This window comes from Vidua chalybeata, chromosome 11, assembly GCF_026979565.1.
Source record: "Vidua chalybeata isolate OUT-0048 chromosome 11, bVidCha1 merged haplotype, whole genome shotgun sequence".
Classification (NCBI taxonomy): Eukaryota; Metazoa; Chordata; class Aves; order Passeriformes; family Viduidae; genus Vidua; species Vidua chalybeata.
Window position 1 is genome coordinate 19,254,085 of NC_071540.1, and position 69,587 is coordinate 19,323,671.

The 69,587-nt window shown below is 53.5% G+C and overlaps 2 protein-coding genes and 1 long non-coding RNA gene across 8 annotated transcripts in view; 1 reads left to right on the forward strand and 2 right to left on the reverse strand.

Moving 5' to 3' along the window:
• Positions 1–7,697: 7,697 nt before the first annotated feature.
• On the forward strand, positions 7,698–8,668 carry LOC128793692 (uncharacterized). The gene is made up of 3 exons (XR_008432862.1): positions 7,698–8,040; positions 8,145–8,350; positions 8,455–8,668. It is a non-coding gene; the product is annotated as an uncharacterized LOC128793692 (long non-coding RNA).
• Positions 8,669–14,580: 5,912 nt separating this feature from the next.
• Positions 14,581–40,530, reverse strand: KIAA0513 (KIAA0513 ortholog). 4 transcript variants are annotated; one of them, XM_053953072.1, is made up of 13 exons: positions 40,435–40,530; positions 24,505–25,027; positions 23,736–23,835; positions 23,269–23,342; positions 23,092–23,162; positions 22,413–22,620; positions 21,949–21,989; positions 21,401–21,479; positions 20,869–20,946; positions 19,339–19,368; positions 16,966–17,046; positions 16,612–16,706; positions 14,581–16,500 (listed from the first exon to the last, which is right to left on the reverse strand). In XM_053953072.1, the coding sequence occupies exons 2-13, from the start codon at positions 24,882–24,884 to the stop codon at positions 16,451–16,453; spliced, it is 1,287 nt and encodes a 428-aa protein (XP_053809047.1). In that variant the 5' UTR covers positions 24,885–25,027; positions 40,435–40,530; the 3' UTR covers positions 14,581–16,450. The 4 variants fall into 4 exon arrangements, with proteins under 4 accessions (XP_053809047.1, XP_053809046.1, XP_053809044.1 ...); XM_053953071.1 differs by lacking the exon at positions 40,435–40,530 and adding an exon at positions 38,533–38,659; XM_053953069.1 differs by lacking the exon at positions 40,435–40,530 and adding an exon at positions 30,477–30,652.
• Positions 40,531–47,094: 6,564 nt separating this feature from the next.
• The window catches only part of FBXO31 (F-box protein 31), a 26,049-nt gene continuing 3,556 nt past the window's right edge, over positions 47,095–69,587 (reverse strand). Inside the window, exons 2-10 of one of the 3 annotated variants that reach the window (XM_053952938.1) lie at positions 65,609–65,680; positions 63,758–63,844; positions 59,236–59,312; positions 57,678–57,845; positions 56,938–57,012; positions 54,974–55,083; positions 54,161–54,314; positions 53,232–53,593; positions 47,095–51,990 (exon numbers count right to left, since the gene is read on the reverse strand). In XM_053952938.1, the coding sequence (XP_053808913.1) occupies positions 51,768–51,990; positions 53,232–53,593; positions 54,161–54,314; positions 54,974–55,083; positions 56,938–57,012; positions 57,678–57,845; positions 59,236–59,312; positions 63,758–63,844; positions 65,609–65,680 (1,328 nt within the window). In that variant the 3' untranslated portion in view covers positions 47,095–51,767. Of the gene's footprint in view, positions 51,991–53,231; positions 53,594–54,160; positions 54,315–54,973; positions 55,084–56,937; positions 57,013–57,677; positions 57,846–58,298; positions 58,544–59,235; positions 59,313–63,757; positions 63,845–65,608; positions 65,681–69,587 lie in introns of those variants that run through there. The other 2 variants (XM_053952939.1, XM_053952940.1) reach the window with 2 other exon arrangements.

Here is a 69,587-nt window from a genome sequence, read left to right on the forward strand (position 1 = left end):
CAGCCTGGGCTCCCCAGCTCCAGCATCTCACAATTCCTCATCCTGTCCTTTCTTCCTTCAGAGGAGAGACCTAGCTCTGACCTTTCAGGTGAGTGCAGAGAGTGAGAAGGTCTCTAAATACCATCCCAGATTTCCAGAAGTTTCCCCTCAGGCTGCCAGAGCAGGCAGGGAGCCCCTGGTTTGCAGCCTGGAGCTGGTGACCCCCCCAAGCCCAGACTTTCCCCTTGATATCAGCGAGCCAGCAAATCCCAGTGTGTGGGACCACCAGGAATGTGACATTTGCCAGAGCCCCTGCAAGGAAAGCCAAGAATTGGAGCAGGATCTGCAAAAGGCAGGAGCAGAGGAGCCTTTGGGGACACGTTAAGGAGACTTTGCAGGAGGAGATGATGCTGACACTCTGCAGACACCCAGCATTTTCCAACAGACCCAGACACGAGTCTTGCTCTCCAAACTGGACCCCGTGGAAAAGGAGGAAACCACATGGCTGTGTCCCCCCTCCCAACACTCAGCTCCTCCGAGGGGATCAACCCCACTTCCTAAGGGACCTTCCCAAGAGCAGACCCTGCTCTTCCTCCCCCACTTCCAGCCAGAGCATCAGCATCTCTCCGAGCCATCCCGTATCCGATGTTCGCCCCCTGGCCGGTGTGGGGGACTCCCGTGGCCCCCCCTGGCAGGTCCAGCTGCACGGCACACCCGAGGGGCCGCCGCCGGCCCGGCAGCAGCTGCCTTGGCCCGGCTTCAAGCCCGGCACTGCTCGAGAGCAGCTTGTTATTTCGGTCCTTCTACGGGGTTATTTTTAGAAAGCGCTGAACACCCTTTCTCCCAAACGGCTCCTCCAGGGATGACCTTGCGGAGCTGCAGCCGCTCACTCCCTGCTCCAGCACCCCTTTCCTTGGGGGCCGTCACCCACCGCCCCCAGGGTCCCCACCCTGTGCAAATCCCGGCGGCAGCAGGGCGAGGAGGGAGGGGGCTGAAGGCTGAACTGCATCTCAACCCCTGCCGCCATCCAGGTTCGCTCCCGGTTTCAATTATCACCTGCTGGAGCAGCAGCTGCCGAGTGCCGGGAACTCAAAGCGAGTCAACAAGGTCTTGTTGTTTCAGCTGCTCGGGGGCACGGAGCTCCGTGCGCTCCCCCCGCCCGGCTCGGCAGGGATGCAGCGGCCCCCGCTCGCCCCTGTGCGTGCTTCCATAATTCCCCCATCCCGCTCTCCCGGGCAGGTAAACGCTGCTGGAGCTGCCGAGGGGGGAGCGGAGAGAAACCTCAATAACAACAAGGGAAAAAAAAAAAAAAAAAAAAAAAAAGAAATAAAGAAAGAAAGGAAGAAAGAAAGAAAAAAAAAAAGCCCCAAGAAGCAGTCGCTGCACAGAGGTTATCCGGGGGACAGAGCAAATAATTGGCGAGGCGAACAATGCATTTTAATTAAACCTCTGCAGGAAACGAGGGGAGGGAATCAAGTTAATTGCATGGAGCGGGAGCAGGAGATTAAAAATGCTCTTTGCTCAGAAGATGGTGGCTCCCATCCGCCTTTGCCGAGGAAAACAAGGCCACCTGGGGTGGCAGTGCCTGCGTGGGGACATGCAGCTCGCTGGCTCTGCCGGGGCTCGGTGTGACAGCAGGGTCTGGGGGGGATCATGCTGGTCCCCTCTGCCAAGGGGCTGGGGGCGCCCGGTCCACAGGGATGGGTGCAGGGGGAGCCTGGGTGTGGGAGCCGCTCCTGGGAAGTCCCACAGGAATGGGGACATTGCCTGTGTCTGCAGGAAAAGGACCACGAGACGTGTCCCAGAGGATGTGTCCCATAACAGCTCAGCCCTTCCCCTGCCCCGTGTCCTCTGCTCAGCCCAGGCTGTTCCTGGCACTCTTCCCATGAAAAACCATCAGCCTTTACCTTTTCCTGCCCATGACACTTCAAATTTCACCTCTCTCAGCTTGGGACCCTGTATTTTTTTCTCAACTATTCCCTTTCCTGATCTTGTTTTCACCCCGCCCTGGACACCACAAAGGGAGAGACCCCGACTCTCTGCCAGTGAGCCCCAGAAGAGCAGCACATCCAGGCTCCCTTCCTGCTCGAGAGAGGAAACAGGATCACGGACTCCCGGCTGCTGGAAGACGGGGGGCAGGAGCGAGCACCCCCCACGCCTGGCACCGGCACAGGGAAGCGCTCCCAGCCCAAGCCCACCCCCCTGGGCACCCATCCGCACGGCATCCAGGGCAGGAGGCACCAACCTCTGCCCCGAGGCAATTTGTGAGCTCGCGAACCCTGCCCTGCCTCCCGCCGCCTGCTAATGAGCCCCAGCCCGGTCCGCCTGCCATGAGAACAGCAATCAGAGCCACCGCTCGCCTGCTAGGAACAATCTCCCTGCTTCCCTCCTTCCCTCCTCTGCATAAATTTCCCAGGCTGTGGTTTTCAGCCTCTTATCCCACATAGCTTTATTCACAAGAGAAGTCCCACTGGGGGCAAGGAAATTACTCCAGCGAGGAAAATTACCCGGGCACGGGATGCACCCGGGGCACCAGGCAGGGGGCTGGGCTGGTTTTGGTTTTTTTGCGCAGCATCGAAACCAAAATAAATCCACGGAGGGAACTCAGAGCCAAGCCTTGCTCCTGACCACGGGTAAGAGCCAGACAAATTATAGCAATTAAAAAGAAGAAAGAGGCATGTGGACTTTCATATCCACAAACCTCAGGATGCAGCCGGTGGGGGAGAGAGCGTTTCCCAGTCACACACAGGCAGCAAAGCCGACGCACATCACAAAATACTCCGTGTCCTCAGAGGCACAAGCTGTCCCTCCAGGCACCGGTGCCACCAGCGTGAGCACGAGGCTGGGACAGCCTGTCCCTGCACAGGATGGCTGTCGGCAGCAGGACACAGGCTGTATTGTCCCCGGAGCTGGAGACTGAATGGCAGGTTGGCCCTCCCCGCTGTGCACAAGCGCTGCCCTGATGGGAAACGAGAGTTCAGCCGAGACCTTCCGCTTTTCCCCCTGCAGCTGCAGGAAAACCACAGAGCTCTGCTCAAACGCTCGCACCGAGCAGCTTTCCAGCCAGAGAAACGCTGCTGCTTCACCACATGCTTAAATTGCATGTTGGGAGGGGAGGAAATTAACCACTATTTTCACCCCAAAGCTGTGGTGGAGCCAGGAGGTGAAGCCTGTCATGCTGACAGTGAGATGCAGCATCCTCAGGCTGTTCGTTCAACAGGAGCATCCTAAGTGGGAATAAGGCTGGATTGCACTCAGCATCCCCAGGAAAGGGAGGGAAGGGGGGGCAGATCCAGCAGGCCCAACCCAAAATCCCAGATATCCCCTTGCTGCTGCCTCTCCATCACTCCTGGGGCTGTTCCAGCCCACCTGGAGGTATCCACGGCACCCCTGGAGATCTGCAAAGATCCCTGGCTGCCAGCAGGGCTGTGGGAACACTCTCCTCTGCCTGCCATGATGCAGGGACAGGGACATTTGGCAGCTGCCTGCCAGGAAGGTGTCTGGAGTGCAGTGGGAACATGAGTCAGAGCTCCCTGCTCTCCCTGACATCTCCCTCCTGCTCATTTATTCAGCATGTCAAATATTTGCCCTGCGCAGACCCGTGTTATTCAGGAGGGTTTGTTTTTTTTTTTTTGGTTGTTTTTTTTTTTTTTTCCTTCTGCTGGCAGTGACAGCTTCGAAAAAGCCACCACAGTGCCATCTTGGGAAACTTGACCTCCCAGCTAAGCAGTTCCAGCATCCTTTTCCTCGCCTGCTCCAGGGGCCAGCTCCTCTCCAAGCAGCCATCCCCTCTGTGAGGGATGGAGGGGCTGGATGCCAAAACCCACAGGCTAAAGCAACAACCCACGGGGCTGCAGCGGGGAAAGGTCATTTCAGAGCCACTTCCAGCACGTCCTGAGTGACAGCAAAGCTGGGAGCCTGCGGGAGCCCTGCTGTCCCCTCATGTCCCCGAGCATGCTGCCTGGAAGCGGCACACGCAGCGGCAGGAGAGGCCAGCCAAGGAAAACTGCTCAATTTTGCCTCCCTTCGGCAAGGAAGTAGCTTTGCTGGCTGCCAGCCCCACAACAATCCCCTGAGGACCTCAGGCTTTTTCTTTTTTTTTTGAGCCACATCCCTGGATTTCTTGCTGAAAGGGGTGCTCACACCCTGAATTCCCAATCCCCAGGGAGAAGGAATGGTGTTTATCCTTTATTAAAAGCTAAAGGCTGGAGAAGGTCACCTTGAGCAGAGGTGACACGAGAGAATTCGTGTCCCACCTGGCCCCATGGGATTTTTATCCCAGGGTTGCAGCCAAAAACGTCCCATTTTAAGGAGAAAGTGCAGAAATGGCTCATAAAGCACAGGCTTGGGGATGCAGCTGGGCAGATCAGCTGCCAGATAAAGAGAGCATGCTCTGGGGGAAAACACACCTGCCCCCATCCTGGCTGGAAAAGGAGGAGGAAAATCTCCCTTCAGTCTCCCTTCCCAGCAAGGACACACACAAGGCTTTCATCTTTTGCAAGAGCTGCCCAGGATCAGGGCTGGCATTTCTTGCTGGTGGGGGCTCCAGAGCCTGCTGGTCCCAAGCCAGCCAGCTCAGCATTCCTCCTCTTCCTTGGGAAGTCACAACGCATGGAAAAGCCTTAGGGCCGGAATAAAACTACAAAAAGCTTCTGCAGCGCTGTCAGAAATAGCACCAGGAGAGAAGGGAACTGCCTGGTGGGTTTGGCCCCCTCAGTCCTGCATCCTGCTCCATCCCTGAGCTCCATACCCAGCTCCAGAGGGAGAGAAAGCATGCTGATTTCCTGGGATTTTCCAGCTTATCCACTGTTTACAGAGCCGCCCATCCCTCTTTGCTTGTGGAGGGGCAAATTCGGCTGAGCCCACGGCAAGGACTGCTGGCAGATGAGCTCAGAGTCCTTTGGGGAAACCAGCAGGGGAAAATCCAGCTCAGCCAAGACACCCCCTGTGTCTCCCAGCTGGACAAGGAGCTGCAGTGACCTTGTCCAAACATGGCCTGGAGTTGGAAGCGGGAAGGAGAGGATGTGACTCACATCTGGGATGTGGCCACAGAGGACAGATGTGTTTTATTACTGTCCAGCCCCTCTCTGCAGCTCTGTCTCAGTGACTCAGCCTTGCCTTCGGGCCCTTCCTAAAGGAGCCACAGCACAGCCCTTCCCAGCAGCTTCCCTCTGCTGCAGTAAAACAGATTTGGGAAGTTCAGGCTCCTGTGAAGGGGAAAAAATAAATTAAAACAAATCGAAGTTATGTTTCTGCATGGGAATCTTCCAATTTCAGTGGTAAATCATTCAGAGAAGGACGAAATCAAATGTTTTAGTGGCAGGATTAATCTCTTTAGAGACTTAAAAGCTGAACATGCCCAAGTCCCAGTGGGAAGGACACTGAGGAGTCCCCTGGGTTTTCTTGGACACGTCCCACAGGGCAAGAGGAAACATTTGGAGATGTTCCATGTCTGGAGGGAGGAATAAGGGGATTTCAGCAGATCTCCTTCCCGCAATCCCGAGGAAACTCAGCAGCATTTAGTGCAGAGAGCCCCAAAGCGCTGAGACCAGGCAGAGCCACCATGTGTTAGACATCAGAGAATCTAAGGAGGGGAGCGTTGCCTCCAGCTGGGTTCAGCTCATCGTTTGTGGGCCTTCCTGTGGAATCCCGCCTTGGGAAGGGCTTCCCTTCCCACACCAACCCCCAAAGAGCCTTCGGCACGCTCACCTGCACTATTTACCCACCGCTGCCACCAGGCACCGCGGGGCGCACGGTGGGGGCGGCCCTGCCCAGGACCCCCCTTCACAGCTGTGCTTTTCCCGGAGGGAGAGCAGGTGGAGCACATCAGCCTTTCCAGCTTTTCCAGCCACATCCCGGCCTCGACGGCGCCCGGAGCCAAAGCTCGGCCACCACGAGCCACCCGGGGCCAAGCGCTGCCCGCCCCGGGAGCCAGCGGTGCAGTTCGCCTGGCAGACACTGGATGGGGCTACGAAACCGGTTACCGGCACAGCTGGCACGGCCTTGGGGGCAGAGAGGCCTCTGCCAGATGTTTCGGGGTCCCTCTTTGCGGGTGCCAGGTTGGCAGCGCCACAGCTGCCACCACTCACGCGGGATGCTGGGCCGGGCACCGGGTGGCATCAATCCTGGCTCCACCTCTCCTGGATACTGAGTGAGTGCCTGGCAGCACCTGGAGAAAGCTGAGGGCTTCACCCCCAAAAGCTTTTCCACCTTCTGAGCGTGGTGATGGGAAGGGAGAGCGGGAGTTGCTGCCTTGCAAAGTGCTGATGAAGATTTCTACTGCAGTGGCAAGGTGAGGTGGATTTCATCCCTCCCTCCCTCCCACCTGCCTGAATCCCAGCTCTTTGAGGGACTTTGGGCAAGCACACAGAGTGGCAGGAGCAGAGGGAACGGCTTCACATAGTCAGAGGGCAGGGTGAGGTGGGATACTGGGGGGAAACTCTTCCCTGTGAGGGTGGGGTGGCCCCACAGAGCAGCTGTGGCTGCCCCTGGATCCCTGGAAGAGTCTGAGGCCAGGCTGGATGGTGTGTGCTTATCTCTGGCACTTCCACCTGTTTTTCCAGCACCTTCTTTGCCGTGCCATGCTTTGCTCATCCCTCTTTGCTTACTGCCAGCTGTAGTGTGCTGAGGGGATGGGCGAGGGCCAAAACCTGGGTGTTGGGGAGTTCTGAGGTGGCTGATCCTGCGTGTCGGAGCCTTTGCTGTGGCAGAAGGGCTGCTGGCTGCATTTTGGCTTTGTGCCACCACATACCCACTCCAAACAAAGAGCATTGTGTGGGCACGGCGCTGCCCTTTGAAGTCTCAGTGGTGCTGTCACCAAGCAGGTGCTATCGAGGGAGATGTTGACGTAATTTCTTCCTCCAAGCCTCTCGTCCCCAGGCTGGGCTGGCTCTGCTGCTTGGGGACTGTCCCCTCTGCAGGGCTGTGTGCCAGCCCAGGGCGTGCAGAGCCCCCTTTGCTTTGGCAGGGATGGTGGCAGTGGCACTCCCAGCCTTGCTGTGGTGCCACCCTTGTCTCTGCTCTGATGCTGTGAGCCAGGGACGGGCGAAATGACTCGCACGATTTCAGAAGGCAAAATGAGCGTTTGTTCAAAAGCACTTCTCTCTTTTACAGAGAACACCGTGAACATTAATTCCATTGGTCTGAAAGTAAAAACATTTCACCTGATTGGTACACTGGATTTAGGTCAGTGTGGTAGAACATATCTATAAACAGTATGAACAGAAAGCAAGATAATTGTTTACATTCCTCTCGGACTTTTTCCCAGGCTTAGCCTGGCAGAAATCTTTCTCTTTTTCTCTCTGACTGAACTGAGAATATCCACATCTGCTCTGCCTGGCTGGGGTTGCCCTGCTCCCAATCCTTGGGAAGCTGCTCCGTGCCCTGTCCTGGATCAATTGCCACTACCTTTCCATCCTCTCTGGAGCAGGGCCAGCAGCTCCATTAATGCTGGAGCAGGCTGGGCTGGGAGGAAGGGGCTGCAGGGATGGGCAAGCTCCGCTCACAGGGGTGCCATGGGTGGGCAGAGCTGGGCAGGGAGCAGAGCAGCAGCCAGGGGAAGCCTTGGGAACGCTGCAGAGATGCTGGGACAGCAGGATCACAGCTTGTGGAGCGTCCTGGGAGTCGTGGCTGTGCCGTGCTGGTCAGGGACATGCTGCCTCCCAACGGTGTCCTGGGGACACGGCCGGGGTGGGCACAACATGTCCTGTCCCCTCTTCGGGAGCAGGATCAGTGCCTTGAGCCCGTGGGCTCTCTGTGCATGCTGAAAGCAGCGTGGCACTGCTGCTGGGCTGGGACATGATGGCTAGGGGACACTGGCACGGGACATGGCACTGCCCCACAGCTTTTGGGGCATGCAGATGGGGACAGGCTGTGCTTGGACAGCCCATTCTTCCCCATCCTTCCTGCCCCTAACAGCAAATTGTGCCCCACAGCTGCAGCCAGCAGGCTGGAGATCTCCGTGCCAGCCGTGGTGGAAGTGGAGACGGGGGCACAGCCAGGATCGAGTGCAACTTCTACATCCCTGAGGATGCTCCCTGCACCTACGTCGACTGGTTCTAGGTGAGTGCTGGCAGGAGAGCAGCTCTGGCTGCTGGGCTGGGGTGGCAACCAGCCCAGGGCTTCCCGCCGGGCTCCCCAGCCCAGGCTCACCCCTCACCTTGCAGGTGGACACAGCAAACAAGCAGGTGAGGATGTACCACATCACAGCCAGCAGGGTCGTGCAGGACAACACTGACTACAGGCACCAGCTGTGGGGACAAGGCTCTGTCCATCAGGATGCCATCAGTGCAGGGTGCCAGGACCTTTGTGTGCCAGGTTGGAGCTGGCAGCTGCAGCGTGGGCGAGAGCAGCACCGAGCTCAGCGTCTGCAGTGAGTGCTGGGGCAGAGGGCAGCACGGCTGAGCAGCTGCTCTGCAGCTGCTGGGGACCCCATCCTGTCCCTCCTAAAATGTGTGGGGTGGCTTCTGTTTCCAGAGGTCCCCGAGACCCCTGGGATGGAGATGCTCACCTCTAGCCTGGGGAGGGAGCTTGGCAGAGCTTTTCTCGCTGCTCCTCTCCCTGCAGGAGGGCTGAGCCACCATGGAATGGGACTGCTGCCACCACGCTGACCCACGGGCCCGTTCTGACTCCAGCAGTGGTTTTTGCTTGTTTGTATTATTGCATTTGTAGTTTTAATTTTCCTAGTAAAGAACAGTTATTCCCATATCTTTGCCTGAGAGCCCCTTAATTTCAAGAATTATAATAATTTGGAGGGAAGGAGTTCACATTTTCCATTTCAAGGGAGGCTCTTGCCTTCCTTGGCGGCCACCTGTCTTTTCAAACCAAGACAGGTAACTTAGTTCCAGACTCAACAAAATCATAGCAGAACTTTGCTTGCACCTCTAGAACAGATAGAACTGTATGTATAAATAGATAGAACTATTCACGTGAGCAGATAAACTTATGTATGTAAATTTCAATACGAAAACAGATAGTATATTTGTGTAAATAGACAATATTATAGATGTAGCTTTTAGGTAAGAACTGACACTATTTGGCACATTAGAATTAAGTTCAGATTGGTTTAGAAAGTTTCAGAATCGTGCTTCTAGATGACTGGATGGTGTCTGAACAAAACCAGCCTGTGCTGACGTGTTTGGCACGGAGGAACAACCACAGCGTTGGTTGTTGGAAGGAAAGAAGAAAGGTTGGAAGGAAAGAAGAAAGGAGAAGAAAAGGCTGTGGTTCCTGCTGCTGCTGCAGACACGGGATCTGAGCCTGGGAACATATAATATATATTTTACATATAATATATATTTTATATATAATATATATTTTACATATAAATTGATATATTTATTATAATAAACAATAAGTTATATGTAATTATATATTATATTAAATTATATATATAATTATGTATATATAAAAATATATAGATATAATGATAACTTTATAACAACCAACAACTTTATAGCAACCAACCAAACTTAGAACTCTGCCTTCGAGACTGATGTATTCATATAGAATAAATATATGATATATGAAATAATAAAATATAAGAAACAATAAATTATGTATAATAATATATTATATAATAAACAAATTATATGTAATATATTATATAATAAATTCTATATAAAATAAATGATATATAACAAATACATAAAAATATTATAGTTATTATAATAAATAAACAATAAAGTATATATTATTATTTCATAGAATTATGTATATACAAAATTATATGTATCTATTATATATTATATATTATATATTATATAATATATATAATATATTATCTATACTATACTATATAAAATTATATTTATAATAGAATATATTTATAAATATATTGTATAATAATAGAAAAATATAATAGAATAATTTATAATATAATATAATATAATATAATATAATATAATATAATATAATATAATATAAATATATATTAAGTTTTATATTTATTTTATATATATATATATAAAAAAAACCAACTTTATAGCAACCAACAACTGCTCACACTTCCAAAACAAGCTCAAAATCTCAGCACTGCCTGTGGCCAGGGTTCAGTGTTACTCCTTGCAGTGTGCCTGCATTTCCAGGAGTTGGGGTTTTTGGTCCCATACTTGCAAGGTATTTTTCTTTTTTAATCAATAAAATAAGTGAAAATTAAAAAAAAATTAAAGCTGGGTTGTGGAGTTTGCTCCCACAAGCAGAAGGGTTTTGTTACTCCTTGAATCCCGGAGATTTGTGTCCGAATCCTGGCCAGACACGTTTTTTTTCTCACATAATCTCTGGCTTTCTCTAGATCATTCCTGATGTTGCTGCTGCCTGTTAAGGGATGGCTCAGAGCAGAGTGAGCTGCTCGGGGAGCAGGACCTGGGCACAAACCCCAGCCAGGGCTCAGTGTCAGGGCCTGCCAGCTCTGTGGTCTGCAGCTTTTCTCCTGTCTGCAAATGGAAACATGGGATGCATCTGCAGAAAATAAAGATTCCCCCAAAACTCCCCATTAAATTATCCTCCATCTTTTATCACGGTTTGGAATTCTGCACAGGTGTGGCTGATGAAGAAGTTGGAGAGAGGAGGGACCTGGGCCTCCCTTTGGCGCCCTAGAGAGTGACTTTATGTCAGAATTATTTCCACACCTCCCTCAGCAACAGCACTGGAATGAGATTTTATGCGCTGGACTCTTCATTATGTTTTCCTGAGGTCAAAGAGGTCACTTGGGGTCACTGGAATCCCTGATCGGGGTCACTTGAGGTCATTTGGGGCCCTGATCAGGGTCACTTGTGGTCATTGGGGTTACTTGAGGTCATTGGAACCTTTTTTCTTTGATCCAGGGGTTACTTGAGGTCATTTGAGGCCCTGATCGGGGTTATTTGAGGTCATTTGAGGCCCTGATCGGGGTTATTTGAGGTCACAGGGGTTACTTGAGGTCATTGGAGTCTTTTTTAATTGATCTGGGGGTTCCTTGAGGTCATTTGTGTCTCCATTAATTGATCAAGGGGTCAAATGCGGACGCAGGGGTTCCTTGAGGTCATTTGTGTCTCCATTAATTAATAATCAAGGGGTCAAATGGGGACACAGGAGTTCCTTGAGGTCATTTGTGTCTCCATTAATTAATAATCAAGGGGTCAAATGGGGACACAGGAGTTCCTTGAGGTCATTTGTGTCTCCATTAATTAATAATCAAGGGGTCAAATGGGGACACAGGGGTTAATTCTTATGACCTGTGGCCAAACAGGAAGGGACACTTTGGTGTAGTGGATCAGACACCACCAGTCCAGTCCAGGGGAGCCCAAGGCCTCAGGGTCACCCCGTGGCCTGTGGTGTCACCCACCCTTTGCCCTCTGTCCTCTCAGCATAGTGACAGGGGCTGGTTATTAGCTTTATTAACATTTATTATTAATTAGTAGCATTCATTTATTGTATCAGTGTTTATTATCATCTCCTGTTAGCAGCAGCATCTATAGAATTGGTGTTAGCTATTAATACAATCATCAATAAATTCTACTGTTGGGATTACATTATCTATTAAATCTATTGTCTAAAAATATCTATTAAATCGATTAAATTTTATTTACAATATTATATTTTAGGATCCAGTAGTACAATCACCTATTACAACCTAAAACTCTGATTTTTTTTTTTAATAAATAGTAGATTTATTAATATTGGCAATTAGCAATGTATTATTAGCTGCCACAGGGGTATAAACGTGTCCTGTTGGAGCCTCCATGGGATTATGGAGTTCCCTTCCCACCCTTCTGTTTGTGGGAGCAAACTCCTCAACTCAGCTTTGAACCTGCGCTTTATTTTCACACAGATTAAAAAAAAAAAAAAAACTTGCAAGCATCAGACCAAAAAAAAAAAAAAAAAAAAAAAAAAAAAAAAAAAAAATCCCAACTCCTGGAAATGTTCACACAATCCAACACAAATATATCCAAGCCAAAGCTTTTGCTGGGACAGCACGTGTGGCAGGGGGACGGAGGCTTGTGGCCAGCAGAGCTCCGAGGATGTGGCTGAGAGGGGCTGATCCCCCTGGGATGAGGCAGGGGGACAGAAACTCAAGGCAGGTTCTTGCTCGTGTCCCCTCCCCACTGCAGGGCCAGAGGTGCCACCGAGGCACAGAGAGGGCTTTGACCTGGGGCTGGCAATGGTCCCAAAACTCCTGAGATGTCGCTGACTGCTCTGTCTAATCTTGATTTTAAATCTGTGGGAGCTCTGCGAGCTGCTGGCGCAGAAGCTGCGCAGTGTCCCTAAAATAAACCCAGAGGGGAGCCCTGCCCCTCACATCAGCACGGCTCCAAACCAGACATCCTGAATCTTTCCCGTGGGAAGAGCAGTGCTGGCTCCCAAAATCATCCCAGGGAACAAGAAAACACAGCCTGGGCTCCCCAGCTCCAGCATCTCACAATTCCTCATCCTTGTCCCTTGTTCCTCAAGAGACCATCCCCACCTGGCTCTGACCTTTCAGGAGGGTGCAGAGAGTGAGAAGGTCTCTAAATATCATCCCAAATGTCCAGATTTTTTTCCCCCAGGCTGCCAGAGCAGGCAGGGAGCCCCTGGTTTGCAGCCTGATGACCCAGCCCCCCCACCCAAGCCTACACCTCAATATCAGCGAGCCAACAAATCTTTAAGTTCCCTTCCCACCCAAACCACTCCAGGATTCTTTGCCAGCTGCATCAGTGGGATTTTTCCCATGTTTCATCCCCAAACCTGGGGGGGATGGGAAGATCCAGCCCCAAAGCAGAGCCTGAGCCCAGCATGAGGCACAGTCCTGCACTGCAGATCCTGCTGTGGGCAAGAGCCAGCCCCAAATTCCCTGCAAGCCGCTGTCATCCCTCCCAGCAGGGCTCGAAATCCACCCGGACTTCCTTGGCTCCAGCTGGCTGAACAAGCTGGCAACAGCAGAAAGAGAAGCAAAGCCTCTTCTACTCGGGGGGGGGGGAAAAAAAGATTGGGAGAAGTCTCCATAAATCCTGAGGCAGTTACTGGTGGAGAGGACTCCCCTCCTCCTGCTCCACACTGCAGCACAAATTATGGCCCCAGCTTCGCTGTTGTTCAGTGATGAACATCTGAAAAGGCTGTGACAGATGAGAGGAGGGATGATTTAAAAGCCATAAATCCAGCCAGCTTAGAGGTGTTTTTACAGCCAAACCCATCTTGAATCCCCTCTGTTATGAATACTTATCACTCCCAGACACTGCCACAATGGAAAGATTTTTAACAGCTTTAATAGAGACGCAATAAAACCCCCAGAGCCGGGCGAGCAGCCGTCCTTTGATCCCTCCCGAGGGAGGGAGAGGGGCTGGGAGCTGCTCGCCGTGCTCAGCCTTGAAGGAGCAGAGCTGGAGCAGCCACTGGGCTGACCCTGGCTTTAAGGGATGGCTGGAATCATCCCAGAGCTGGATCAGCTTTCCACGGTGTAATTAACACCCGGCAGGGAAGGGGGACAGGGGACAGGCTGTACCTGTGACATCCAGTGCCTTCTCCAGGGGCTCCTCCTGCAGTCCCCAGCTCACACCTGCCCTGGCCCACCTGCAGGGATTTACACCCAGGCTGGTTCCAGCTGCACCAGGGACCCTCCTGGGTGTGGTGCCACCACTTTTTAACCTGGTACTGACTAAAAGTGGCTCAACGGCCACCGCCCGAGGAGCAGGACAGGGACGCTGTCCCTTGGCACTTCCCAGAGCTCAGGAGATCTCCCAGCTCCAGGGAAACTGCTCATTCATGGATCTCACACCCTCCCAGGCTGGGATTAAGCAGCCCCAGATGTCATTCCCACTTCCTAAACTGCCCCTGCAGCCTCCCACAACCATTCCAAGCACCCAGCCAGAAAACCAGGAACAGGGAGGTGCCAGGGGGCACCCACTGCAAAGGGCACCTGGAGCTGGGCAAATACCTCAGGAATAAACCCCTCCTTTCTTATGCACACAAACTTATCAGGCACAGCCGGGTGATAAGGAATTCAGCAGGTGGAGGGAACAAAATTGATCCCAGGTTCGATTCCCACAGCATCCACATCCAGGGAAACCATCCAAGGTTTGGGGCTGGTGGGTTTCCTTCCTGCACGGGGGTAATTAAATAAAAACAAGGAGCAGGGAAAGCTCCTTCCTAAGAGAAACGTGGCTACCAAGGGAGATGTTGGGCTACCAAGAGAGAAACCAGCCCTGCAGGACAAGGAACAGGCTCAGCTTGGCCATACAGAGACCTGAGGGGACGTGGACTCTGAATCCGTGACATTCCCAGCCTGCTAACCTAAGGGAACATCTTTTCTTTTTAATAAGATAATACCGAGTAATTGATTTTTAAATACACTGAAATCAAATGTCCCGAGGCCAGAGCAGGATCCCAGCTCTGCCATCAGCTCCGAGGCCACTGGCAGAGATGGAAAGCACAAGGGAAAAGAAAAGAAAAGAAAAATGAAATCTCCTTCAAGCGCCTCTCTGGCTCCGGGGCAAATGTGAACATCTCTGTAAAAGGTACAACAGTTTTTCTCTATTAAAAAACAGATTATCAAAAGGGAGAAGCTGGTGGAGGCACCAGGGACCACTGAGGTCAAACGTGGAGAAAATCTATCTGCTTAAAACACACAACAATAATTGAGCAAAAATATTCATTTCTAAGATAATTTATTCCAATCTCTCTTTCTCTCTCACATCCCATCCTTCACACATTCCCGGCTGAGGAGAGTTTATGGCTATTTTTTTATTGGATTTTAATTGTTTTTATAGAAAAATACACATGCAAATAATATATATTCTTCAGCGCTGAACATTTCTTTTCATGTTGGAAAATAATAATAATAATAATAAAGAAATGAAGGAGGATTTGGGAAAGACCTGAGTGGAGACAGAGACAGGGAAGGCCACGGGGATGGGATGCTCCAGGATGCTGAGCTGCTCATGGTGCAGCACATTTGATCCAGCAGGAAGTTGTTTATTGGGATGAGGGACCAACATCAGCCCCTGACCCCAACAAAAACCCTTCTCCAGAAGCTCTGCCCAGGTTTGGGAATGGCCAAGGAAAAATTGGTGCTGGATTTGTCCTTCTTACAAGACCCAGCATGGATCACATCCCCAGCAGCAAGGGAAGCCCAGCTTAGGTAAAAGCATCACTTTGATGCTTGGAAATGACACCAGAAGCCAAGAGCTACATGGAAAAAAATATCCTTTTATGCTATTTCCTCTGGGATACAGCTGGCAGCACAGGGAAAATGGATTGATTGAAACCCGGACTCAGGTGTTTCAGGATGATTTTTTGGGGTTAGACTCTGTTGGAGCCTTGGCTGTGCAGGGCTGGGGGGTTCTGCCTCTGTGGGCTGCTCCTTGCAGAGGGGAGCAGCGATGTCCCCGTGTCCCCAGCGATGTCCCCGTGTCCCCAGCCTCTCTCAAACACCGTGCCAAGGTCCAAGGGATAAAACAGATCTGCTGCATGGTGGGAGCTGCAGCCCCTGGGGCAGAGCAGGAGATGTCCTTTCGACAGGGCTGTTTCAGGTTTGATGGATGAGCAGCTGGGGCGAAGAGCTGGAGAAGGAGAGGGCAGAGAGGAGCAGCCTGGGAAAGGAGGACAATTAATCTACTGCCACAGGACGCCAGGAGGCTTTGGGAAATGTCACAATCCAGCAGCATCCCGACACTGACAGGGCAGCAGGGAGAGGGATGAGGTCTTTTGTCATCTCCTCCCAAGCCAAGCAGAGCTCCTCTGCCTCTGCCTGCAATCCTGCCCAAGGCCATGGCTTTTTTCCTACTGATCCAGGCTAATGATTCGGAGCAAACTGCTGTCCCTTTGCCCAGAGGTACAAGCCCACACAGGCGGCACAGAGAAGGCTTCCCAAGGGAAGGATTTCCCTCGGGCTCCCAAGGAGGGTGGCAGCAGCACTTTGCCAACCCCACCTCTGCCCCCAGCAAGGCCCCACCCTGCCCATGTCCCCAGGCAGTGGTGACACCCCTGGGGACAGCAGAGAACCTGAGGGGTGGCTGGGTGCAGCCCCAGCTCCTGGCTCTGGTCCCTGCCATCACCTCCTGCATCCCTGGTGCAGCTCCAGCAGCAGCGAGGGGACTCCAGCAGGGAAAGGCAGCCTTGGATCCCTCTGGATTTACCACCAGAGACCTCATCATGGGGGGGGGGGGGGGCTGCAGACACAGCACCTGGGGGCTGCACAGCCACGCTCTTCCTGCTTTCCCCTTGTGTTTTGTTTTGCTTTTTAACCAACCAAATTCACTTTTGGGATTGTCTACTCCGACAACAGAGGCGGGAGGGTCTGGCGAGGGCGGGGGCTGTTTGGCTCCTATGTCTACAGGCTGCCCTGGGGCAGCTCTAGAGTTTGATGGACGATCATGCAGGTTTTATTGCAGCTCGTGTGTGTGTGGTTTGGTTTGTAGGTAGCCCAGCTTCAGTCTCAGGTAGCCCCGGAGGTGGGTTCCTCTCCCCTCCCCACCTGTCCGGCCGCTGTGTCTCCACCGCCGCGTGCCGGCCAGGGCGGCTACTCCGTGGCCATCTGCTCGATGTGGTCACTGAGCAGCTTGTATTGCTCTGGGAAGGAGAGAGAGAAGGGCTCAGGGAGGCTGCTGAACCGTCCCATCCACGCTCCATCCCCCCCAGAATCCCAGAAAGGGGCTGCACATCCCCCGGGCTCTCCCCTACCTTCATCCAAGTTGCCGATGGTCGCCTGCTTCTTCAGGAAGTCACTGCAGAGCTTCTTGTTGAGGCCAAACGCCAGCATGTTGTGGATGAAGGTGCTGAGGGAGGACAGAGACACTCTGGGTGAGAGAATGGCCAGGCTGCCCCTTCTTCCCCCCACCTTCCTCTCCCTCTCCACAGCCCCTTGCAGCGGGCACTGGGATGATGCTCAGCTCGGTCCCTTTGGGTATTCAACAGAAGGGGCAGGAGCAGGTCCCAGGGAGAAGCATCAAAGATCCTCTGCACCATCAGGGATGTCCCCAGTGGGGGAACAGCTGGGAGGTGGCCCCAGGGGAGCAGAACCCGTGCCCTGCTCACCCCAGCTGCCCGAAGGTGATGTTCTCGTTGAAGCGCAGGCTGTCGTCGCGCTCCTCCTGCGTCATGTGGCACCACTTCTCCCTGCAAGGAACGAGCCAGTCTGGCACACTCTGTCACCACTGCCACCTCAGGAGCCCCTGTCTGCTTCCTCCCACCCTGGGCCACGTTGCAGGAGGACAGGAAGGCACCAAGAGCCCCTTGGAGGACAGGAAGGCACTGAGAGCCCCTGAGTGTGGTGCTGGGTGTTGGATGAGCTCACAACATGGATCCATCTGCAGAGCTCTTGCCCCTGGAGCAAAGCAAGAGATGCCCCAGGAAAAAACGTGTTCAACCTTGGCTTTGCCTGGAAAGGCCCTGATTAAGAGCTAAAAATAGCATCGATCCCTCCAGCCCAGAGCTCACCTTCAGCGCCACCGTGGGCACGAGGAGGAAGCAGGGGATGGCCATCCCAGCAGGGCTCTGCTGAAGCCTCCCGGCCTGGCAGGGTGACAGGGGGACACCAGGCACCTGTCCCTCATCTGCAGCAAGGCTCCAACTCCCCGAATGCCGACCAAGGTGCTCCCCAAACATACCTGCCCCTCGGACAGGGCGGGAGCTCCCACACCCCTCCCCACGGGCCAAAATGCCAGCGGTGCCCTGAGGGTGCCCCAGCTCCACTCCAGCTCCCTGCAGCTGCAGCATCGCCTTCAGGGATGGAGGGGTTTAAGCTCTGGGTGTTTGCAACCAGCTCTAGGCAGTGGCAGAGTCCCCACCCCGGGAAGAAAGCCTGTGCCACAGGGATGTCACTCGGGGTGGTGGCAGCAGGGCTCAGTGCATGCATGCCAGGGAAACTGCAGCTCCACGGTGCAGCCAGCCCCTTCCCGAGAACCAGGTGAGGTTACAGCCAAGGATAAGAGGAGGAAAAGCGAGGAAAAACAGGGATAGGCAGAAGAAAAATGGAGGAGAAGGAAGAGGAGAACACCAGGAGAAGAACGGACGCTTGTAGCTGGCCGGAATACCAAGCAAGAGGGGGGAGCTGTGCTGGGGGCAATCTGGGATAGAGGGGATCTCACCCAAAATTCAGTGAGGCTGGCTCAGCCCCGGTGTGGCTGCAACTGGAAGAGGATGGGTGCTCAGCCAGGCTGACCCCACAAAGGGAGCCAGTCCCCACTAAATCACCCCAACCCGAAAGTGCAAAGCTGCTGAGCTGAGCCTGCAGCCACCAGCTCATTGTTTACAGGGCTCTGGAAGTGCACAAAACATGTTTAATGTTTTTTTTTTTTTTTTTTTTTTTTAGAGAAAAGAAGGTGTAATTTCTCTCAGATAAAGCTTAGGAGAGCAAATAAAACCCACAGCCAAATGTAGAGGCTGAAAGGAGAGGGGAAGAATTGAATTAAGGGGCTTTGAAATCTGGAAGCAAAACTTCACAGACCCCACTGGCTCACTTACAGAAGAAGCATGTTTGTAACTCCTTCTTTCCTGCCTTTTTATGTTTTGGAGGGAGGAAGAAGGGAAAAAAAAACATTTTCAAAGTGCCCCAAAAAAATTTTTGGCCGTGTTTCTGGCTTATTACAGGAGAGTAACATGCCTGGGAAGGGAGAAAACCCACATGTGGCTCCACTCAAAGCCTTTGATCTTCACAATGGCCCAGCAGGACAGGCACAGTGGTGAGAAACCCCCTGGGGTGTGGGATTTTATTTTGGGGTATCCAGGGAAGCCTTGCTGTGCCTGGAAGTGCTGAGAACTCTCCATCAACTCTTTCCTCTCCCAGAAGCAGCAGCAGCAGCTTTTCCCCCCGCACTGCAAACCCCACGCAGAAAATTCACTGCCAGGCTTCCAAAATTCCTCATCCTCTTGCTAATGCCATCACCTGGAGGGATTTGCTCCCAGATCCCACACTCCAAGAGAGCAGTGACTGTTCCCAATTGTGACATGCAGCCCCCCCCATTTGCAATTTTAATCCTGTTAAGGGATGGCAGCAGGAAAGTGCATTAAAAATGGAAAAGGACCTGCTTTTCCAGCTGGCAAAGGATCCCCAGCACCTCTAAGTGGCAGCAGAAGCCAGGAGCAAGCAGGAAGGACAGGAGAGGGGGAGGCTTTCTACACAAAGAGACTCAGTTCGTGTCCAAAACCTGCCCAGAGGGATGTTCCCAGCAAAATATCACAGCTTGAAACCATTCAGGCTCCTTTGTAAGAACCACATGAAAGGGGAGCCCATCTAAACCCCTCAGGCCCTTTGGGAGGGTGATGCTCATGCTCAAAGCTGCTCCTCCTGCATGGAGAAAGGGCCTTGCAGAGCCCCCCAGAACACTTCCCCCACCTCCCCAGGGCAGGATCTGGACCTGAAGTGAGCACCAGCCTGTGGGCACTAAGGAAGGACAGGGACAGACACACCTCTTCTCCTCTTCCTCCCCAGTGTTCCCTCTGGAGCGGCGGCAGAAACGGGGCCGACAAAAGTGGCGCGTGAAAAGGTCATGCAAGACAGAGGGATGGAGGGGAACGGAGAGAGGAAGAGATGGAAGAAGGTTGTTAGAGGCAGAGAGAGAGAGAGAAAGAGGAGTTTAGTTCTGATTCCTTCCCCCCCTCCCCTGCCCTCCCCACCCAGAGGAGGAAAATCCTCCGCGGGTCTCGCAAAGGACAAAGCCCGGCCACCCCAGAGATGTCCTGGTCACCCCATCACAGAGATGGCCTCAGCCCCATCCCCACGGGCCTTCTGGGCATCTGCCGTGGCCAAGGAGCGACCTGGAATTCCAAACCCGGCCCCAGCCACGTCCTCCCTGCAGGGATTTCAACCCTCAGCCCAGCATCCCGGCTCACTGTAAGGATTCTGCACCCTCTGCAGAGGACTCGGGGGGGTCACCACCACCCCCCAGCCCCCCGAGACGCTCAGGACACTCCAGGCTGCAGCTCCCAAAGCTCCTTTGTTAGCCAGGCTTGCTCCTGCAGCCCAGGCAGGCTCAGCCATCAGATTAATTGGGAAAGGCACTGGGAGCAGGGAGCAGCTGCCGGTGGCGTCTGTCCTTGTGAGGCTTTTGCTGCTGCTAATTTGGGGCTTAATCAAAGCAAATGCAGCTCTGGTTACACTGCTGCTCAATGGGCTCTTCCCGTGCTTGCTTGGGAGAAAAAAAGGAAAGCAATAACGTGGAAAACAGGGATTGATCCGAGAGCTGAGCCTGGCACAGCGTCCCAGGGTGCGAGCCAGGGCTGCTGCGGCTCAGCTCGGGATTCGGGGAGGACACAGAGGGGGCTGGCTGTTCCAAAGGGCTGTCAGCGCTCCGAAAAGGGCTCGAGGGCTCCAAGGAGAGCTCAGAGCCTCAGGCACTGCACAGACAGCGGGAGGGGCCGGCTGGGAGTGGGAAACTGCTGCCAGGAGAGGAGGGAGTGGCTGGAGCCCTCACCCAGCTCCGGGGTGCAGCAAGAAATGGGCACAAGCTTGGCGAGTGTTTCACCCACTTCTGCACCCCCCGACACGAGCAGCCCCTTCCCTGGCAGGTTTATCCCAATTTTTGGGGCTGGCAGTGCCAGCATTCCCAGCTTCTCTCCTTGCTGGCTGCAGGCTGTCCCTCCTGGGGACAGCTGGGACATCCCCTCCATCCACGACACCTCCCTGCTGGCTGCACCTCCCAGACCTGCTGGCAAACTCAGCACCAGCAGCCTGAGCCCTGGCTGGGATTTCTGGCCACGTCTCTAGGGTTTGGTTCCTCCAAAAATGCTGCACAACAAGCAAGAAACCCTTCCTGCTCCCAAAGGCCTGCCAGGCTGCAGATCTCACCAGCACACCCCAGTGCTCCCGGCAGGATTCCGGTGTGGGATGGAAAGCAGAGCATTTCCCCAGGGCTGGACAAGCCCAGGGCGGTTGGGAGGAGCTCCCTGTGGGGCTGGAGGGGACACAGAGTCTCCTTTTCCCACAGGGACGTGTCCTACCTGGTGGTGGGGGACCTCTTCCTGCGCTCGCAGTGCACGGCGTCGAAGAAGGCGGCGTTCCAGAAGCGGAGGTTGTGCCTGCAGGGAGGGAATGTTGGGAATGGCCAATTGGGATTTTATAACTGGGAACCACAGAGTGCCCAGAGCAGCTCTGGCTGCCCCTGGATCCCTGGAAATGTCCAGGGCCAGGTTGGACATTGGGGCTTGGAGCAACCTGGGATAGTGGAAGGTGTCCTTTCCATGGCAGGGGTGGAATGGGATGGGATTTAAGGTTCTTCCAACCCAAACCATTCCAGGATTCCACAATCTCGCCCAGCCTGTCCCTCAGCCCTCCCAAAGGTCAGGGTGGGCCAAACAAACCTGGCAGATTTCTGGACCAGCACTTTAGTAGCTGCAAACACACTGTCATGAGCACAAGGGACGAGCCAAAGGCAAGGCCAGCTCTGTCAGGGGCACTTGTGAACATCTGGGAACATGTGGCCAGCGGGACAAACCCTCCCCAGGCAGGAGCCCGCTCGCCCGGGGGCTTTACCAGATCGGCTGCTGCTTGAGGTGCATGTACAGGTAGATCTTCTCCCCTTTCTTCTCCTCCTCTGGGCTCTGCAGGGACACTGTGGGCACACACAGTCACACACCAGCACCTGGGGGACTCCCACCTTCCCACCCATGTGTGGATTTTGTGCCCTCTCCCAGTTTGGTGGCTGAGCAGCCGGGATGGATTGCGAACCAAACGCGTCCCCTACACATCCAGAGCTCTGAAGAGGAGCTCTGAGCGCCCTTGGAGGGCAGGGATCAGCCCTGAGGAAGGCAGGGATGTCCCAGGAGGATCCTGGAGGGACTGGACCACTGCTTTGGGAGCACACACACAGGTGCTGGGGAGACTGGTGCACCACCAAAGCCCAGAGGCAGTGGGTGCCCAAACCTCTGCAGCCTGTGACACTGAGGACAAGATCCTTGCAGGACGAGAGTTGTGATTGGGATATCAAACCCAGCCCCAAGGAATTCCAGCATTTCCAACCCTGTGTCCTTCCCCAGGGGTTCCTTGGCCATTCTTATTTCAGCTGTGCTGGCTGCACTCACCTGTCTTCTTCAGCTTCTCCTTTGGTTTGTCTTCACCTTCGCTGTGGCACAAGAAATCAATGTCAGCTCCAAAAATCCTGTCCCCCCGACAGCCCATGGCCCCCTGGCAAAGGGAACCTCATTTGAAAGACCCCCTGCTCCCATGCCACCATCCCCAGGGCCAGAAAGATGACAAAGACACAGTGAAGCAGTGACATCCCTCCCCTCAGTACAGAGATGATGCAGAAGATCACCACCTTGCAACCACATAACTCCATGGCTGTCTCAGTTTTGAGACAAACCAGGAGGAACTGGGACAATGGCCAAGGGAAACAGGACTCCCAGACCATGAGGTGACAGTGACTAAAGCCTGGGACCAGGCTCTCGTGGCCATGGCAGCCCCATGGTGGCCACACACCCCTGGCTTGGTCATGACATGGGTGCCTGCCCAGCCCCCCCTGCCCACCCCAGGGAGTGCTACCCACTCGCTCTTTTTGGTGGCAGGACCCTTCAGTTTGGTCTCCAGGCCCCCAAAGAAGCCCTTGACATTCTCTGTCTTGGCCGAGGTGTTTTTCAGCAGCCTCTCTGCAATGTCCTTCTTCTCGGCCAGCCAGGTGTTCGCCGACTTCAGGTACGAGTCGATGCTGCCCGTGGGCTTCTCCTTGGCCTCCAAGGGCAGGGCGTGAGGTTTCCCTGGGGAAAATGTGCCAGGAGCTCAGTGGGCCCACGGCCCCGAGTGCTGCCAGCTGCTGGGGACCTGCATCCAGCTCCACGACGCGCCACCAGGAGATGGCAACACCCAGGATCCCATCCCGGTTCCGGTAGGTTTTTATTTTTATCCTCCCCACTCCCGTTTTTGGATAGAAAATCCAGCCCCCCGTGGAGGAGCAGCCATTGCACGCCAAGCAATAAACCAAGGTGCTTCTGGGCTGGGGTGTCCCAGGGGCTGGGATCACCTGGGGGTTGTCCACATACGAATATTCCTGGCTGGAAGTGAGGACAAAGCAGCATCACCACCCCAGCGAGGAGTTCTGCCAGCTTTGCATGGATCTGGGGCTCTTTTCCACCTGGGGCACCCCTCCAACACCATTCCCATGCACAGGACACGTTTCACACCTGCCCCCAGCACCAGCAGAGCCTCCCCAGGGGTGCAGGCTCCCTTACCTATGTAGTAATAGGTGAAGCACATGGTCATGAGGTTCTTGGCAGGGCTGAAATCGTCCATCTGGTGACACCTGACACAGAGGGAGGACACCCTGTGATGGGAGCCCAGCCACAGCTCTGCCCTCAGGGCCTTTTTGGGGGGTTCCCACAAAGCCCCAGAGTGCCCCCAGCACTTACTCAAAGAGCACGAGGGCGAAGGACTGCATCAGGCGGTAGAAGGTCTGCTCTGAGACACACTTGGAGTTGCAGCGCTGCAGGGACAGAGCCCAGGGTTCAGCACAGGAACCCCCAGAACCCCCCAGGACCCCCCACCACAGGCACTCATGGCTGGCACTCCCCTCAGAGACAGCGTTGTGCCTGTCTGGGTTTGTTTTTTTTTTTTTTTTTTTAAGGGAATAGGATGTGTCTGAGTGCTGGTGGGATTTAATTTTAAATTAAACGAGCGAATTCTCTCCCACGCTGCACCATTTAACTGCTCAAAATGCATTTATTGGCTCCTGTACCTCCTTCTGCTGTGGTTCCTCACTTTTCTTGAGCTCCTGCCTTCCAAAAATACTTCTCTGGGATATAAATAAATCCCCCCGGCCTGAGGCAGTTCCAAAGCCCATGCAGGATCCCTGCTGCCTCCCCACCTCTCCCCTTACCTGGGCGCTCACATATCTCGCAAACCACTCCCTGCCCTTCCCGTTCTCGCTGCTGCAGAGCTCCCCAAACCTGGCCTTCTCCTCTTGGTCCAAATCCTCTCTGCAACAGGGAAAAATTAAAAAAAAAAACCATCATTACAGCCGAAGATGTGACCTGCACCCCCCAACATCCCTCTTGGCATCAGCATCCTGGTGCAGGTGCTGGAGGAAGGCAGAGGAAGAGGAGGGGAGGAGCATCCATTTTGTCATCCCTCGCCTTGTGCTGCTCTTTTCTTCCTCCCTCAAAGGCAGAGGGAGAAGGGAAGCGCCAAGGACAGCGTGAGCAGAAACTGAGCTCCAGAGACAGGCACGGAGCCCCAGAGCAAAAACAAGCCCTGTTGCTGCTCCTCACGCTCCGTTTGCTGCATCCAGCCTGGCACGGAGCCGCGGAGTCCCGGAGGCAGCGCCGGGAGCTGGGGGATGGATGCAGGGCTGGGGGCACAGCCAGGGGCTGCCACAGGGAACCTGGGCACCACTGGCATTTCCGTGAGCATCGGTGGGGAGAGGAGAGGGGGGCAGTGAGCCCCTGGCACGGGAATGGGGACAGAGAAGAAGGGAGAGAAAGCTGGGGGTGGAAGATGTGGCCAGGAGATGAGCGCAAGGCAAAAGCCACATCCCCCCCTCAACACCAACACCGTGGAGGGGAAGGACACAAACTGCTGCTCCCGGAGTGGGAAAGCAGCCACATCCAACCCCATCCCGTGGGATGTCCCTGGCCCTGCTCACTCACCCCCCGGTGAAGATCTTCTCCACGTAATTCCGCATGAACTCCCGGCGCTCGGCCGTGGCCTCGTCCCGCGCCGACTCCGTGCTCTGGCTGGAGGAGAAGGACTCGTTGGAGGAGGAGCGGCGGTAGCCACCCCAGTGCTGGGGAGAGTCCCCCATGTCATTCTCGCTGTCTGCTGACTCGGTGGCATCGCTCTCCTCCGCGGCCACGTCCCCTGTGTCCCCCAGGTGGCCGTTGTCGTCCCCCAGGTGGCCGTTGTCGTCCCCCAGGTGGCCGTTGTCGCTGGGAGCGGCGGGAGGAGCGGGCTCTGAGGGGTCACAGGCAGGAATTTCGCTGTCAAAGTCAATGAGGTTCCCTACGGGCACGTCCAGAGGGGCCTCCATGGCTCTCCCAGGGGACGTGGCAGTGCTGGGGACACTCGCTCCTCGTCCTTTTGTCCCTCACTGGGGCGTTGAGGCCATCGCTGGCAGGAGGCTGGCTAAGGCAGGCAGGACCTCCTGGGCAGGCACAGGCTACCACAGGACATCTGAAAGACACAAGGAGGACAAAAGTGAGGACAGGGCCCCAGGGAACCACCACGGAGCTTGGGCAAGGCCACCATCCACAATGTCCCCAAGATGTCTGTCAGCAGTGGAGGGACAGACAGAGCTGGCTCCTCTCCAGCAGCCACGTGAATCAGCAATCCCATGGAACGCTCGCATGCTGTCGGCGCCGCTCGAGAGGGTTTTCCATCCTTTAGCCCAGAAAAGGGACAGCCTCAGCTCCATATGTCACATTTGGGATGTGACATCTCGTGGCCTGACGGGCAAAACTGGGCTGGCAGGAGCCAGCAGCTGGCAGGACACTGGTGTCTCTCCAGGGCAGCCCTGACATCCTCCTGTCCCTGTCCTCCCTCTGCTCACGGCTCTGTCTGACCCCGTTTGGAAATGGGATCATCCCCGGCGTGGAGCATCCTGGAGTTTAACACACATCGACTTAGCTGGGAATGGAAAGGGATGCTGGACATGACAGGAACTGGAATGGGATGAGGACGCAGAGCTCTGGACTGCAATGAAGGGGTTTTGGCACCCCGGCTTGCAAAGGTCCTGCAAAGGAGGTACAGAGGGCACAGGGATGGGGATGGACTGGGATGCTCTGGCACATGCCCATTCCTGACAGCGCTGCAGCAAAAGAGGCAATGACCACCCTGGGGCCACCCTGAAGCTGCCCCTGTGCCAGAGCGTCACTGATGTACTCACTGAGGGTGTTTCTGCCCCAGGAGGGGACGAACTGTAGTGTCTGCACACACTGCAGCATCCTGGCACAGGTGGGACAGGAGCAGGGACAGCAGCACAGGTGACAGGTAACAGTGACAAACCCAGGGCAGCACGACAGCAACACTGACACAGCCCCGCTGCCTTCCAGGGGACTGATCCCAGGACACAGGCGACCACCCCCAGAGCAAAAATCCCCCAAAGGACCGATGTCCAGTTCATCAGACAAACAGGAGTTCAAGCTGAAACCAAATCTGACGTGTTTCACCAAGCACAGCACAGTGGGAAAACAACCCCTGGGCTGCAGGAGCAGCCACTCTTCAGCAGCATCCCCCTCCTCCTCCTCCTCCTCTCCTCCAGGGACCCTTTGGGGCACCAGACAGTGAGAGAAACACGACTCCTTGAGTGGCTGGGACATCGTGCCCCAGGGACAGCAGGGACAGAAAGAAAAGTCACCTGGGGTGGCAGAACCCATGCAGCCACCTCTGCTGGCAGCCTGCTGCGCCAGCCTCCCTCACACTGAGCCCCTGGCACACACCTAAAGCTGGCTCCCAGGAGCTGCAGGGACACTGCTGAGCTCCAGGAGCTCAGGAGAGTTTGGCTCCTGGGACAGGAGCAGCCCAAGGCTGCGGCACAGCAGGGACTGGTGGTGTTCCCATGGGGATCCGGCCAGCTGCAGCCTGGCTCTGTGCCCCTGGCAGTGTGACCCATCCCCAACCACCCCTCCAGCTGCAGGGACCTCCATCCATCCATCCATCCATCCATCCATCCATCCATCCATCCATCCATCCATCATCCATCCATCCATCATCCATCCACCCATCCATCCATCCATCCATCCATCATCCATCCATCCATCCATCCATCCATCCATCCATCCATCCATCATCCATCCATCCATCCATCATCCATCCCTATCCATCCATCCATCATCCATCCATTCATCATCCATCCATCATCCATCCATCATCCATCCATCCATCATCCATCCATCCGTCCGTCCATCCATCCATCCGTCCATCCATCCATGAATCCACGAATCCATCCATCCATCCCTACCCACCCACATCCATCCATCCATCTGTCTGTCTGTCCATCCATCCATCCATCCATCCTTCCATCCCTCCCTCCCTCCCTCCGCCCCCAGCCCTTCCCACTCCCACAGTAGCTGCAAAGTCCCTTTTGGCACTGATGGAGAGAAGGTTCCAGGGAGTCCTCAGAACCCCTTCCAGTACCCAAAGGGGCTCCAGGAGAGCTGGAGAGGGACTTTGGATAAAGGCATGGAGTGACAGGACACAGGGAATGGCTTCCCACTGCCAGAGGACACAGTTAGATGGGGCATTGGGAAGGAGTTTTTACCCATGAGGGTGGTGAGATCATGGCACATGGGAAAGAGGACTTGGAGCTCAGGCCAGGAGCCCCAGGGAGTGCATCCTGCTCACAGGGGGATGGGAAAGATTTAATCCCTCACTGACCAGCTCATGGTAAAGCCCTGCCCTTGAGTGAAGGCCACCAAAGGTGTCCCAAGGTGTTGGCAGCTGCTGGGGGTGCCCAGGCTCCCCAGGCACCTCCAAAAGTTCTCAGCACAGAGCCCAGAAGAGCTTGAAACCCAAAACCAGCTGCAAAACCAGCCCTGTCCCCACTCCACAACCTCTTCATTGTTCCAGCAGAACAAATCCAGGGAAGGAGTAACCAAAATCCTGAACAAGAGCCTGAGGTCCCACAACTGGCACCTTAAACTCATGGACATCAGCACAGCTGCACATCCCAGCACTGCCCAGGCACAGCCCAGGGGGTCCCATTCCTGGCTGGGTCAAGTCTGAGAGTAAATGAGGGTTCTGGAGTAAACAGGGACTTGGTACAACAACACGAGCTTCAGCATCACCCTGAAATTCAGCAGTTCCTGGCCTGACTTTAACCATGAAGCTCAACCAGACAAGTGGAGACACCAGCCCAGGAATAAAATCCATGAATGTGCTGAAGCCACGCACGGGAATGCCACAGGAAACCCGTGGTGTCCTGAAACTTTGGAAAACGCCTGTTTTTACTAAAAAGAAACGCTGGGGTAGATGTGAATGATTCCCCTACAGCTGCACATGTGTGCAAGCAGCTTTTATCCATGACCTGCCCTTGAATCCAGCATTCCTGGCTGGATCTCCCAGCATCCCTAAGCCCTGCAGGGAGTTTCCCCTCGGGGCTTTTTCCAGGTGCTGAGGTCAGGTTTGTTGCGGGGCCTCAGCGATTCACACCTGGGAAGTGGGATCCAATCCCAGTTTGCCGCAATGGAAATCCAAGTGGGGAGCAGGATTTGGCCAAGCAGTGTCCCAGCTCTCCTCTCTCTCCAGCCCAACGCTCTGCTCCCAGCCTGTCCCCAGAGCTGGGTGACAAACTGAGATAATTAATCCCTGCTAGCAGCTCGGGCTGTGCGTGACATCCCACGCAGCGACACTGCTCCAACCCACACTCACTGCATCCTGCACGGAGACAGTGCTCCAGCCTGGAGCTGTCAGGGGTGACTAAAAAACTGTAATTAGAGCACAGAAACCTCTGGCTGCTTCATCCCTGCAGTCTGGCACCCAGACACGGAGTGCAGGAGCTCTGAGAGCCGCAGGGAACACTCAGCTCCGGGAAAGGGGAAAAGCCACAACTGATGTTCTTGCAGGATTTGTCTTGGCAGCCCAGAGGGGACAACTCTGCTCCTTTGGACAGAGCCAGAGCTCTGCGGAGAGCCCTGGCACTGCCACCGTGCCAAGGGCTGCCTGCATCCGTGCCAAGGGCTGCCTGCATCCCGCTGCTGTGCGGGGGCAGCACCTGGCCAGGGCAGGGTTTGTGCCCTGTGCTGCAGCACAGGTGATTCCAACACATCCCACGCCTCTCTGCCAGCTGTGCCAGGGGACAAATCCTTCCCAGGCTGCAGGAAAGGGGTCAGAGCACTGCTGCCCTCTCCCAGCTCACGTGCTGATGCCCTGCAGCCCCGATGCAGGGGGGGGCACGCTGGGAGGAATTTTTGGGACACGCACAGGGGCTGACAAAGCGCCGCTGCTCACTGCTGGCACTTCTCCACGCTGCGGCCCTCCCTGGAAATCCTCCCTTGTCCCATCCACCCCGGGGGCTTGCACTGCCCTGGCACGGGTCTGACACGGGAGTGCCACCCGCTCCTGGTGCTGGCACTGCCCGGGGACACCACGCAGCCACTGCACCCACGGGTCTGTCCCACGCTTGTGCCACCGCGGGCGCGGAGCCAGCCCGGCCGGGCTCTGCAGGGGCACCCTGGGCACGGCTGAGTGCCTGCCAAGGAAAACTCCCTGTGCCGTGAGGGAACAGCCTGTTTCCTCCCCGGGAACTGGTCAGTCTTGTTCCCTCGTGTCCCTCCCCCGGGGAGAACACGCCGGCAGCAGGGTCACGGCTCCGGGCTGCAGACCCGTTGAGTGCCAGATTCCGAAACTCATCCTAAATCCGGAGGTACCGCCCGGATTTAGGTACTTGCCCCCCTCCCAAGCACCCCACTGAATTTAAACACACAAACCTCCTTGTTTAAACACATCCTGGGACTTTGGAGAGCCGAAACTGCTCCTCGCTGGGTTCGCCTGCTCTGCTCCCGGGGCCGGGACGCGCTCCCGGCTTTATCGGGGAGGCTCGGGCTGTGCCCTGAGCAAGGCGCAGCCGTGCTGCAGCCCTGCCCACAGCTCTGCAACTTCCTAAAATAATTCCCTGGATGCCAGGGGGGTGCCTGAGAGCGGTGCCCAGCTGGGCTGGCACAGGTGGGGCAGAGACCGCACACACTCGGTGCATGCCAGAGTCAGCTCCCAGCCCATCCTGAGCCGCCAGCGGGATCCCGATCCCTGACGAGGGAGGATTTTTGGCGTGTGATATGTATAGATCTAGAGGATCTTTTCCCCAGCATCACCTCCTCTCCCAGCCCCAGTGCTGGGGCGCTGCTGCCTTCCAGGTGGATCCTTCCCCTTCCCAAGCCCGGCTTTAGCTCACACGGAGCACTTACAAAACCATCACCCAGCCCTTAAACCGGAGCCATTTTCGGGCAATCTGAAGCCCGGCGAGCTCCCAGCTTGCCCTGCTTCCCGGAGAGCCTTTTCCTTTCCCCCCCGCTGCCATCAGACACCAGATGGCAGCTCCCCATTCGCCTGGACTTGCGAGGAGAATTAAATGTCTCTTGAATAGACCTGAGCTGCGTAAGCCGGGTTTTTGTGCCGAGCCGCGGTTTCTCCTTTCACACTTCCCCAGCGGCACGGCTCCCACAGCCCCCTCGGCCACGGCCACATCCCCAGGGAGCCCCAAAACGCGGCTACTTATTCTGCAATTCCCATTTTTACCAGGCAAAAATTCCTTTCCCGGGGGCCGTTACCAGGCTGTATTTTGGAAGTGAGCCCCGCGGGAAGGGGAGGGGGGGGTTCCCTGCCCCGACCACCCTCAGCCCCCCCATTCCCACGGGAATTGCTGCTTCCAGCCCCTGCGGAGAGCTCCGGGATGCAGCCGGGGCTCCCAGCGAAGCCTTGGGTGCTGGAGCCTGGGGACAGCGGGAGGACGCGGGGACCCTTCCCGGGAGGATGGCTGCATCCCCCTGGATGCGCTGGGAAAAAAAGCGGGATATGGGGATATGAGAACGGATTAAACCCCAGCCAAACCCAGGCCTGTCCCCAGGCGGGGGTCACCGCGCCATCCTCATCCTCCATCCTCCCTCCTCCCTCCTCCGTCGCCTTTTACCTGCGGCCGGGAGCCTCGCAGCGCCTCGGCTCGCCGCTGCCTCAGCAGCATCCGGCCCGGGGGTGGCCGGCGTGGCCGGCACGCCGGGGAACGGGCGATGGAGGCGACGCGGGGACGCTGCGATCCCTCCTTCTCCTTCCTTCCTTCCCTCCCTCCGTGCGGAGCTCCGGCGCTCCGCGGTGCCCACGCGCGGCTGCGCGCACAGCGCCGGCTCCCGGGAAAGGGCCGAGGAAAAAGCTCCCGGTGCCACCCGGCCACGCCGTGCTGGCTCCCCGGAGCCCCTCCCGCGGCACAGAGCCGGCGTTTCACCCCGGGAGGGATTCCCACGCCGGGCATCACCCCCCCCAAAACCGGCCCCGGTGCGCCCCGTGTTGAGAAATATTAAGAAAAATCAGGTAGGATCCCAGTCAAAGGGGATCAAAGCAGCTGCACAGGCAAACGCCCAAAATATCGACCAAAATGATCCGGGGTCCCCATCAAAAGGGGGATCAAATCATCTTAAGTCACTGCACGTGCAGATAGCCAAAATATCAAGCGAAATAAGGTGGGGTTCCCATCAAAGAGGGATTCTCCAGCCCAAAACAGCCCATCCGAACCCCCGTGCACCCTGAAGTCTGGGATATTAAGCAAAGTTATGCATGATTCACATCAAAGAGGCCAAACCAGCCTAGGTCCTGGCACATGCAGAGATCCCAAATATTAACCAGAATGAGGTGGGGTTCCCAGAAAAGGGGGATTTTCCAGCCCACAGCAGCCCGTCCAAGCCCCTGACATCTGGGACAATAAACAAAATTAGGCATCATTGACATCAAAGACAAATTCTCCAGCCCAAACCAGCCTAAGTCCTGGCACATGCAGATTTCCCCAGTGTTAACTAAAATAAGCTGGGGTCCCCATTAAAGAGAGATTCTCCAGCCCAAAACAGCCTAACTACCTGCACATGCAGATATCCCAAATATTAACCAGAATAAGCTGGGGCTCCATTAAAAGGGGGATTCTCCAGCCCAAAACTCCTTGTCCAAGCCCCTCAGCACCTCAACACCTGGAATATTAAACAAAAATAAGCAGGATCCCCACCAAAGGGGGATTCTTCAGTCTTCAGATTATTTCCCTCACCTTTAGCTGGTTTTTAGGTCTCCCCAGCACTCAGCCCCCTGAGGATTGTGAATTATCTGCTCTGCTCCTCCCCAGGTGAGCCACTCTGGGGGGAAAATGTCAGCTGGGATCAGAGAGGGGAAGCCCCAGTGGGGAGGAGGAACTGGGTGGGAGCAGCTCAGGACAGGCGCAAAGCTCAGGGGAATTGCTGCCCCCTCACAGGGCAGTGCTGGCATCCGACTTCTCCCCTGACCCTCGGGAGAAAAGCTCCAGGGGTTTCATGGCAAGAGATGGGAAACAGGGCAAGGCTGAGCCCCCTGGGAGGGACGTCCTGGGCCGGGCAATTTTGGGGTACTCTCAACAACAGGAGTCTCTGATACAAAGAGAAGCAAACGAGCTTGGAGAGCCTCCAGCTCTGCCCTTGCCAGCCTGTGCCAGGGCACCTCAACCCTCCCAAAATGACCCCGGCACTGCCTGCATTAACCCAGAGGGGTCTCCCCGGGGATTTGGGGGAGCAACAGCCCCTGATGGAGAGAGGAGGCTGGAAACCCCCATATCAGCACAGAATCCCTGGTCCTGCTTATCCTCCCTGCCCCAGCATCACCCCAGCCCCGAGCAGAGCCCTTTTCTGTGCATCAGAGCATCCCCCGTGGACAGGGAGACAGGAGCTGCTGCCCCAGCACGCCCTGGAGGACCTGCAGTCCTACTCTGATCCCCAGGAGGAGCAAAACGCAGTCAGAGCCACATCCTCCCCCTCTGGAGACGCCGGGGAAATACTGCTGGGGTGGGAAATGCAGCACCCCTGGCACAGCCTGGCCAAAGCTGAGCGCTGCTGCTCAAGGGCACCCCTGGCAGAGAATGCAAAGCCTCAGTCGTGTGGTTTTCGGCGCTCTGGAGGCAGGCAGGAGTGAGGGAGATGGGTGAGTCACTCCTGCCACGGAGCATCCTCGTCAGGAGAGCTCGGAGGATGGTAATTAGTGTGAAAACTGCTCGTTGTGCCCTCCATCCCCACACCGGGGACGCTGCACACCCGTCATCATCAGCCCACGGAGGGAACAGCTCGCCTGTGACACAGCCCTTGAGCTCAGCAGAAACCCAGGAGCATCCCTAATTGACTGTCTGCCCAGGGTGATTATTGTAATTAAGGCAGACTTCAGGAATTGCAAGTGACATGGAAAAAACACCCCCCAGCTCCCCAGTTTTGACATGACACCATGTGGAGGGTTTTGGTGCCTCCCCCTCGCCAGCTCTTGTTGGTTGGGTTTTCACGTGGATGCCTGGTCTTTGTTTGTTTGTTTTTACCTGTTTATTCTGCTCTTGACCCCTGGGTTTGGAGCAGGTGGAAATCCTGGGAGCAGCCACAGTCCTGGCTCCTGGACATGTTCCAGGCCAGGCTGGACAGGGCTTGGAGCAGCCTGGGATAGTGGAAGGTGTTCCTGCCCATGGCAGGGGGTGGAATGGGATGAGCTTTAAGGTCCCTTCCAACCCAAACCTAAAATTCCATGGCTCTATGAAGTTTTGGGCCTCCTCCACCTCAGCTCACAGTCCTGCCTGGGAATTCTTCACCTTAGCAAGGAGAGGAGAGGCCCCAGGGAGAGGGGAGAGCATCCATCCCCTGCCTGCCACGGCTGGAAGCAGCCAAGGAGCAGAACCAGGCTCGGGTTGGGTTATTTACCCTCCAGCACCCTCAGGAGACATCCAAGACTTCCCAAATGGAAATCTCTCCATGGTGGTGCCCCCAAAAACACCCTCCTGGGAGAGTGCCCCCTTCTCCCAGCTCCATCCCCAGCCCAGAACCATCTCCCACCGCCCCCTTGAACCTCCACACTGCCCTGCTCCCTCCTGGGCACATTCTAGGGATGCCCACGGCCCCCCTGGCAGCGGGGCCACAGCTGCAGCGCTGGCACAGGGAGAGCTGCCGGTGACGTGGGTGTCCCTCCCCACGTTCCCGTTCTGCAGACAAAGGCTCTGGGGGTGGCTGTGGCTGTCACACACCACAAGTGCCCTATTTTCCCTTTGCCATCCCATCCTGGCACAGCCACGCTCACATCTGCCAGGGGGGGTGCCCAGCAGCAGGGGGGAGGCACAGAGCAGGGAGGGTGCTGAGCACAGGGTGACACCCCCATCAGGGACAGGGTGACACCCCCATCAGGGTGACACCCCCATCAGGGACACGGTGACATCCCCATAAGGGTGACACCCCCATCAGGGGCAGGGTGACACCCCCATCAGGGACAGGGTGACACCCCCATCAGGGGCAGGGTGACACCCCCATCAGGGTGACACCCCCATCAGGGGCAGGGTGACACCCCCATCAGGGTGACACCCCCATCAGGGACAGGGTGACACTCCCATCAGGGTGACACTCCCATCAGGGGCAGGGTGACATCCCCATCAGGGTGACACCCCCATCAGGGGCAGGGTGACACCCCCATCAGGGACAGAGTGACATCCCCACAAGGGTGACACCCCCATCAGGGGCAGGGTGACACCCCCATCAGGGTGACACCCCCATCAGGCACAGAGTGACACCCCCATCAGACACAGCGTGACATCCCCATCAGGCACAGGGTGATGTCCCCATCAGGCACAGGGTGACACCCCCATCAACTCAGGGGAAGCAAATTTTGTGGAAGTTACCGAAGAATTGGGCAATTTTTTGCCTCACACCCCTGAGCAGCAGGATCAGGCACAAGGGCCAGGGGAGGAGCTGGCAGATGCAGGAAGGAGCCAGGGGTTTGATGGCAGAAGGATCCCAGAATCACAGAATGTCCTGAGCTGGAAATGACCCACAGGGATCATCCTGTCCCTGTGTGGGCCTGCCCAGACACCCCAACAACCCCACCCTGTGCCTGGGAGTGTCCGAAATCCCCTGGAGCTCTGGCAGCCTCGGGGCCGTGCCCATTCCCTGGGGAGCCTGGGCAGTGCCCAGCACCCTCAGGGGGAAGAACCTTTCCCTGAGATCCACCCTAAACCTCCCCTGGCCCAGCTCCAGGTCACTCAGCTCCTGTCCCTGGTCACCACCGAGGTGTCAGAGCTGCCATTCCCCTCCCACTGTGATATAAAATCCTGCTGGACCGAGATAACAGCTCTGATAAAAACCCCAAAGCTCTGATAAAAACCCCAAAGCTCTGATAAAAACCCCAAAGCCCAGGCCCTGTAACACCACAGGGCCAGGCTGACCCCGTGCCAAAAGAGGAGCAGCTCCTCTGGGCAGGGCTGTGCCACCAGAGCCAAAGCACCTGGAGAGGGACAGGGACAACAAGAGGCTTCCCCATCAAAGGGGAGCCACTTGCACCAGGATGAATTAATTTGCATTCAAAAGACCCCCAGTAGGAAACCACCCAAGCCCCCCAAAAAAACTCACCCTCCACCATCTCACGGGCTCGAGGATTTGGTTCAGCCTCCCAAGACAAGGAAGATGCCGGGTTCCTGGTGCTGATCTGTGCTCCAGAGCTCTCTCCCAGCCCAGGAGCTCCTGGCTGCTCCCTGGGCCCTCAAACCCAACACCCAACACCAGCACAACGCAAGCGAGCGTTGCCACACCACGGATGGTTGTGACACAGCTGCTGAAAACCTAAATAAGCCGCTCTTCCAGACTGACCCTCTGCAAATCCCTCCTAATCCAATCTTGCTTATGGCATTAAGTTGGACCCTCCCATACTGAACACCCCTGTTTGCTCAACACTTGGGAAAATCCTGGTCTTTTCTCAGTCCTGGTTGAAGCTCTGATGCAGAAGTCACCAGAGCTTCCTTCTCCTCGTGTCTGGAGGTGTTTGGGGACAGGGCTGCACCTGCACTCCCAGCTCCACGTCCCACTGGCACATCCCCTGTGTGTGACACGGGCATGGAAAACCTCCCTGTGTGCCAGCGTGGCACAGCCAGGAGTTCTCCTTTCCTGGATTCTTGTGGCTTAAACCAGAGTTTTCCCCACCTTATCCCAACACAAGGGAAGAGCTGGAGCTGCTCTGACCTCCAGCTTCCCCCATAAACCCCAGCTGGGATCCAGGTTAGGAAACCAGCCCCAGACCACGTTCGTTTGGTGTGTTATTCCCACAGAAGATGCCAGAGCCACGTTCCCCACCACAGCTCAGGGCTGGGAATGCTCTGCCCTCCCTGAGGCCATCCCACAGATGGATCCCACATTAGGAGGACACAAAGCCGTGGGTTTGCCACAGGCTGCCACAGCCACACGCCTCCGTGGTGCTGATTCCTTCAGGGAGGAAAAAACCCTGCCCGTGTGTCCCCGGGGTCCTCTCGAACATCTGCCACCAACACGTGTGTCAGAGCAGCTCAGCCAGGCAGGCAGGAGGATGAAAGTGTTATAATTACCCTCAGTCTCCCTGGAATCTGCAGGAAAGTCGTGCCACAGAGAAGGAAACCTGTTTTATCTTTCCTAAAACGGAAAGCTGAACATGTTTATAAAGGGAAACACAGGTGGCCAGGCTGGCACAGGCTGGAGCAGTGGGAACGGGGCTCCTTTCCCTCTGCTTCCCCTCCAAATAAGCCTGGATCTTGTTTAGATCCATCCAACTCAGTACAGGAACATTCTCAGGGGTCTGCAAGTCCACATGGACCTGGGGAAGGGCTCCAGAGGGATCCAATCCGTGCCAAACCAGCCCTTGGGGCGTGGAAAACCACCCGAGGAGCCCAGCAGTGGTGGAGCTGGGAGGAAGGAAGGTTTTCCTCCCTCCCACCCATTCCGGGCAGTGGGCAGGGCAAGGAGCAGCCCTGGGGCTGCTGGGAGGGCAAAGGTGGCAGCTCTGTGTTCTGTTGTCACAGTGTCACGGGCTGGGGTGGTGGCAGGGACCTCAACAGCAGCACACAGAATCACAGAATCACGGAATCACAGAATCACAGAAGCACAGAATCACAGAATCACGGAATCACGGAATCACAGAATCACGGAATCACAGAATCACAGAATCACAGAATCACGGAATCACGGAATCACGGAATCACAGAATTACGGAATCACGGAATCACGGAATCACGGAATCATGGAATCACAGAATTACAGAATCACGGAATCACGGAATCACGGAATCACGGAATCACGGAATCACGGAATCACGGATTCACAGAACCACAGAAGCACAGAATCACAGAATCATGGAACCATGGAATCACAGAATCACGGAATCACGGAATCACGGAATCACGGAATCACAGAATAATGAGGTTGGAAGAGACCTCTAAGACCATCAAGTCCAACCCATGCCCCAACACCTCAACTCGACTGTAGCACCAAGTGCCACGTCCAGTCTTTTTTTAAACACACCCAGAGATGGTGATTCCACCACCTCCCTGGGAAGACAATTCCAGCGCTTTATTATTCTTTCGGTGGAAAATTTTTTCCTAATATCCAGCCTGTACCTTCCCTGATGTAGCTTGAGGCTGTGTCCCCTTGTTCTGTCAGTGCTGCCCGGTGGAAGAGACCGACCCCACCTGTCTGCACCTCCCTCCAGGGAGTTGTGGAGAGCACGGTGGCTCCCGCAGCAGCGGGATGGTGGCACCCACCTCAGCTCGGGCAAAACAATGGGATCCACGGGGAATGGCAGCACAGCTCCACCTCTGACCACCCCACAGCTTCCCCCCAGCCTCCCCCAGACCAGCTGGGGGTGACACCCGTGGTGCTGTGACACCTCCAGCACGGCTCTCGTGTGCCAGGTCCCCTCTCCTGCTCCGGCTCTGTTGGCCACAAGGCAGGGATGGGCATCACCTCCGGCTGCAGCGCCTTTCCTGGGAAGAGCGGGGTCCTCACACGTGGGGGAGGAGCTGCTGGGAGCCCTGCAGCCCCCGGAGCACTCGGACACAGGCACAGGATGAGGGCAGGGGATGCTCAGGACACCCCATTCCAAAGGGAATGTCACCAGCATGGTGGGAACAGAGCCAGGAAGGTGGATATTAAGACTCAATGCCCTTTTCCTGCTTTTATTCCCAAATCCTGACAAAGACTGCATCCAGCTCACCCATCCCCTCCTGAGCATCCTGCTGAGGTGTCACCCCCTCTGCAGTCCCAGAGGATTCAGCAGCAGCCATCCAGCAAGGGACAGGGACAGGGGGGACAGAAGAACCACTGCACTTCCAGACAGGGCATCGCTCCATCCCCAGGGAGCCCCATCCCTAACTGGTTTGCACAAAGATCTTCCAAATTCATCAGCAAATAACCAAGGACAAGAAGAGTGACAGAATTAACTCCAGGCATGGAAGGCAACTTCAGCTGACGGTCCTGCAGCTCTCTGGGGGGGGTGTGCTCCTTCCAGGGGGGTCAGATGGGATGGAATGGGATGGGATGTCAGTGCCAGTCACCCCTATGTGACTGTTTTTTAACACACACCAAATCTACCCAAACCAAGCCCATTTTGAGCTGTGGGGTGGAACAAGATGCTCTTTGAGGTCCCTTCTAACCCAAACAATTCCATGATTCTCTGATTTTACTCTCCCAAGCTGCTTCCCTGGCCAGGCCCCTGGGCTCTCTGGAAGTGCCTTGTGTGTTGTTATTTCCCTTCCAGCCCCAGCAGTGACTCCTGGATCTGTGTGTGTGTGTAAAACTCCACCACATGGCGGGTAACAGCCCAACCAGGAATTCACAAATTCGTCTGTGGAGGCAGCAATTGCCACAGCAGCCATCTGTCAGACCAGGAGCCAGGCAGTGCAGGGACAATCCAGGGCATGGATGTGTCACACAGCGCCGTGGATGAGCCCCTGAGGGGGAGCAGCAGAGACGCCACAGTTTGGGGTCTCATGGGAGCCACACTTTGGGCACTGACCCCCAGGCTCGCCCTCCTCACCACCCAAGAAAAAAGCCAAAAAAGTTTCCAAACTACAGCAAATTTTCCGACTTTTGCCATTCCACCCCTCCCTGCTGCAGCCCAGCCCTTGGTGTTCCCTCCCAGCAGCTTTGCCGGGTGGGATCAGCACCCACCCCGCTCCCAGGGGACCCCAAAATTCCCTTTACCTCCTGCCCCTGGCCGGGGCTGCTCCTGGCAGCGGCGGGACAGGGACCCTCCCGCCGGCATTTGCCGCTGTCCAATGATTAATTCCAGCTCCGGGTGACAAAGTGAAAGCCAAACAAGGCGAGGCAGGGATGCGCCCGCTGCCTTTCCCTGGCCCCGGGTGCCGCCCGCCGATGGCGGCTCCCGGCGGCTCCGGCGGGACTGGAAAGACCTGTCGGTGCTCCTGCCGGAGCCACCGGGCACGGCGCTGGCAGGAGAGGTGTGGCAGAGGCCAGCAGGGCTGCTGTCACCGCCTCCCGGGCTGTCACCGACACCCTGCGCCCGGCAAAGCGCTGGGGACACGCTAGTGCCGGCTGGGTGCATCCCACATCCCAAAGAGGAACCCAAACCTGTTTCACCCCAGGGAATGAAACCATTTAATCTCTCCTTGAGTCAGGCTGGGCCTGGAGGCCCCTGACCTGTGGCTGGGACCCTCAAATGCTCGAGGAGTAACCCCAGTAATCCCCCATCCCAAACCCAGAACCTCTGGGATGCCCTGAGGCAGCTGCTCCCAGTCCCCATCTCCCACTGCAGCACAAACAGCGCAGCCAGGGGGAGAAAACGGGGAAAAAAAAGGAGGAAAATGCAGCTTTATTTCTCCCTGACATTTAATAACCTTTATTGTCCTCTGAGCAGCAGTTTCCCATTCCAAGAACCGGCAGCACGGCTCATTTTCCTGCAGGCTGGAAAAGCTTTGGAGCCTGGCAGCTGCCCCGTCCCCTCACCCTGCACCACAAACCCCAAAAGGTTCCAAACCAGGAGGAAACGCTGTGGGATGCCGGGGTTGGGGCGGCCCTTGCGGAGCTCCCTGTGATCCCTGCTGCATCCCACAGCTCCGGGCTTCTCCCCGCAGCATTCCCAGGCTGCTGGGGGAGATCTTTCAGCACTGCGGGTGTACAGAAGATTCCAGGGACACAGCAGAGCATCGGAGGCAGCGGATGAGGCACTTACCAGGCACGGGGGAGAGGCGCTGACAACTCGCAGGAGGGAAAAGGAGGAATTAATGGTGCTGCAATTCCCACTGCCTCCATCGTTAGGGAAGGAAAACGCATCCGAGCAGCCTCGCTCGAGTGCACAATGTAATTTGTTTCGGATTTAATGTCATCCTGCTTCCTGGAGATGGGCTGGAGCTGGGAAAAGCCTTTGCTTGTATCGACTGTGCCCCGGGGAAGGTGGAAGCAAAGGAGGGGATTTGAGGAGTTTTGTGGAGGGAAAAGCTCAGCTGGACCTGGGCAGGGCTGCTGCTGCAAGAGGCTGAGACCACCGACGTGAGACATCACCCCCAGGAGCTGCTGGCTAAAAAATACCTCGGGTCAGCTTCCTGTGGAGTGTCAATGTTTATGAAGGGTCTCAGCGAGGTTTTCTCCTGCACGCTGAAAGCAGCATCACCATGCCCTGCACGGGGGCAGTGGCATCACCTCACCCCAAACCAGGAGTTTGGGGGCAGGGCAGCAGAGGGAGGGGGGGACCCCAGTTTTCTCTGGGATTTGATCCTCTCTTGGAGCCCTGAGCTTTGCAGGAGGAGGTCAGGATTTTCCCCAGCCTGATGTGTTTCCTCCTCGGGGCCTCCTGTTTGCGCAGGCGGCTGCGAACGTTTCCTGCTCCCGTAACAGCCCCGGAGGGAGCAGCCCAGATGGGCACTCACATCCCTGACTTCCCCAGCCCCCAAAACACCTCTAATTCAGGAATCAGATCCCCTCAGCTCGCCCCCCTCCCCAAAACCTGCAGAGCTCCCCTGCACCTCCTGCTTCTGGCTTTTAATCCAAGAGCACGGCAGGGCCCTGAGCCCTGCCAGGGTTGGGAATTCCAGTCCAATCTCCAGGTGCTGCTGCTGCTGCAAGAGAGAGAAATAATCAAATACAGACCTGGGGGGTCCCACGGCAGCTAAATCGCTGGGTTTTTCCTGCAGGGCTGGAACAAGGAAGAGATAAACCACGTTTGCTCCAGAGCACAGGCAAACAACTGCTTATCACCACGTTGGCAGCCTCAAGGCTATTGCAGGGTGTCAGGAAAAGTGTAATTCCTCTCCTCTCCCGGGAAAGGTTCTATTTTTGGCCCCTCCGTCACAGGGAGCTGCTCCCAGCCCGGGGCTGGGAGAGCAGCCAGCCCTGCAGAGCCCCTTCCCTCCCCCTGCCAGCCTCACGGGGGAAGGGACGGACTTTGGGGGGGAAACAGAGGCACTTCTGGCTCAAGCTGCAGAATCACCCTGGCCTGGCTCGCAGAGAAAGCTGCAGGGAGGAGTTAGAGCCTCTTGCAGGGCCTGAAGGGGCTCCAGGAGAGCTGGAGAGGGACTGGGGACAAGGCATGGAGGGACAGGACACAGGGAATGGCTCCCACTGCCAGAGGGCAGGGATGGATGGGATACTGGGGAGGAATTGTTCCCTGGGAGGGTGGGCAGGTCCTGGCTGTGGTGCCCCATACCTGGAAGTGAGCCCAGGACAGGGCTTGGAGCAGCCTGGGACAGTGGAAGGTGCCCCTGCCATGGCTGGGGGTGGAATGGGATGAGCTTTAAGGTCCCTCCCAACCCAAACCATTCCATGATTCTGTGATAACCCAAAGCTCAGCTGCAAAGGGGCAGAGCCAGACTTCGTGCTGGATTTTCCAGTGACATTTCAGGGGTCATTGGTCATTTTCAGGCTGGAAAATGATGAATCCTGTGTCCCTGGGTGGGGAGGGACAGAAAAAGCCACAGCTGGCCTGCCCCAGTGCTGGTGACAGCCCTGTGTGGTGGTGAGAGACCACCAGGTCCTTCTGCCAACACATTTGTGACACTCCCTGCACCACAATTCCCTTGGCCAAAGAGGACAGATCCATCCATTTCTCCCTCTCTCCTTGGCTCCACTCCCCAGCCCTCACCAGCTCACCTCCCCTGCAATGCCCAAACCCAAACAGCCAGCACATGGAAAAAGCCCATTTTTGATTATTCCCTTCTGCCCAAGTGTGAGATCGGTAATTGAGGGTAAAATTCCACCCAGGGTCCTGAAAATAGCCCGATAAATGAGCTCAGCTCTTTGCTGGTTGACTCAGCTAATCCTTCAGCTGCCTCCAGACAGCTTTGATTGTATCTCCTCTCCTTGGGCTCCCTTTAATGCCAAGGCCGAGCCGTGGCAGCTGCAGCAGCTCCGTGCAATTCATAATCTGCCTTTATTCCTGGCTGCACCACTGAACAGAGGTCGGCTCCCGCTCCTGGCTTGATTTATGAATATGGATTTTGTTGGTTAAGCCATTAGGAGCGGTGATGGAGCAATTCCTCGTACATCCTGCACCGCGGAGTGCCTCATTTGCAGCCCGCCCCGCAGAACGTTCCCCCTGCAACGCCGTTCATGCAGGGAAGATTATATTAAGGCTTTGTCTGTAATGCTGTAATTCCACCTCGCCTCCCTGAGCCCTCTCCAATGGGAAACAACCCCGCCGCAGGCAGGGAAGCGCTGGGGAAAGGAGGGAACTCGTGCCCAGCGGGAGGGAGCTGATATCCCGCCCCAAAAGGCTTAAAGGAAAGTGTTAAATCCGCTGCCAGCCCAGCGGGGACCCCGCTCCGGCTGTTTGTGGTGCTGCCCCAGCTCCTCCATCCATCCATCCATCCATCCATCCATCCATCCATCCATCCATCCATCCATCCATCCATCCCAGGGGATGCTCCGGCCGGAATATCCGGGGTGAGGGGGGGGCTTCACCGTGCTCTGCCCGCCCGGGAGCAGCGCAGCCCGGCAGGGCAGAGCCAGCACCGCGGCTGGGCGGCCGAGCATCGCTCCCCAGGGAAGCCCAAAGCGCTCGGATCCCTCTCCCAAGGTCGCACTCCCCGGTGCCGGGTCAGCGCGTCCCAGCGCCGCTCCGCAGAGCTTTGTGCCGCTGCGGAGGAAGAAACAGGCTGTGCCCGGAGGCCTCGCTGTGCAATTAGAGAAAACAAAGAGCGAGAAGGGAATTGTGCGCCCAGCGCGGCGGGGGCCGGGATGCAGCTCCTGCTTCCTGGCTCCCAGCCGTGGTTATTTTTTCCCCATCGCTGTCGGATCCGCTTGTTTTGGAGAGGAGAAGGTTTCCCCTCCAGCTGCCCCCGTGCCCAGCACAGGGACAATTTGGCACCTTCTCCCTAAAAAAAAATAAAATAGCAGCGGCCAGGACGTGGTCACGGGTGAAACAAGCATGTTGTCCATGCGGGAATCTTTGGGAAGGGTCCCAAGCAAAGCCAAGTTTTCCCTTCACAGCAAAAACGCTTGGAAAGGAGCACGAGTAATATCCAAGTGTTTTCCAGAGCGGCAGAAAATTAAATTTCCATGTTATTTATCCAAGAATTCCTAAATGGAGAAGATCCACCCAGCTCATCACTCACCAGTGTTTTTAATTAGCAGGAGCACGCAGGGGCCGAGCCAGGCAGGTAATGGAGCTCGGGATCACGGGAGATCAGGAAAACCACCCCGACAGGCTGGGAGCAGCGCTGGGATGAAGGGACCGGAGCAGGGAACAAGGGGACACTTGCTCTGAGGGCTCAGGGGTGGTGGAAACCAGGATTGAGGGACTGGGGTCACACGAGGCCCCGTGGGAAGAGCCGGGACTGCAGCTCTGGGTGGGCGGCGTGTCCCAGGGCAGGAATAATTTGGGTTCCTGGAGGTGAGGAGGGGGATGACAAGGGGACAGAAAGCCCCAGGGAGAAGGAGGGAAATGCTTCCAAGAGAGGTAAGACATGAAGGGAGAGAGCGAGGGGAGGGAATTTGGGGTTGTCCTTCAGGTACTGGAGATGGGATGATGGGAGCTGGTTTACTTAGGATCAGCTGGGTGGGATGTGGGACAGTGAGTTGGTGGGGGAGCAGGGAAGGAGGGGCTGAGTCCCACAGGGCTGTCCCAGGGGTCCCAAGTGCCACAGGTACCTCCAGGGGTCCCGGTTTCTGCAGCTGGCCTGACCCAAGAGCCTCAGGGTGCAACATTTCACACATCTGTGTGGCCCCCAGTTCCAGGAGTGTCCATGTCCACGTGGATCCCGGTCCCATAAATGTCAGTGTCCATTTGATCCCGATCTCACGAGTGTCCGTGTGGATCTTGGTCCCACAAGTGTCGGTGTCCATGTGAATCCCTGCCTGACACATGGTCATATCCATGTGGATCCCAATCCCACGAGTGTCCATGTGAATCCTGATCCCATGAGTGTCCATGTCCATCTCCGTGTCCATGTGGATCCCAATCCCGCGAGTGTCCATGTCCATGTCCACACAGATCCCAATCCCGCGGGTGTCCATGTCCACACAGATCCCAATCCCACGAGTGTCCATATCCACACAGATCCCAATCCCGCGAGTGTCCATGTCCATATCCACACAGATCCCAATCCCGCGAGTGTCCATGTCCATATCCACACAGATCCCAATCCCGCGGGTGTCCATCTCCATCTCCGTGTCCATGCGGATCCCGATCCCACGAGTGTCCGTGTCCGGTCTCCAGGCGCCCCCTGGCGGACACGGCGCGGCCCAGCCTCGCCCGGCCGCGGCTGCTCGGGGAGAATCCCACGGGATCGAACCCCGAGGGATTGAACCCCACGGGATTGAACCCACGGGAATGAACCCCGAGGGATTGAACCCACAGGACTGAACCCCGAGGGATCAAACCCACGGGATTGAACCCACGGGAATGAACCCCGAGGGATTGAACCCACGGGATTGAACCCACGGGACTGAACCCCGAGGGATCAAACCCACGGGATTGAACCCCACGGGATCGAACCCCGAGGGATTGAACCCACGGGATCGAACCACGAGGGATTGAACCCACGGGATTGAACCCACGGGAATGAACCCCGAGGGATTGAACCACGAGGGATTGAACCACGAGGGATTGAACCCCACAGGCTCGAACCCCACAGGACTGAATCCACGGGACTGAACCCACAGGATTGAACCCCACAGGACTGAATCCACAGGATTGAACCCCACAGGATTGAACCCCACAGGACTGAATCCCAGGGGACTGAATCCCACGGGGGCTCTGAAGGGACGAGGTGACATTAAAGCAGGAGCCGGGAGCAGAGCCCATCACCCACAGAGGTTAAGCACGGCTGGGTGGTGGCACTGGGCAAGGAAAGGAGTGACAGCTCCGAGGAACTAGAGAAGGAGCTCAGGAGGCTTTAATTAGCCATTAATGAACCTTCTCCCCCGGGAGGAAGAGAAGGGAATTCCTGCTGGGATGAGTGGAACACACCAGTTTGCTCACCCTCCTGCAGGCGATGCACTGGGACGGTGCAGAGGGGAGGGCAGAGCCCAGCACAGACAGCCCGAAGTTCCTCCTCTTTAGGTGCCTCCAAAACTCTTGGAAGCTGGGAAAGGCCAGCTCGTGGGTCACAGAGCAAGGTGGGGAGAAAGGCAGAGGGAATGGCAGGGCCTGAAGCTGTCACAGCCCATCCTTCCCCCAGGCTCCAGCTTGGGCTGCCACTGGGAAGGGATTTCAGGCTCATATCTGGGGAATTTATTTAAGAATGGAGACCCACCCTTAATTTTATTTAAGAACAGAGCCCCACCTCACTGCCTGTCTGGAAGCAAAAGCTTTGTGGGTTTTAGGAGCAAGCCAGGCAAGAAGAGGCAGGAACACTGTGCAGGAATGCTGGGGCCTTTTTGGTGGAGCAGAGACCAAGACCCAGCGCAGACAATGTCCCCAAACCAGTGTGGGACGTGCCTGTCCTGCCAGAGAGGGAATAATCCACCCCTGCACCGCCTCTGGGACAGCCCTGACAGTCAGGACCTGACCCCCCAGCAGATGGAAAAATCAGTTTATCCATCACTGAGCTGGGAGGAGGAACCCACCTGGCCTGGAACATCTCTGAGATCTGAGGGAGCTCCTCTCCCCTTGGCCAGGGGTTGTAGCAAAGGAGCTCAGTCCTGCACGGGTCCTTCACACCTCCAGCTCCCTTGGAAGGAGAGGGAGGCTCCCAGTCCAGCTCTTGGGAGTGGCTGGGCTGGGGTTCAGCGATGCTGCCTCTTGAAAAAAATCACATTTGTGCTCCTCCAAGGCCAAACGTGTGGCAGGAGTCACTGAACTTGTGTTCTACTCTTGAGGACTGAACACTCAAAGGGGGCCTGCAGCACCCCAGAATCCCTGCATGGGATGAGGGGAAGGCATTGGTGATATAAAACATGTCTAATTTTTTATATTTTATATAGTTTTATAAGATAAGTAGAAATATCTAGAAATATATAAAACATAGGAAAATATAGAAAAATGAAAAATATGTTATTAAATCTATATTGAAGCTATATTATATATCCCCCTCATGGGATGAGGGGAAGGCATTGGTGATATAAAATATATCTAATTTTTTATATTTTATATAATTTTATAAGATATCTAGAAATATCTAAAAATATATAAAACATATAAAAAGATATAAAACATAGGAAAATATAGAAAACTGAAAAGTATAGAAAACTGAAAAGTATGGAAAAATGAAAAGTATGGAAAAATGAAAAACATAGGAAAACCTATAGGAAAACCTATAGGAAAACCTAGTATTAAAACTATATTAAAACTATATTAAAACTATATTAAAACTATATTAAAACTATATTAAAACTATATTAAAACTATATTAAAACTGGGAAATGGAAGATGCCAGACAGAGGACAGCGCTGGGGAGCTGTGACAGAGCTCTCCAGCCTGGATTAACCACCAGCACTGAAGCAGAGCCATCTCCAGATTAGGAATTCATGCCTGAATTTGGGGAGTTCAGAGCTCCACGGCCAGGGTTTGCTCTCAAAACCAATCAGCTGCCAAGGAGCTTACCAGCAAAACTGGGCTGCAAAAGTCAGAGCGTGCCATCCCCTCCAGGACAGGCAGGACAGGGAACACGGGGCTGGCACAGGACCTGCAGCAGGAGGAGGAGAAGCTCCTTGGTGGCAGCTGAGCTCGTGGCACAAGTTCTCCCATTTCCACAGACTGCCTTGGGAAAGCAGTGCAGAGCTGGAGTGGGTGTGAATTTGAGGTGTTGGAAACCCAGAGAACTCTGACAGATCCCACAGAGAAGGGGCTGACACCATCACCTCCCCCTCCTCATCCCTCGTGCTGGTTTGGTGCCAGCTCATCCCTTTCAGACCACGTGGAAGGAAGAATGGGGGAAAAATTATCCAGGATTACCTGGATATTTTTATATTTTTATAAAATATAATATATATTTTTATATAACATCCTCAGGCTTCCTTTCCTGCAAAAGCTGGGCTGGGAGGGCAGGGAGGGTTTGTCAGGGCTCAGGGTGCCAATTCTGCCAGCCCAAATTTGCTGTGGGAGGGAGCCAGGCACCACGGGCACCCCAGGGGAGATGCAGGAGGAGAGAGCAGAAAACAGAGATAAGGCAAGAATTGGGATTTCACAGCATGAGGTGTGGGATGTGTGTCTGACATCTTCAGGAAATCAGAATTGCTCACCAAGTACCCAAACAAGGGGAAAATTGTTTTCCTATCCCACGTTGGAAGATGTGGCAGCTGCACGTCAGGAGGGTGGAACAACATTTTCCTTTGGGACAAGGGGGGGGAAAAAAAGGAAGCAAACAGAACTAAGTTCACAAAACTTTGCTTTTTATTATTTGAAATTGGAAAAGGCTCCTTGGGTAACAATGATCAGGTGTAAAAGTAACACACAGGGCTCGCTCAGCTTTCCAAAACCTGGGGTGAAGTAGGCCAGGTGTTGATTTTATACATCCCATTCCTCTCAAAGCCACCAAGAAAAGAACAGGCAAACCCCCAGCCCTTGGACAGGTGAGGTGGTTAAAATGCAGCTTATGTTCTACATGGATATCTGTGGTGGTGGATGTCCAATGGTTTCCTCCCACTGCCCTCTGTAGAGAGCAGGGATTTATGCTTCACCTCATTTTTGATACTTTTTATAATAAAGAGACTTACCCACACTCAAAACCTACAGGAAATGCCCAGATTAATCCATCAGTGTCATGTTAAAGTGGTGAGTGCAAAATACACATGGGAACAGGGAAGGGGGAGTAATCAATGACAAAACAAAAGTGCAGATTGCTTTAATTAAGCTAATGAACACAGTCGAGCCAAGTGCTCTTTGCCTCAAAAGTTCCAAGGACTGCAATCCAAACGAAAACCAGAACCACACATTTGAGTTCAGCACACAAAGCACCCAAAGGTCAGTGGCACTCACAGTTTGGTACCTCTCTCTTCCACTCCACATCCCAAATAATTCACTGTCCCACTGGTAAGGGCAGCAGGAGCCTTTGGCAGCTGAACAGCACAGAGGATCAGTGGCCACGTGAGCAGCCAGCTACAAGACACAGTTAACACATTATCATTCCCTAAACTAGCAAGTTGAGCCTAAACAACCCATTTCCACACAACACCCAACACTCCCATCAAGTTCCACTAGGTTTAAATTAATTAATAGCCAAGAAAAAGTCATCCTTGTTGAAAAGTAAACACGGAGCCAGCTGTGGCTTGGGCTTTTCCTGGGAGCACAGAATTCCCTTTTTCCCCAGCACACATTTCCTCAGGAACTGCCCTCCCCCTGCTGCTGTCCCATTCCAGGGCAGCTGGAGCAGCGCTGCTGCTCATCCCACAATGGAGCTGACACCCAAATTCACAAACAATTCCATCCTTTTTCCTCCTCCTCAGTAAAATCCAGCCTGACAAATCCCCGTGGAGGGCAGCGAGTCCCCCACAACCACCACGCCTGAGCACAGCACATTCACAGCTCTCAAACCAGGCCCAAGGCAAACAAACTGGAGCTCTGATGTTCCTCTTCTCCAGCTGGCCAAATCCATGTTTTTTTGACAACACAGGGAGCAGGATGGAGGAGCAGAACCCATCCCCAGCACACTGAACCAGACACTTGTCTCCGAGTTGTCCCCGAGCCAGAATTGAGCTCCGGGTCTCGCAGTGGCCACTGGGGCTCTGCAGCCTCCCTGCAAAGGCTTTGTTTAATCCAAAAGGCTCCTGCCAAGAGTATTCCTACCCCTGACAAGTTGTTTTCCATCCTCGCCAGCGCTTTCCACCCATCTGGGATGAAGAAATCCAGCCAATTGTCCCCAAGATTTCCTGCAGAGCCAAAAGGACGGGGAGATGTCAGCAGCAGAGATTTATCACCATCTGCAGGGCCCCAGCACACATTATCCCTGTCAACAGCTCTCACAAAGATCCCAACGGGCTGCAAAACTGGGATTTGGGAAAGCAGTGGGGAATGCAGAGCTGTGCAGGGGGTGGAACAGCCTGTACCAACCATGAGCAAGCACAGCAAAGCCCTGTCCTGTCAGCACAGCTTCCCACGAGGAAAGGCAGCACTGGGAAAGCAGGAGCATCCCTCTCAGCACGGGGGGATCAAATCCAGACTGCCTGCTCCTAAATCTGTCTCCCCTTTCCCAAAGATTCCAGAGCTGGGAGTTTTAACTCCATGTTATCCTGCTTTGCTCTGGGAGCGCTGGCAGAGCCACGCACAAAGGAACGGGCACAGGAGCATCCCAGCATTCCCAAATCCATCTTCACTGGATGCCTTCCTCACCCTCAGCCAAACCAGAGGGAATTTTCTTCTGAAATGCCACAAAAGCCTGCCAGGCTCGGAGCAGCAGAAGGTGAGAAAAGGCATCAGAGGAATATTAATACAAAATTTGCTATTTCCTTTGCTCCAGACAGAATGAAGCCAGGAGGTTCCAGCAGTTTTCCCTTTAATCAGGAAATTTTCCTGACATTTTGAGGCCAGCCAGGTGAGTTATAAATAAAAAGATGCCACTACAGGGGCAAGGCAGAGCTGGGAAAATTCCCACAGAGCATCAGCCTCCACCAAAGCCCTTCTCTCCAGCCAGCCAAGCAGGTTTGGCCATCAGGAGACCCTTGGCACTGCCACTGGAAAGGTCCAGAAGGGACAAAAAGCCTGGAGAAGAGCAGATGCACAACCTGTGCCAACAACAAACAGGTGACACCGTGCCCAGCTGACAAAGGACAGAGGCTACAGATAGGTCAGTACTTGGGAGAGTGACTCAAGCCTCAGGTACTTGCAGGGCAATCAATGCAATCTGGATTTTAATCTCCATTTAAAAAAAATTAACTGTAATTTAAAATCTAAAAGCAAAAATTGTCAAGTCAGTTGTTTAAAACTTTAGGATTTTTTTTTTTTTTTGGGGGGGGGGATATTGAAGTGGGGAGGAATCTGCAATCAGAGCTACAGATCCAGCTGAAGAAGAGCTGGTTTTAGGGACAGGCAATGGGAACAGCAGCCCAAGGGCACATCTCCCATCCCTTTGGGCTGTTAGAACACAAGGCAGAACTGCAGCAGCCCAACAGCAAATTCCAAGATAAACAGGCCACTGAGATACCAAATAAAGTCCTAATCATAGAATCATTTGGGTTGGAGAAGATCTGAGATCGAGTCCAACCATTAACCCAGCACTGAACATCTTCAGCTGTCCCAGAAAGCTGCACCAAGCTGGAAACCTGTCTGCAAACCAGGCAGGAGCTCTGCACAGAGCTCAGCAGCTGCAGCACAAGGCTGGGACGCCCCATTTCAGCTCCAGGTCCCCTCTCTGCCCACTCAGCAAGGCACAGAGAGCAGCCTCTCCCTCTCTCCCAGCCCTGTGTGATCCCAGCTGGCTCTTCCCTCTGCAGGAAAACCTCTCACAACCACCCTGCTCTTCCCAGCTCATTCACCAGGCCTGTAAGAGCTCCTCACCCCCAACACTGAGGCAGGCTTGCCACTCCTCACAAAGCTGCAGGAAACAAAGCAAAAAGTGCCCTAAATCACCTTGAAATTCCCAGAGGTTTGGAGAGCTCTATCCAGAGAGACAGGAATTAATCCTGTGAGTGACATGAGCTGCTGCTCATGTCTCTGCTGGAGCCTGGCTTCTCACACAGCTGAGGGAACACATGAGAGCCAGAAATGGCAAAAAGCCCTTGTGAGAGTGAGAATAAAAGCTGCTCACAGGCACTAGAACCAGGCAGGGACTGAAATTTCTCCACAGAAGGGGCCTGAAACCTGCCAGCACAGGTACAGACACATTTACAGACCTAAAACTGCAGAGATGTAACGGCAGGGTTTTGTTAGACACTGAGCTGGGGAGAAGAGAAGGGGCCTGGAGTTTGTCATCACAGCCAGAGGGCAGCTGCAACAAAGGCTTGTGTTAGTGCTGATGGTTTCTAGCACAACTCACAGCCTGGAGAGGAGCACTGGCCAGGATTTTCTGTGCACAGCACAGTCTAAAGGGAATCTGCTCCCTTGCCTGCAGCACACAATTCCCACCGGAGCTCAGATCTGCCACAAAACCACCTGGGATCAAACAAGTGCAACTAGAAAGGGAAAGAAGGGCTCTGAGAGTGGGGCAGCAGCACCCACCACCCCAGGAGCCAGAAAAAGCCACACAGTACAAGGACAACCCCTTGTCACTCTGGACTCTGAAGGGCAAACCTGAACAGGAATGGCAGCCCTGGGGTCACACAGGACCAGTGACATGTGGCACCCTCTGCTCCCATCTGCTGGGCTCATCTCACAGCTGGGCTTCTTTTGGCTCCTTCCTGTGCCTTTTCAGACCCATTTTACAAGATGTGAGAAAACATTTCAGGTACAAACCAGCCTGAACACATGAGAGCTTTTGCAGTTTACACCCATCTCCAGTCCCACACCCAGCTCCTGCAAGGAGAAAAAGAATCATCTCAGCTCTCAGGGAGACACCCAGACCTGGAGCTTCAGGAACAGCACATCCAACAAGCTCCAGAAGCCAGGACAATGCTGCACACACTCATCTGCAGTGGGGATCCTGCCCTGGCTGAGGGAATTCTCCAGAGGAAACCACACACTGCAATTAGCAAGGATGCAGGTATCACACCAGCCCCTCCTGGCATTGCTGCACCCACACAAAGGTTTCTGGAGAGGAGGATGAGCTTTGTCACTGCCTGTTCCTCTGTCCAGCTCTGACCAGAAGTTGGTTTTTTCCCAATACATTCTTTGTTTGCACTAAGGAAGGTCTGCTCCCTCCTCTGCAGGATCCCTTCAGCTCTCCGAAGCACAGACTGGGAAACAAGGACTTCTGGGGAGCAGCGTGGAGCAGCACAGAGGAAAGGGCAGTCACGGATGTCTGAAGTGGGATGTGTGCACATCTGGGGTAAAAAGGCTTTATTCAAAGTGCATGCTTCTATCCAGAGGTACCGAGAGCGAGGACTCCCTGCCCCAGCTGGGGAGCGCAGCAGCCTTTGCCACCCCGAGCCCTGTCCTTCACTACCAACACTCATCAAGTAGCCAGGGGCTGAATGTTCTTGAGCATCTCATCAAAGGCCTCCCGGGAAGGCGCTTGGGCGTTCTGGAAGGAGACCTTGATGCGGCTGTAGAGGCTGAAGGATTTGAGCTCCAGCCAGATGAAGCCGAAGCGGTCGTCGTCGAACAGGACGAACACCCCCGGCGTCCTCTCGGGGCTGGTGAAGCCGTGGCCAGCAATGAGCCCTGTCCCGTAAAAACTGCCAGGGGATGAGGACAAAACAGGTGTGAGAGCAGCCAGGATCACCCAGGATTTAGTTGAAAAAAATCAGCACAAAACTCTGATGAAGCCACTCTGCCCGGTGTGGCAGAACAGCGAGGTTTACACGCGGTTTTTCTATTAAGATAAGGAACTCCCCGTTGCTATTTTGCAGGTTCCTGCTTTGGGTTATCCTAATTAGGACCTGCACACCAAAGTTTTTCAGTAGTTCAGCCCCCAAACCCATCGGAGATTAACTTGTGCAACTCAAGGATCAGCACAGGCTCAATCCTCCCAGGATAGCAAAGGCATGTTGAGAGCGTGAGCAGAGAGGCAAAACTTCAAGGGAGAGAAAAATCCAAAAAGCAGAAAAATCTACCAGGACCTGAGGAGGGAATAAAGGTCAGTGAAAGCTCTGAGCAAGCAGCAGGTGGAGCAGGGCTTTATCCAAACACAACTGAGCTGTGACAGCAGGAGCCTTCTGGGATTAACCAGCTCTGGGTAGGTTTTTCCATGAGCACAGATGTTTGGCTGAAGGTCACCTGTCTAAGCCTCAGCTTTTGGGCTCTTTTTCCACACTTCATTTAGTGTGCTGCTTCACCAACTCCAGCTCCCATTCAGCACAGCTCTCTGCATGCCTGCACCTCCTGCTTGGGGTGCTCAGCACCTGCCAGAGCTGCCCCAAGGCACCAGAGGCCAGGGAAAGGTGGGATAGAGCACTGTGTTCCCACAGCCAAGGGACATGAATGACACACAGGGGAATGGGAAGCAGCTTGAACAGTTCTAAATATATGAACTGGGTAGCTCTGGGACATAAAACACAGCAAAAAAAAAAAAAAAAAAAAAGGGGTGTGTGTGTGGAATTCAGGAGAGGTGCCAGCTTCTGAAGTAAATCTAGCAAGGAAGTGGGATGGCAGATGACAGCGTGGTGAGAGAGGGAACAAACCAAAGTGTGGGAAATTGGGCAGCAGAGGCAGGAACCAGAGATTGTGGATTCCACATCCCTGGAAATGTTCAAGGCCAGGTCAGACAGGGATTGGAGCAACCTGGTCTAGTGGAAGGGGTGGAACAAGATGGGAATTTAGGTCCCTTTCAACCCAAACCATTCTGGGATTCTGTGAAATCTGACCTCAAGGGGCTGGGAGATCCACAGGCAGGTAAAGGGCACACAAATACAGGACACACCTCAAAGATTCCCCCTTCCCTTTCCAAAAATGCATCAGCCATAAAACCAGCAGTTACCAGACTCGGCAGGTGCGGGGATAATCCTCATTCCTCGATATCACTCCCATGGGCAGCACGAAGGGCTGGGAAGCTGGGGCCTTGTCCTGGGTCGTCCCCTCTGCCCCAGCTGCAGTCTCTTCCCCCTCAGCACCTTCTCCTCCCAGGGGGCTGGCGGGCTGGGAGGCAGCCTGCTGGCAATGCTCCTTCTCCTCCTGCCGCTGCTCCCGCTCCTGCTCCTCCCGCCGGACCTGCTCCTGCACCTCCAGCACAATGCGGGAGAGCTCGCTGAAGTCGCGCAGGTTCTCGATGTCAGGCAGCTGCAGAGGATGTGCCAGGTCTATCTCCACAGTCTGCTGTCCAGCTGGGATGTTGGGATCTCCCTAGGGACAGGAGGGAACAGCACGGCTGCAGACACCAGTGCTACAGAGCCATCACCTGAGCTTGTTAATAGTTCACCTTGTTCTACAACCACCAAGCTGGCAATAAAAAAAAACCCTGCTTGGATCTTTTCTGCCACCTCTGCTTTCCCTTTTCCAGAACCAGAACTTTAAATCAAAAGCTGTACTTGCAAGGGTGAAAGAAAGTCAAAGCTGCAGCTGCAGAATCCCTCCCTGCAGGGAGGAAAGGAGCTCCCCTGCCTGACTTCAGTGAAGAGCTGCCAACATCTGGTACCTGCTCCTCACACACACACTGGGGATCTCCAGTGACCTGCTACCAGCTGCTCACAGAAAGCAGCTGGAAGGGAAAGGAAAGGAAGGGGGAGCCAGGAGCAACTTTGCAGAGAGCAGGTCCTGGTCACTCTGTGTGTGCTGAGATTCACCCAGTGCCACCAATCCCCACGGGGAGCAGGGTTTGAGCTGCCAGCTCCCGGACAGAAATCTCTCCTGCACATCCATGGCTCTGAGAACGCTTTCACGAGCACCTGAGAGAAAGGAAAACGCACTCACAGTGATCTTGGTGCCCTTGGCTTTCTTCCCATGAAAGCTCAGCATGACAATCTCCAGCCCGTGGCTCCCGTAGGTGCCTTTGAAGAGGCCTGGCTGGATGAGGTCCTCGGGGCTGCTGGGGGGGAGGTAGATGCGCCGGTACGTCAGGCAGTTGCTGTGCAAGACAAAAACATCAGAGAAGTCAAGAAAAACCCTCTCCCCGGCAGCATTCTGTTTGCATTCTGCTCCTCCAGCAGCTTGGGGATGTTGTCAAGACAGGCAGGATCTGTGTTTGCAGCAAGCTCAGGATTTGCTTTAGAGCTCTGCAAGCAATTCCTCCCTCCCTGTGCTGCTCTCCCCACCATGCTCGTGAGCACACCAGGAGATTCCTGCAGCAAGGAAACTTCCTCAGCCCTTGAGATTCCTAGAGAACCTGAGAGTGAAGCATATTTAAACATCTGCTACAGTGAGGTGGCTGCTAATAGAAGCTTGGAGAGCTGGTTAAAATCCCCAGTTTCTCAGGGACTCTCTAGTTCCTGCACTACAAAGCACACTGACTAATATGGATAATAACCAGACACTCCTTGGGATCACAGGCATTTGCTCTGTCTTCAAATTAAACAGAGTTAAATGGCTCAAAAGCACCTTACTGTGCATAGTTATTGTGTAGAACTTGGAATCCTATTCCTACTGCTGTCATTCCACCTCATCTCCCTGTACAGCTGGGAAGCACTGCAGAGACACAACATTCCTCTGGCTGTGAAAGCCCATGGAAAACCCCATCTCGGGGAGAAATGCTCCAGAGTGTGCTTGTGAAGGCGCAGCAGCCCTTACTCATATTGGCTGGTGTAGATGAACTTCATCAGGATGAGCTCCTGCATGTGTTCGTGGAAAATGTCCTCCAGAGTCCGGCCCCACTCCTCCCTCAGCCACGTCCGGAATTCCTGCAGCACGAGGAGAAAAGGGGGAGGATGAGGTCACGTCAGTGATGTGCCCCAGGATGGCTTCACTGTGTGACTCTGTGACAGCACATTTCACTGGCAGAGCCACAGACAGGGCACATCCTCTGCCAAGGACAGGGAAACGTGGCTGGATTTGGGAACAAGCACGTGTTGGCTTGGAAATAATGTTGAACAAGTAGTGATTATGGTAACTGCCAGTGATCACACAACAAACAGGCTCCTCTTCAAATAAATCCCAGGTAGAAGCATAAACCTCCTCAGGATAAAGGCATGAGCATGGCCTGTCACTGCAAAGTAGCTCATCTGCTCTTTCTCTCACAGTAACTCATTTGTGTGCCCACAAGCTGACTCCTGTGCCCTGTCCTGACACGCTCAACATAAAAGAAAAAAGCTTTTGAAAAGCACTGAGGGTTTAGGAGGTTAAATCCTGCTGATTTAATACTGATGCATCTAAATCCAAAGGGTGCTTTGAAAGCATCTCCTGCAGTACCCCAACTGCAGCTCTGACAAGTTAATACCCTGCCATGAGTTGGTGTGATAACAGCTTACACTGAGATAGCAGCCTGCCAAGTGATATTCCAAACCTGCCTCCTTTATCTTCCCAAGCCAGATCCTCCAATTTCCATAATGCCACGCACACTTAACGTGGTGCTTTGAAAGTATTAAAGCATTTCTCATCTGCTCCAGCACCAGAAAACACTTAACTAAGCCTTTCACCCAGCTGTTTCCCATTAGCAGACAGACATTTTACAGCATTCCTCAGAAAGCAGCTGAAATATCAGATTTGTCACGTGGAGCCAGCTGGAAGCAAACAGCAGTACCTGGCACAGGTATTCACCCTGCCATTTAAACCTGCATTTAAATGCAGGTATTTCAGTCAGGAATCTGCCTTGCTGACAGACACAGGAGAAACAACCAAATGAAGCTTTTAATCCCTCGAGCAAGGCAAGCAGTGGGAAGGTGCCTCCCTGACCAGCAGGTATCCAAGTGCAGCTGGTGCTCACTGTGTTTGAAAGATCTTAATTCTACAGACAGCAATGTCACTGAGATCAGTGCCTGGAGTGCTGCTGATGTCCAGGATGTGCTGCTGACCCTCCCTGGACAGCTCTGCTACCAAAACAGGAGGAAGGTGCTGGGGGCTCAAAGAGCACCTTGACACAGGAAACTGCCTGAAACAGCCTGGGGGTTGATCCATGCCCAATCACACAGAAATCAGAAGGGCACCTCCCAGGTTCAGCCCTGCTGTAGCATTTTGGGTGCATTTGGTGCTTAGGTTCGCACAAATAAAACCCTGCAAACAGTACAGGCCTTTGTGTTGTGTTTAATAAATTATGGGACTTAGAAGAATCTTTGAGAAGTGGGGCCTGCATGTGACTGAGCAGCAGACATGAAAAAGTGTTATCCTCAAGTGTATCTAGCAGACACTAATAGATGCTTGATCAGACAATATGAGCACTGAGTGAATGATGGTAATAACATTAAATATTCACATACAGCAAAAGCATTTTGACAGCAGAAAAGAGACTGTCTCTGCAGTAAGGTGGGTAAACCCAGTGTGATATAGTACACCTTTCTGTAGGACAACTTTTTATTAAAAACTAGCAGTGCTTCTCTGTAAGACAGATATATGATCTACTGACATACAGGACAATTTTCAAGAATTTATTGGTGTGATCTCCAGGTGCCAATATCACTCCATAACAACCATGATGCAAAAACGATTACTGAGTTCGAAATAAGAACTGATAATTGGATAATAACTAAATGGTTAATATCCATAAAAGTAGATTTTAGCCTGTTACCCTCCAGCAGTGGGAGCCCTGGCAGAGCACTCACCTCCTGCCTGCCCCCTGACATCCGGTGGTGATCTGTCTGGTTGCACTTCGTGGAGAACTCGTCCTTCTTTACAATCTGTGGTTACCAGGGAGGAGAATTGAACAGGTTACACACACCAGTTTAGAGATGCTTGGGATGATGGTAGCAAAGACTGCTCACACTAAAATGCTTTACAAAACAAACATTACTGGATTTATTGCAACAGAGAAATCATTCACTGCTACCGAGTGCAACAGCTACGGAACAGAGAAATAAAAGCAATAAAACCTCAACGCACTCGAATGGAAAATAATAGTTTTAAGCTGCTTCCCTATTTCAGAGTCCTCCTTTAAAGAAAAACAACCTGTCAGGAAGCTTTTCAAAGCATCCAATGGATGCTGCATCACCTTCTCAAGGCCTCACTGTGGAGAGAGCTGCAGAACAGGTCTGTGTCTGCCTGGGCACCCTCAGAGCTGCCCAAGGCCAGCTTACACATCCTGTCCCCAGCCTGTGCACATCCTGGTGCTCCCAGCCCATCAGAAAGCAGCACAACAGCCTGGCTGTGCCATTGCCAGGGACCAAATTCAGAGCAGGGAACAGCCCACACAACTTGTCAGACACAAAATGAGTGTAAAGCTGGTGCCCACACACACAGCAGGGTGCTGAAAGCCGTATCTCTGAAATAAAACTCTCCCAGCTTTCTGACAAATCCATTTCCAGGGCCAAAGGGCACCCACGATGCTGAGGGAGGCAGAGCTCACCTGGATGTGGCCATTATGAGGTCCCTTGTGGCCATACATGCACTCCACCGTGGCACATTTCCTCTCCATCAGGTGGATCCTGAAGAGGGGCTTGAATCTCATGGGATCATCCACGTGAGGGTCGTGAGGGGGCAGGTACATCCAGCCAATGATGAACAAACCATCCACCTGCAGAGGGACAGGACACAGAGCCCACGGGATCAGCTCTGCAGGACTCCTTAGGAGTCCGCAGCAAACTCTGAGGCCTCTCGTGGCCCAGGAGCTGCAGAACAGTTTGCTGCATTCCCAAACAGCTTTCCAGCCATTAACCCAGACCATGTGCACTCCCAGGGTGAAGAGGGCTTCTTTACAAGGCTTCCTGCACCACTGGAAAAAGCTCAGGCCTTTATTGCTGCAAATGACTTGCCTGGAGTGCAGGATCCAGAGGGAAAGACCACACAGCAAGTCAGACTCTAATTGGTTTGAGAGCTCCTGCTGGCAGATATTCCAGAATTCTGCTTCCCATGACTATCCCTGCTTTTTGGATGAGGAATTATTTGGCTTTACTACTCAGAGAGCACAGGAAGCAATACTTTCCTCTGCTGAGAGGCACAAGGGGCAGCCCCTTTCCTGCACACCTACCAGAATCCCTTCCCTCAGGGCCAGCAATTCCAGAGGCAGGATATTCTCCCAACAGAGACACCTGAGACCAAGGCAGGGCAGTGCCACAAAGTCTTTATAAGGTCACAGGGGAAGTACTGATGCAGCTGGATGCCCTCTCACACCAGTTCAGGCAACAAAAAACCCAAAGGCCTCGTGATTTGTTCCGCTTCGAGCTGGCAGCTGTTGAACCTTGGTGCAGAGGACAAGGGCTCCAGGCAAACTCCTGGCTCAGCCCTCACAGTTCAGAGTCAAATGTTGCTCATTAACTGCTCTCCCAGAGATCTTGCAGAGATCTCCACAGATCTTGCACCAGTGTCACTCTACACCTGATGCACGACTCTTAGGGCTGGGGTAAAGGTTTGCCAACCACACAACTGCAAAGCCCTTTGCAAAAGGTTCAGCTGCAGGCAAAGAAAATGAAGTAAATGACCAGACTCCTGTGCCAGCCACTGGAATATCAGTGTCAAACTCTAAATCAAGCCCTTCTCTCAAACATTGATCATGTCTTTTACCTGCTCCTGGGGCTGTTTGGTGTGGAGCTGAAATACAAAAACTGTCTGGAGAAAGGTGGTGATGATGAGAATCCCAGAACCATTCAGGATGGAAAAGAGCTCCAGGACCATCAAGTCCAAGCTGTGAGCAATCCCCACCCACAGCCACATCCCCTCCAGGGATGGGAATGCCACCATGAGCAGCCCCCTCCTGTGTTTAACAACCTTTCCTGAGAAAGAATTCCTCCTGATGCTAACCTAAGAGAAACCAAGAAAGAACCACGGAGCACCCTCTGCGTCCAAATCACTCACTTGAGGGCTGACTGCTCAGAGTTTTCAGTGGTCTGGGAATGGCTGCCATGTGTGGAAAGTGTGAAAAACCAGCTCTCAGCCCCCAAAAGGCCCAGGCTGAGGCTCTCACTCACCACCACGTTCAGCAGTCCCCCGTAGGGCCCGATGTCCGGCTGCCACAATCCCAGGATGTGCCGGTAGCGGTGCAGCACTGGGGAACAGGGAGACACTCAGTGAGCACATCCAGCCAAGGAACTGGGATTTTGGGAATGAAAACCCTGCTGCCAGGCTGCACACACAGCACCCACAACTGCATTTTCTCAGGAAGAGTGATTGTGTGCAAGCTGAGCCCTCCCCCAAGCTCACGCGCATTTATGTTCTTTATTCCTGGTCCTGTGGAAGGGCAGAACCACCTACCTCAGCAGGAATTCCCAAAAAAACTTTTGCAACACAGTCCCATTAATGCAGACCACACGATATAACCAGAGCTAAAAAAACAAATAAAAGCATCTGCTGCCTCCAGTTACCAAAAATGCACTCGATGCTTCACACTGCAAAGCAACAGAAAATAGGGAAGGGCAGGAAGGTAGGAAGGAACAGGGAAATTGTAGGATTTTGAAAGCATTTCACTGCCTTGTGTAGACAAACTTGGCTCCAGAGTTAAGCATCCTTAGAAACAGCCACTGGGAGCACGGGCAAAGCACATGGATCACTCCAGCTTGGGAATCTGGTGGTGTGGCCACATCAGTCACGGCCTTAAAAATGCTACAGAAGCAGCTACACCTCAGCAGTGCCCAAAAGCTGCTTCCAAAACCTACTCAAAGTCCACTCCAGCAGCTCAGGCTTCCCTGTTTCTCATCTCAGAGCCAGCTGTCCCTCCAATCCCACCTAAATAGAGGAATATTTTCAGCAAGCAGGAAAAAAGGGCTTTTACAGAATGATCTTAAACCTCCTGTTGTGAGGAAAGCTGAGAGATGGGACCTGCCTCCAGTCCTTACACAGCCATTCCTCTTGTCCATCTAATTCCCTTTTGTCCACCTGGCTTCCTCACAAGACCAGTAACCTTCACAAGAAGGCACAGCCTGGCATTTTGGGCAGGAACAGCAGCATGGAAACCTCGTTGTTTCCAAGAAGATGGCAAGAAGATATTTCAGTGATATTTCACATGTCCATGGCCGCCTCAGACGGGCACAGTAACTCATTTTAACCTCCAGGACTGGCTTGAATAATAAGATTGGGTTTGCATCAATTTAAAAGAAGAATTGTGTCTCAGTGCAGCAGTTCCAGCAGCTTTGTTGCATTATTTATTTCAGACAGCAAGAACCACTACAGGAGTGGTTTTATTCCACCAAAAGCAAGAACTTCCAGAGGAGTTTAGGATGGCAGGGAGGGATGTCCAGAGCTGCTGAGCTGGAGGAGCCTTTTTTCCTGGGCAGTAAACTTTAGACTGGCCTGGTTTCACCCAGGGAACCAAGTGCAGCACAAACAACACTAAGGCAAGCAGGCAAACCCCATTCCCAGCTCAGTAATTACACATTAATTAATGGGATGAGCTGCTCCGCCCACCACACTCTGCCTTCTACCCTGTCTGCCACAGAGCTGATAAAACCCAGCCTTTTTTCAGGTATTATTATTTTTTTAGGACAGAAAACTAAGCTATCCCAGGGGGATGAGGATGTCCCTCCTAGCCCAGCTCCTGTCAGGAGCAATTTCAGGAAACAGAGCTGAGTTCTGGATACAGGAGGCCAAAAAAAAAAAAAAAAGCCATTTACTTCCAGAACTTACTGGGGGAAATGCTGGTGCTTGGCCAAAGGCCCAAACAAGTCTCAAAACACAGCTCAGTTTTCAAGCCTGGGCTGTCTCTGAGCTCCAGCAAAACAGCAGCTAATATCAATTGCAGGGAAAACCTGATGAATTCCAGCTCTGGCTCTTCCTGGTAGGAGACAGGATGGATCTGGCAGTTGTTTCCCTGTCTGCTCCTCGAAAGAGAACAGCACTCAGGTCTTTCTTCAAGCTTTTCCACTGCCTGTGCTCCATCCTGGAGAAGCCTCTTGCCTATCCAAACTTCTGAGTCCACATCCTGCCAAATGGAGCAAAACCACATCCACTGGATGCTCCAGGACAGCCTTCACCCAGCCTGGATATTCCCCACGTTCCATAAGCAGCTCTGCACACCCTTCAGCTGGGAAGGGAGCCTGAATCCAGCTGGGAATGGGCTTGGAAAAGCAGGGAATGCCAAGCTGCCACTGACAAAAGGCTGCCTGGGGTATGTCCTGACCAGGAAAGATCCAATCCACTGCAATTCCCCCAGATTCCTGGGATGCAGGAAGGTCTCTAGAAGCAAAATCAGCTGGAGCAATGTAAGCAGTGCCCTGGCTGGGGATACCTGACCTGCCCGTGGGAAGAGCTCAGAGTAATCCAGGTGAGTTTACACCCCTGGGGAAAGTGATCTGAGCTCACCTGGCTGACCCTGCATGAACAGGAATTAGGGAAGAGTTCCATGGAAAATCCTGACAGCACAGGACAGGAAAAAGGGGAAATGGGCCATTGCATCTAAAACCACATGGGCTCAGAACCACAGAAAAGACCTCTAAGATCACCCAGTCCAACCATCCAAGCTTTTCCCCAAGAGAAAATGGGCACATCAGAAATTTGGGTCTGGAACTAAAGAAATAACAACTGAGGTAACAGCACTAAATGCCATTTAAGTTTGGAGCAAACATCCAGTCTCCACAAGAATCCATCTTGCAGCTTGGATTTGCTTCTCCTTCCCTCCAGCCCCAGAACACAGCTGGTGCTGACAGGTTGCCAAACCCAAAACTTTGTCCCAAATCCTGCTGTAGCCCTGCTGCTGGGCTGTCCTGACTCACATTAAACCCAAAACTTTGTCCCAAATCCTGCTGTAGCCCTGCTGCTGGGCTGTCCTGACTCACATTAAACCCAAAACTTTGTCCCAAATCCTGCTGTAGCCCTGCTGCTGGGCTGTCCTGACTCACATTAAACCCAAAACTTTGTCCCAAATCCTGCTGTAGCCCTGCTGCTGGGCTGTCCTGACTCACCACCTCCCCTGCATGGCCCCTGCTCAGCTCTTCCCTCAGCACAGGGAATTCTGCAGCATCCACTCACTCATTAATGTGTGGGAAAAACTCCATTCCCAGGCAGCAGTGAGTTAGGAACTGGAGTCTGCCAAACCCTGCAGACCCTAAGGAGCAACAGAGACAGCTCAACACCCCCTCCAAACAAACACCAAATAGTCCTGGCTTCCTTAATTGATGTAAACTAATCAGCCCTGCCCCCTCAATTCCTGCTGAACACTAAACTCCAAGGGTTTAACTATTCCTCCCTCAACACAACCCGAGGAGGGGAAAAAAAGGTTATCCACAGTGAAGAAGGCAAAGCACAATGTTTAAAACATTAGCAGAACGTTTCCTAGAGAAAGAGATGGTGCTTAAAAGGATTCAGTGTGCAGGGAGGGAATTGCTATGGGAACACTCATTTTTCAGCACTTTTCAAATGCAACACAGCATTTTTCACTGGGAAGGGCTGTGGATGTCACTGTGGCTCGCTTGAATCACAACAAAGCTCTCTGCCAGTCCAGGGCTGCCTTCGGGAGGCCTCACCAAGGCATCTGAGTTCTTTCCTCAGAGAAAGGAGCAATTCCCAACGAGCAGAGTGAGTGCTCCTGCTCTGTGCAAAGAGATCCTCAAAGAAGCACCTCAAAAAAACCCAGTGCCCGCCCTGCTCACGCTGCCACCCCGCAGGGTCCCAGCTCCCCTGACACACACCAGCCACTGTCAGAGCCCAGCACATCCCTCTGGCTGCCCTGGCTGGCTCCAGACCCTGGCAGGGGACTCAGGGACCTTGGAATGAAGTCAAAACCACCTGTGGCTTCCATTTTAGCCCGTGGAAAAAGCTGCCAAGTCTGTATGAAGAATTACAAGCCATAAGGGTTTGAGTGGTGTGATAGTTGAGTTAACACAGGGTGAGAAAGTAGAATTTTGGGGTTTTTTAGGCTAGGATTCAGAGTGTCAAGATGGAAGGATTTGGGTGTGTCCTAGCCTTCTTCTCCTTCTCCTTGCCCTCCATGTCTTGGTGTGATAGTGACACTTTTCTATTGGTTTAAGGTACAGACACAGTGTCTAACATAGATGATGGGTATTGGCACAATATTGTAAATATAATACACGTAATTTTTGATATAAAATGTAAATGCTGCCCGAGGGAGCACACAGAATGCCATGGCCAACCTGCTGGACAGAGCTCAGCAGGTCAGAGAAAGAATGTTCTAGATAAGGGAAAATAAACAACCTTGAGAAGCTGATCCTACATAATGAGAATTATGAGAATTACATTTCAGACTCCTTCTCTACATAATGAAAATGATGAGAATTACATTTCAGACTCCTTCTCTACATAATGAGAATGATGAGAATTACATTTCAGGCTCCTTCTCTGGCTGCACGGGCTGGGAAACGAGGAGTTTTACACTCTGGGGGTCATCCCGACACCGCAGACTCCGAGAAGCCACCACTGGTGGCACCTCCCTGCTGTCCCAGGGTCAGCCCCAGTGCTTTGCTCCAAGGCAGGGCACACTCCATGCAGCAGCCCGGGCGTGCTGGGTGCAGGAAGCAGCAGCAGCAGCAGCGGGGTACGTACGGCAGGTGTAAACATCTCTGTACTCCATGTGCTCGTAGTCGGGCAGGATTTTCATAAAACGCCCCGACTTCACCCGTGGGTTTATACCTGAACAGACAGAGCAGGGTGAGTGCCAGCAAACTCTGCTCCACTGGGACCAGCAAACACTTCTGTGCATCTGCACCAACCACGCAGGGAAGTCCTGAGTTTGCTTCCAGTTGTTTCCATCACCCTCAGCCTCACGTGAGCAGGATTTCTCACGCAGAGCTTGTTCCAGATTCCCACAGACATTATTTACAAATTGGCATCCAGTGAACTCCAAGTGGAATCAAAGTCCTTCCTCAAACTCTGCACTGCTGCCTCGAGAAGAACAAGTCACTCCATGGGTGCCAGCCCAGGCCTTGGATTAGTTCTGCTTTCAGGCACTGGAGCTCAGTTCCCATTTTCCCACACCATTTCTCACTCAGGGAATGGAGAAGTCCATGCAGTAATCCCAAATTAACTCCTCTGCAATTAAAGAGGTTTATGGGCCAGTAGAGAAAATGGAAACTGCTCCTGGCACAGGGCAAAGGGCAGAATCTGAGCAGAGGAGCTGAGGTGGGGCATCCTGAAAGCCAGAAATAGCTGCCAAGCATTCCCACTTTGGAGTAACCATCCCTGCTTGGGATTGCTGGCTGGGTACAAACACAGACCTTGCACAGAAGGGCAGGAAAGGCCATCTCAGGGGTGCTTCTCACACATCACGTGTGACCCTTTGCTAATGGATGCCATGGATTTGGCAACTACTCATGGAAACTTAGGTGTGAGAGAGATTTATTGCAGGTTATTAAATAAATAACCTGATTACTCTCTGGAAAGCTGGTAACAGTGGGAATGTTTAGGAAAATATCCCACAGGCTTGCCCTCTCCTCAGCCTCCCTGCCCACAGCCATGGCTGGGAGATACTGGGCTGGAGAGTCACCACTGTCCTGAGCCAGTAAGGCCATTTTTACCCACAACTTGTGCATAAAAACCACTAAGTATCACTTATGATATCTCTGAACCACAGAAGTTATGCAGTGAAAAGGACTACAGGCCATGAAGAGGTGTTGTGCCACTTAAAAATGGCAATGAAGAGCTGAGATCTGACCTGGTATGTGCTGTGTGGCTGCCACCACACAAAGATATGGGATTAATAATAATGGGATAATGGGAATTAAGGGAAGCCTCGAGGGTTAATGGGATATCTGTGTGCTGGCTCAGCATCACTCAGCCCTCCCAGCCAGGAAAATGAGGCAGGTCCATCCCTAGAGTGGTGTGCAATAGGGAAAGAGAGATATTAGGTGATGAAATAATTTTCCTGTGGGTGCTCAGCAAGTCTGTTAAAGATGGGATTAAAGCCCTTCTACCTGTTCTTCTTCCCAGCTTTAAGATGAATGCTTGAGGTCATTGCTACTTCAAGGTTCTAAAGGGTCCCACACCCACAGACATTCCCAAAACACACAGACACCTCCTGCCAGGCTCTTTTCCTTCAGGGAATGCTCATCCCTTTCCCACTCTCCTACAGCCATTTCCTTTCACTGAGATCAAAGCTTAGGAAAAAAAATACCTGTTAATTCCTTTGCAAGATCTGAAAATAGCAAAACAGGATGAAAACCCCTCAATACACCTCATTAAAAAATTAGATTCCATCCTCTTTTCCCACCAAAGGACCGGGAGGCAGAGAAATCCCGACTCCTGGTATTAAATAAAACTCCAAACATGTCAACTTCCCAATGAAACCCTTGCAAGTCAGTCTGAACAACTTCTGCCATCAAAGTTTAATAAATATTCAACATTTCTGTGCTCTCAAAATTGGTATTAAGCAAGATTTGGATTGGCTTCATCACTTACGTTTGGCGTAAACATCTTGACAGGACACTCCTGTGATCTCCAGCTTCCTCAGGTTTTCACACACTCCATATTCTGCAACAACACAGGAAAAAAAGGATCAACTCTGGCACAAAAGGGTTTGGAGTCTTGACATCAGCTACTGAGATCTGATTTGTGCTTTCTTGAAGCTGCCAAGGCAGACCAAGAATCTGATTTTTTTTTTTTGCTTTAAAAACCGGATGCAACTCCGTTGCAGATTCCAAGACGTTTCACAAGCAATGCCTGCAACAAACACACCATAAGGCACAAACACAGCCAGCAAAGTCCCAGCTGCTCACATCTCGGCCAGGAGGAGTGTGAAATGTGGGAGACATCCCCATTCCAGCTGGGACTGTGTGCCTGTTCCCAGCAAATCACTGCTGTGTGCAGCGATTATCTACTCTCACTGAGGTACCCGACAGGGAAAACTGCTTAGCAGGATCCTAAAGGAAAGGTCACAGGCTCGAAAAAGAATGAAACAGAGACATAAAACAGGCCCCAGCATGTACAAATATGGTTACACTGAAAGCAGATCAGATTGAGACAGGGCTGCTGTACAGTCAGATGCCTTTGATTGCTTCCAGAACCCCCTGAAAACAAAGGGAGTTGGAGATCTCAGAGCAGCTTTGAAGCAGAAAATGAGATTCTCTCCTTTCATTTTCAGGAAGTCAACGCTGAACTTCTAAGAAACTTAAAAAAATAAAATCAAGTACTAATGTCTTGATGCCAGGAATTCTCAGAAGAGCAGAGGGAGGAAATGAGAGAAGGGAGATCCCAAAAAATCAGCAGTGACAATGCCACCCTGCTGCAGTGACCCTGAGAGAAAAGTGCCCTCCTTGACATCAAAGACATCAACAGCACAGATGAAACAGCAGCTTTCCTCAGCAGCACAAACACCTGCCAGATATTTGACACAAAACTGTATCTCTGCAGACCCTCATCAAGTCATTAAATACAAAATGTATCCTCAGCTGAGCATCCTTGAATCGACAACTGTGGCTGTGAAGCACCACCTAATGCTGGAAACCTGCTGCAGGAGAGAGCTCAGGTTTCAGATGAGAGGAAAGCAGGAGGTTCCCTGAATTAATTCAGCCTCCTCCTGTCTATAAATACAAGCACACGATGAGAGAGGTTTACTGGCAGCCTGTCTCCAGGGAATACACATCCTGCACACTCTGGCTAGGCAGCAAGATGAGGGGGGCACAGGGCACAACAAACACACTGCCCTCCATCAAAAAATGCCACGGGCAGTGGCAGAATTCCTGCTGGCTTCTGTAGGCAAAGCCAGAGGAAGCTCAGAGGGTTCTCAGCCCCAAGGTGGGCTGGGGAAGCACAATTAGCAGAGCTGAGCTCGCAGGAAGAACAGCCCAGCACAAACAAACCATTCAGTGCTGGGGCTCTGCCAGCTGAGTGCTGCAGCTCCACAGGAGCCTGGCAGTGCCCAGCCAGCCTGCCAGAGCCCTCCAGGCTTCCCAGCACTGCTCTGCACGTGAGAGAGATGGGTAAATACAGCCAAGGGATGCAAATACATCCAAGGGATGCAGGAACAGTGTAGAATGTCCTCAGCTGACTGGAAAGTCCTTGGAAAAGGGCAGGAGCAGCATGGCTTGGGAACAGGCAGCTCCTGTGCACCTAAACAAAACTCATTTGGCCCCAGTGATGCCTCGGGTTTGGCTTTTCTATTTTTCAGGTTCTGTGCTGCTTTAGAGTGCAGTTCTGAGCTCCATATTATGGGATGCTGAGCTCTCTGCACAGAGCAGGGACACAAAACAATTCCTGCTCCAGCTGGGCACCAAGGACAAATGATCCAAAGCTCAGGCCCAGGAGCACAAACAGCGTGGGCTGGAGAGAGAAAAACAAGCAGGATGGGAGTGCCTGGGCTAAAGCTGGAATGGGACAATGAACTGCAAGGTGCAAATGGAGCAGAGCTGATCCCAGTGAGAGCCCCCATGACCAGTTGTCCATTTTTGGGACCATTTTGGTTCCTCTTGGGTGCAGCCCTGGCTGGGCTCTGGTGCTGCCCAAGGTGGATCCATGGAGGAGATCCTTTGAATAAATCCCTGCTTCATTCTCTAACTCTGCCCAGCCTGCACAAGGCATCACCAGGACAGGTGAGATGAGCCCTGGCCGCTGCAGGAGGGAAGGGATTTGTACTGCAAGCAAAGGGAGGAGACACATGGAGGATCCTTCCCAAGTGGAATCTCCAACAGCACCAAGAGTGACATTCCCTCTTCCCACAGCTTCCCAAAGCCTTCTCCCTAATCCATGAATCCCTCGAGTGAGTGCCATGGGAGATCCACCACCAGCAGGTACCTCCAAGTAACAGGGTGGGAAGGGATTTGATGGCAAAGCTTCATGCAAGGGCCCCTGATAACCTGCAGTGAAATTTTAGGAAAGCCTAACTGTTATTGAAGCGGTTGTAATTCCAATCTTACCTGGAAAGAGTCAAATAAACTCCTCTAAATAATACAAAAATTTAGGATTTCTATATTGCTACACATTATTTGTCTCTAAATATCCAAGAGAGTATTATCAAGAAAAAAAATAAACTCATCCTAATGTGCTTTAAGACTCATTTTAGAACTAATTCTTATCCTGTTTTGGTCAGCAAACAGCTACAGAGAATGCCACAGTGATGGCTGAGCTCCATAAGTGCATTATTATGCTCATACCAGCATGGCCATTTTATGGGAAAAAAATCAATCTTCAGGCTCACAGTGCCTAAAAAAAAACAAACCTCCAAATATCATAAGCAAGAAAGGCTTTTGACCCATCTCCTTTTAACTCAGAAGGCAAGAGGGACATAAATTAACAGCAAGCAGAGCTTCAAGATAATGAGAGAAAAATAAAACTGGTAAGGTTTTCTTTAGAGAGAACAGAAATCCCTTTCCAAGAAAGATCTGAAGGGCTTGAGCTTCCTGGAAAATTCCACTTCACTGCAATTAAATCTATTTTAAGGAAATGTATCTCAGAGTAAAGTATTTTTATTTGAATAGTCACCGAAATTCACACCCTTGGAAAATGGCTACTTAATCCTGCTTGCAAAGCAAGGATGGAAATTGGTTTTCAGGTTCCCACTGACCAGCTGGAAAGGCTGCTGGTTTGTAAGGAGTGCTGATTTCCCAAGCACAGGGACATGCTGCTGTTTCCATGGTCACATGCACGGGGTTTGAAGGACTTGGGAAAGCAGTCTCCATTTGGTATGAGCTGCACTAACACTTCTGCAAGTGGCATTTATCCCTGCCCTGCTCCCAGCACTCCCAAGCCTCACATTCCCTGCTCCTCCCCAAGAGAAGCTGTGTCACCTTCACCCTGCATGGACTACTCAGGAGTTTAAAAACAAGCAAGGCTCTTCCATCCCGGGCTGGGAATAACCCCTGTGCTCACATCAAAGCCCAAATTCCTGCTTTTCTGCTGCCCTTCCCAGCATGGCAATGCCAGGGAGCTGCTGGAAGCTGGGTGTGCACATCCACAATTTTGAGGAAATGAGGATGTCTGGCAGAGCTTGATCCCCTTCACCATTAGTGAACTTCCACCGTGTCCTGGCTAATCAAATCTTCCAATTATCCCTGGATAAATGCATGTTCACAAGGCTGGACACAGAACAGAGAGGACAGAAACTCACTGGATTATTCCAGATACCACAAAAATGGGAGATTCTCAGGTAAGCAGCTCTGAAGTGCCAGGTGGACAAATTTGGAACTGGCTTCTTGTTTCCAAAGGTTGAGCAATCAGACTGAAACACACCCAGTCCTCTCCCAAACACTTCTGCCAGGGGAAGGCCTGGGGCTACCATGGAGGAACAGGAGATTTGATCTGCAATAAATGCACCCATTTGTGGAAGCCCTAAAGCAGAAAGGTGGGCACCTTCAGATGTGCAGCTTGCAGACAGGTCTGAGACTCTCTGAAGGGTGGCTGAGAGTGCTGAGCACCTGCCTGAGCAGTGAGGAACAGCCAACCA

What these genes read in the sequence shown, in the direction of transcription:
- KIAA0513 (XM_053953072.1), bottom strand. Translation starts at nt 24,884, where the DNA reads ATGGAGGCCCCTCTGGACGTGCCCGTAGGGAACCTCATTGACTTTGAC. An exon ending in CTTCACCTATTACTACATAG is followed by an intron (nt 22,621 to 23,091) that starts GTAAGGGAGCCT and finishes CATTTTCCCCAG; the next exon opens with GGAAACCTCACGCCCTGCCC. An exon ending in CATCGGCAACTTGGATGAAG is followed by an intron (nt 16,501 to 16,611) that starts GTAGGGGAGAGC and finishes TCTCCTTCCCAG; the next exon opens with AGCAATACAAGCTGCTCAGT.